This window comes from Protomyctophum parallelum, assembly GCF_964188405.1.
Source record: "Protomyctophum parallelum genome assembly, chromosome: 4".
Classification (NCBI taxonomy): Eukaryota; Metazoa; Chordata; class Actinopteri; order Myctophiformes; family Myctophidae; genus Protomyctophum; species Protomyctophum parallelum.
The window spans coordinates 32,970,434-33,042,522 of NC_139700.1; the positions used below are offsets into that span (position 1 = coordinate 32,970,434).

The 72,089-nt window shown below is 43.8% G+C and overlaps 2 protein-coding genes across 2 annotated transcripts in view; both read right to left on the reverse strand.

The window, feature by feature from the left end:
• Positions 1-11,351: 11,351 nt before the first annotated feature.
• On the reverse strand, positions 11,352-46,301 carry LOC310857154 (uncharacterized protein; the record flags this gene model as incomplete). Its single annotated transcript, XM_083762765.1, has 4 exons — positions 11,352-11,644; positions 26,088-27,044; positions 36,640-38,278; positions 46,206-46,301. The coding sequence occupies 4 exons, from the start codon at positions 46,299-46,301 to the stop codon at positions 11,352-11,354; spliced, it is 2,985 nt and encodes a 994-aa protein (XP_083618891.1).
• Positions 46,302-59,441: 13,140 nt separating this feature from the next.
• uri1 (URI1 prefoldin like chaperone) overlaps positions 59,442-72,089 on the reverse strand; it is a 14,593-nt gene continuing 1,945 nt past the window's right edge. Inside the window, exons 4-11 of the mRNA XM_083763741.1 lie at positions 70,884-71,019; positions 67,822-67,913; positions 67,662-67,713; positions 67,080-67,302; positions 64,116-64,344; positions 63,376-63,524; positions 62,630-62,864; positions 59,442-60,985 (exon numbers count right to left, since the gene is read on the reverse strand). Of these exons, the coding sequence (XP_083619867.1) occupies positions 60,797-60,985; positions 62,630-62,864; positions 63,376-63,524; positions 64,116-64,344; positions 67,080-67,302; positions 67,662-67,713; positions 67,822-67,913; positions 70,884-71,019 (1,305 nt within the window). The 3' untranslated portion in view covers positions 59,442-60,796. The remainder of the gene's footprint in view (positions 60,986-62,629; positions 62,865-63,375; positions 63,525-64,115; positions 64,345-67,079; positions 67,303-67,661; positions 67,714-67,821; positions 67,914-70,883; positions 71,020-72,089) is intronic.

Below are 72,089 nucleotides of genomic sequence, written 5' to 3' on the forward strand. Positions count from 1 at the left end.
AATTCTACACTCAATCAGGTTGAAAATGTATGTTGAATAAATGTTTTGGGGGACAGTGTCCATATTGGTCATAAGCAAATTAGAGTGCTGAGCATCTCAGCATTCCATTGTTTCTAATGTAAAAAGAAAGAAAAAAAGAAACAGTTTTCCAAAAGTGTCAAAAGTTGTTATAACTCATTTTATAGAAAGGCAATGTGACCTAACACCTTTGAAAGTAATAGCTAAAAAACCTCACCAGTTGGCACCACATTCCCATTGAAATCAATGGACGGGGAGGAGCGCTCGCTGATTCTAAATAGTCACCATCTTGGAAATGGTGCAAATTATAGTTTATAGGTCCAGACACTCAATCTCAGGGAGAAGCATTCCAACATTGAAACAGACACCAGGTTTTTATTCGTAGCTCATCAGGTTCAAAAGTTATGGCCAAAACCATTTTCAGGTGGCAGCCATATTTGGATTTGTCTGCTATGGCGACCCCGAAGGTCGCTGGCTCAGGCACCCTCGCTAAATCACTAGAGCTTGCCCTAGGAATACATCTGGGCCAAATTCGACTGATTAGCACGGAAATATTCCCGAGAGCCTGGACTAGTAGACCTCTTCTCACAAAATCACAAATCTTTTAAGTGTGAGTGTGAAGGTCCTTAGATTACTGCCGTGTATTGAGTGCAGCCCACGTTGCTCTTGTTCTGGAACGTGTTCGTCTCTGCACACAACAATGATACAGTAGTAGCCAGTAGCCTATAATCACAATCACATTCTGTCCACAGACCACATGGATGGTGCAACCGGGCCTTCTATGAGTGACATCAGGCTTGATGGGTGGCAGTGGGAATGGATGCCCTGGGCTGCTCAGCTCAGCTCTGAATCTGAATTGCTATAGCAAAAAGTCATAAAACTGCAACTCTTGCAAGAAAATCCATTCTAATATTAATTGAAAGGCTGTATCTGTTTTTATGGATCCTTAGCATAGAAAAAGTGTAAGAAGCACTGTTTCAGAGATGTCCTGTTCAATAAAACTACACAAGCCACCGAATGCAACGCAGACAAACATTTCCGGTGGATAACTCGAGTGAGAGCCTCGCAGCTTGACTATTGTCGCTTAACGATGCACGGTTTGTCAAATGTATTTCAATTATAGTCTTTAACTTCAGGGCACTCTCACTTCGCCATGAAGAGATTTTAATGGAGTTTTCGTGGCAGTGCAAATGTTTGCCATGCAAGACGGTGCTTATCAGCGAAGAGCAGAAAAGAAGAAAGCTTTCAAAACTCAAATGGACTTTGGAGGATAATGTGACATCACATGAGTGGCTGAGCATCAGAGTAACTGCACTGTAAAGTGCCGGACTCAAATTTTGCTCAATATCTGTCATTGCTGTCTGAGTGAACATGTGTACCGCACAATATGGAGACAAGGTTAATCTCCAACACATACGCCACGGATACAAACATGGGTGTTGGCATCCCAATTGGCACAGAACGTCAGATCCGCCATTCTGTGCGACATGAGTTCTGTCTCCAGCAACACAATCATCAAAATCATCATCATCATCATCTCTGTCTCTCTCTCCCTCTCTTTCACCCATTCTCACACATAGTAGACTACGATAAAACGTCTCCTCTCCATTTTGTCTCTAAAGTCCCTGGATCTTCCGAGCACAGGTGCAAGCCTGTCGGGCTGCGGCCCACAGGCCCAGGACACTGTAACAGGAGAGGCGAGCCGGCACGAGAATTACAACACCTCCATTTCTCACACTGACATAATCCCCGCGTTTTATTTGTCCCCTTGTAATTCTTTTTATATCTTAGCGCTTATGTTCTTTGGCATCCTTTCAATCCGGGGCCTCGGGATACTGCGGTTGCGTCTGTACCAAGCCCATATGTGTGCCGTGCTCCAGTTAACGCGTATTAGTTCCATTGTAACTGTGACTAAACTGGCACGTCTCACACGGGAGATGGGCTGGCTTTGATTGACAGCCCGTGTCTGGATCCTGTACTTTGAGTCTCACGCAGACGTGTCAAACACGGGCTCTGTCAAAAGCAACGCTCACTCCGCTCCCCGCCTGCATGTCTGTCAACACACCATGGAGAGCTACAAGGGGTTCACAGCGGTCTGTAGCCTACTGCATCATGTCTGTACATTACCGTACATTTTGTGTGTGCGTGTGCGTGCGTGCGCGTGTGCGTGCATGTGTGCATGTGTATGTATTACTATACTCACAATTAATATAACTTAGACACAAGTACAACTCAAGTTTTATGGGTTAAAGGGTCCCCCAAAAATACTTATTTTCTATCAATTGCATACCAAATGAAGCATTGAATTAATGGAGAGTTTTTGTGTTTTTGTCACATTCCTAAAACAATAATTTGATGACTGATTAACCTTCAGTTCAGTCTCCGCTGGTGTGTGCGTGCGTGCGTGCGTGCGTGCATAAGTGCGTGCGTGTCTCTCCCCCCCCCCCCCCCCCTCTCTCTCTCTCTCTCTCTCACTTCACTGAATGTTATCTCACACTTCACTGGTTTACCATTCAGAGTTCCTGAACAGAAACCAAATGAAAGAGGAGACAGACATGAAAAAGCAGTCTGCACCAACCTCATGTTTTTTAAACCAACTTGCTTGAGATTTGTGTGCGGTTCTGAATTATTTGGAGCTTTAAAGGAAATCTGTTAACTCTGTGCCACGTGACACCAACGGTCTTAAATATTGTTTTCACAACTGCACAAAGCTAATTACCGTAAATTTTTCATCTGTGCTCCAAGGGTTGTAAAGAGGCTGTGATTAGTGATTCATTACTTCTCATTACCTGCTCTGTCACAGTGTTTCCTTTACTTCTTCAGGCTGATTAGCAGAACCCGCCTCTACCATTGAGCCTGAGAGAGACCTCAGACTCTGAGGATTACCCTAAAAATACTACTGTTGTTGTTGTACTACTACTACTACTACAACTACTACTGTACCTCTACCACTGAGCCTGAGAGAGACCTCAGACTGCTCTGAGAATTACCCTAAAAATACTATTGCTGTTGTTGTACTACTACTACTACTACTGAACCTCTACCTGTCAGGCACCAGAAAGGATAGGACTCAAAAGCAGGCAGCAAACCTTTAACGGGTTTTATTAAAGTCAAAGGGAAAAGGCAGAGGCGTAGTAGGTAGGCATAGCGTGGGTCAGGATTCCTGGAAGGCTGTCCGTGGGGCGTCGGTTCCGATAGGGATTAGGCAAGTCGTGAATCAGAGTTCGGTCCGGGTCCATACACAGTGGTTCTGGGAACAGGCAAAGGTACAAGGCGTCAGGCAAGGGATAACCAGGGACAGGCTAAGGTCAGATACAATAACAGGCAGGATAACAGGTTCAAGAATAACGGCGTGCTAACCTAGGGTAAACTGGGTTGATCTGCAGGCAGAGAACAATGGGTAGCGGCAGACAATAAGTAACCTTGGCTACTCAGCGTGGAACCTGGTGCAGGTGCGCTCACACTGGTGTGGGCGTGACACTACCATTGAGCCTGAGAGAGACCTCGGACCAAGTCTGCTCTGAGGATTACCCTAAAAATACCATTGTTGTTGTTGTTCTACTACTACTACTACTAGAAAGAAAGAAAGAAAGAAAGAAAGAAAGAAAGAAAGAAAGAAAGACAGTGACAGAGTGTCTGAATCTCAAGTCAACAAGTCTAGGGTTTGACAGAGAAAAAGTCAGTATAAGCCTCTGGAAGGCTGTGGTTGATCAATCATGTCTGTCATGCATTCTCTTTTATCTTATTGGGTGGTCCTTAACCACTTTTTATATACTTATCTACTATCTAATCAACTGATTACTGTGAGACTATAGGGCTACTAGCAGGGCTTCTTTTGTTTGTTTGTTTGTTTGTTGGTTACAGTAGTTGGAGCTGGAATCGAACTAACTATAAATTACAAAATTACATTGAAAATGTAATTCAACTCAAAAGTTCAAAACTATATAGTGACCTTGCTTGTAACATACTTGACAAAGCAGGTTTTGAAGAATTTTCATTAGTGGCTCACCTGAAACTGGCTCAGCTTGTTGTTAATGTTGGCTATAACCTTGGCTAAATGCAGACCAAAAGAAGACAATGCAATCACAATCATTGTCTAATATTACAATGTTCAATTTTAAAATGACAAAGAAAACTAACATTGTGCAGTGCAGGGTCATTAACACTCCCTTATGTCTCAGACAAGGCGGATAGCAATTCTCTAAATTAGCATACCTTGATTATATTGCACAGCAGGATAATCTGTACCGAGAAGCATTCACACTACTGTGGCTTAAAAATAAATCTTCCCAGGTTGTTCATTTGAAAGTATGGCCGGACGGTGGTGCTACAGGAAAGGTCACCTAAAACAATAGATTGGGAGCATGAATGAACGCAAAAACGTAGGTGGTCACAAATAGCCAAACAGACGTTAAGGTTAATGTGAAAGAATGGTAGCATTACTTTTCATTCAAAACAGAAAAGCACCGGCATAAAGTAGAATGATTTTATCCTAACTGGTTGGATGTTGAGCCGCAAATTTTTACTTTCGGAAGAGAGAGAGAACATTTTTGATGACATAACAGTTGAACAATTGACTGTCTGTGAGAGTGAGGTCCGTCTGTCTATTTCCAGGTGGGTGGAAATGAAGATTGACTTACTGAAGGTAAACAGCGTGTAACTTTGAACAAAAGGCCAGGGTTGAGCTAAAGCCCACCTATCATCTCTACATCTCACCTGTCTCCAATAACATTTCAGTCACGCCAGTCAGCCTGCAAAGCCACAGCAGACCTTAACCTTTCATAAGCCTGCTGCATGCTTGATGCCGACTGTGTGGTGTACGTGGCATTTGGGGCAATATGAGACAATGGCAGCCTCAGTGCCATGCAGGCACACAGAGAGACTTGTGGGAGGTCTGAGTGCGGATAGCTGCGCAAACCTCCTAGATCAGTGTTTCTCAAACTTTTTTGGGCCAGTGTCCCATATCCAATATCCAGGTCCTTTACCCCCCCCCCCCCCTCCCACACACACACACACACACACACACACACACATACACACACACACACACACACACACACACACACACACACACACACACACACAATTGAAATGTAAGCTTTATTTTGTATTATCTGTTGTGTATATAATTAATAAAATATCTAATCAAATTCCACATTTTGTATTAAACTGGACTGTTAGTGACTGTTGATTCTTACACCATGATACTGACATCACCATGCGTATCATGTCAGTATCATGGTCAGTATCACGTTTGGTATCATGTCAGTATCATGGTCCGTATCATGTCGGAATCATTGTTGGCATGGTCATGCACCAATGTCGGTATGGTTCCACATGAACACTCTCAGACCCCTGGGGGTTCACAAAGTTGAGAACCAGTGTCCTAGATTTCTAGCCCCTATTATGCCCATGCAGCTTTGAGGGTTTGTGTGAACACAACATTGGCTGATGATTGGCTGATCACCCCATAGTGATGATTTGATTGGCTGAGAAAAGTACATATAGAGGGTATGCGCATGCATAAAGTGATTGGCAGACGAGTGGCAAAGTGAGTGACAAAGTGAATTTAATGTTTAACTAGAACTGCACTCTGTCGAGTGCATACTTGCTTGTTGCACACTAGTAGGCCATGAATGGCCAACTAGTGTGCAAGCAGAGCGCGCAAGTACTTTCGACCGCTATAAACTGTCAAATCTCAGTATCTCTGTGCAGGAACGTTTGAAATGTCTAATTATTAGGTGTAAAAAACATATCGTCATTACGTCACCATCGAAAACCAATTACACTCTGGCATTGGGTCCTTTAATCCACATATTTCTTACGTCATCATTGAGAGCTAGTTATACATATACTATGTATAATATGTAATTTGTAAGTTGATTAGCGGTATACTGTGGTACTTTGCGCCGTACGCACCGTCCCAGCCAACCCGTCACTTTTGATGCGTATGCACCGTCCCAGCAGATTGTGCCTGATACGGCAGTGGTGCCAGATTACATACATGATGTATACACAGGAGCATTACCTTTAATCCTCCCAACACTAAAACATATCGTCATTACGTCACCATCGAAAACCAATTACACTCTGGCATTGGGTCCTTTAATCCACATATTTCTTACGTCATCATTGAGAGCTAGTTATACATATACACACCATGTAATCTGGTCCTAGCAAATCAGGCACAATTTGCTGGGACGGTGCATACGCATCAAAAGTGGCGGGTTGGCTGGGACGGTGCATACGAGTCCCGGGCGAAACTATTACTTGCGCGCTCTGCTTGCGCAAGTAATTAAATGTTAAATTTAATGACTTTTCTGTTTGGATGTATGGGCTGTCAAGGCCATAAAGTAGTTTTTTGTCACTCAATAGGCATTCTTGCATAACTTCCGGGTATGACGATGTCACGCGCATACCCTCTATTGATGATAAAAGTGAGGGCAGAAAACTGAAGACGGCAAAAGACGGCCATTTGTAATGATTTGATTGGCTGAGCACGGAATGTGATGTATGATGATGTATGATGATAAGAGCGTCCCTCACTAACTGCACATCCAGGGTGCACAGACTGTGTTGACATTATTGGATGGACACCACTAGACTACAAAAACACAGCAAAAACTAACAGAAGAAGCGGGCAAGTCAGTTGCTATGGTGATCAGGAGGTCCACTCCATCTTTGAGCCGCTCTGATGCAATAACTACAAAATTGCATGTACCCTCACTGTCAAAAGCACACAGACAAGAAGCACGGACCAGGCATCTTTAAAGCTACAATAAAACATTATTTTAACCAATTTGTGTGGTAATACAATACAGATTGAATGCAATAGAATACAATAATGAATACAATAATGTAACTAACTAGTATATCTGCAGTGGTTGGAGACTCGTGGCATGTTACTGTCATGATACTGACCATGATTCTGACATGTTACTGACATGACACTGACCATGACACTGACATGACACTGACCATGACACTGACATGATACTGACCATGATACTGACATGATACTGACCATGATACTGACCATGATACTGACATGATACTGACCATGATACTGACATGACACTGACCATGATACTGACATGACACTGACCATGATACTGACCATGATACTGATATGATACTGACCATGATACTGACCATGATACTGTCCAGTGAGACATTTAGACACTGGTTATGGGTAGGACACTTACTGGTTGACAATTTCAATAAAGTTATTTGAAAAAGACCGTCACAGTGGACCGTCACAGTGGACCGTCACCGTACCGTACTGGACCCTAGATGTGCCGCCATATGTCTGTACATCATTGCAATACCTCTCTCTAATGGGGGGATACAACAGACGGAACACTAATGGAACAGCACCCTCCTTCATTCTATTATTCCTTGTATTTAAATGTATACCTTCCTGTGCATTAACAACTCTGATAGGCTACATAACACAATTAAACATCGACCCTGCCACACTGAAAAACTGCAGCACTCTCAGCACGACATTGGCTAAGGTATTGAGATGTCAACTGCAACATTCATCACCATTAGGTGTAATTAATAAACTTCTCTAGGATTAATTAATGGGGACCTGCTTTGAGGGAAACAGTGCTTAATTAGGAGCTTTGACAGGATGAGGCCATGGGGATGACTCACATCCAGGGGGCAGCGTTGTTCGGGTCACAACTCACAAGTGACATTTCTCGTTTTCGTTGCCTTTTCTCCTCCCAACACTATACCAGTGGTTTGGTGTCCGTGTTTTCATTTCAAGGATTCTCCGATTAATGTACTAGACCTGTACGTGCCCATGCCCCACCGGCCGGCCTACTTGGGAACGATGCAACTTGGGAACCTAATGATATACGTTGTCATAGCATCCGCTTTAACTGTCAGCCGGTGTCCCACATGGAGATCTGTGTATGTGCCTGTGTGCCTGTGGCAATCAATTCGGCCCACTGGCAGAGGCTGATTGGTTGAGCCTCAATTGGCTGAGGCAGAGGAAATTTGCACAGGTGAAAGGAGTTGGCTTCATTAGGCCCACTGGCCTGAGCCTGGCCCAGGTGAAAGGAGTTGGCCTCATTAGGCCCACTGGCAGAGCCACCAGAGCCTTTTTGTGGTGGTTCTGGAGAACCATGGGTCCGACCGACTCTATACCGAGCACTGCACTTCCTGCGGGGGTGTGGATTGCGTGTGGCAAATTTGAAGTCGGTGGGTCAAACGGTTCTCGAGTTACGTGCATTACACACACACACACACACACGCACACACACAGACAGAGATGTGGCGCATTTATAGTAGGACTAGACCTGTACGTGCCCATCACAGTCGGCTACCGGCCTACTTGGGAACAATGCAAAATTGCGAACCTAATGATATATGTTGTCATAGCACCCGTTTTAACTGTCAGTCGGTGTCCCACATGGATATCTGTGTATGTGCCTGTGTCTGCACAGGTGAAAGGAGTTGGCCTCATTAGGCCCACTGGCAGAGCCTGGCCCAGGTGAAAGGAGCCTGACCAGAGCCTTTTGTGGTGGTTCTGGTCAGAACTGTGGGTCCGACCGACTCTATACCGGGCACTGCACTCCCTGCGGGGGTGTGGATCGTGTGTGTCGAATGTGAAGTCGGTGGGTCAAACGGTTCTCGAGTTACGTGCATTAGACACATGCACGCAGAGACGTGGCGCATTTATAGTAGGATATGGCCACAGACCCCCATCTGACAGTGTTAAATACCAGATATGTGTTAAAATGTTGCAAAAATATTCCACATTTTTCTTTTTTCAAGCTTTCTTTGAAAATAGCAGACTTAAAAGTACTTGTGCAAGAGGTTGTAGATTGGGTATTTTCAAACAGCTGATACTGTAAGTTAAAGTTTAAACTGATTTTCATGCTATATATTAACTCATTTAGCTGCATGGGGACTCCCTGGAACCCACTCTTCAAGGAAGTCTGTCTGGGAGTCCCTGGCCCCTGACTTTGAGAAGCGCTGAACTTTGCGTGCCCTTGGGTCTACCACTCCCAACAGCGAACGTGGTCTTGGTCTGGCCCGGCACGGCTCAGAAAAGGTATTGACAGTTATGACAGCCTTCTGATTAGCCAGTCAGCTGGAGGGCCACGGCCTGTGTCACCTGTCAGGTGGAGAGATGGACGATGAGTGAACCAAGCAGAGCGCTGGAGCTCAAGGGGAGGATGAGGGAAGAGGAAGTGGAAGAGGAAGACACTGGTAGCGCCACAGGGGGGTGAGAGAGATAGAGAGAGAGAGAACAGTGCCATTGGGAGGAAAAGGAAGAGAGAATGTCACCAGCGGCGGCGATGACATCCGACGTTCAGGACGCACGCACATACAAATACGAGAGGCCCCGGTGACAGTCGACACCAAGATATCACAGAGACACCTGTGGTTGTTGGTTGAACTCCATTAAAACAAGAGGAGCGCTCGAAGATGACAAATGTAACCCAAAGTGTCTGTGATGGGATCTGGGATTCAGCGAGGCTATAGGGACTCTGAAGGGAGCCGGGGGAGAGAGAGAGAGAGAGAGAGAGAGAGAGAGAGAGAGAGGAGAGAGGGGAAGAGAGATAAATAGAATGGGGAGTGTTGAAGTTGGGAGGACAGTAAACGGATGTCAGACTACCCAGGCAGAGAGACAGAGACACAGAGAGAGGATGGGTGGGCTTTGACAGACATGTCTCGCGCGGGCTGACAGCTCCGTCAATAGCCCCAGGATGGCCGCCTTGATTGACAGCTAGCAGGTGGCGCCTGAATGGAGTTGTCAGGTGGACTGTCAGTCAAGCTCACGCCGACCGTGGCTACAAGGCCACAGCTGCACCGCCGCACAGCTGCCCAAGGTGATCTCTGGTCGTACGGGCAGGATGTTGGCACGCAGATCCACTGCTACACAGTTAAATCCTCAGCGTCTGTTCATCCTTTTGTAACTTAAGTGTGGAAAAGCTAGTATAAGTGTTTGTTCTTTCCAGCTCTTTGGTAAAGAGAAAATAAATCTTCCACTCTCACAGAACTGAATGTTAGGGCTGTCATAGCCCTATCACAGACCCTGTCATGTGACATGATAAGTATCAGGGTCAATATCATGTCAGTATCGGGTCAGTGTCATGGTCAATATATTGTCAGTATCAGGGTCAATATATTGTCAGTATCAGGTCAGTATAATGGTCAATATCAGTATCATGGTCAGTATCATGTCAGTATATCTGGTCAGTATCAAGTCAGTCTCATGGTCAGTATCAGGTATCATGGTCAGCATCATGGTAAATATCTCTCTGTCTGTCTGTCTCTCTCTCTAAAAAACAACAACACATAACCCCCTTAAAAGTGGTGTAGTGTATTCGAATTATGCTCAAATCACTACAGAAGCAGGCTGCATGTGGTAGCTTTTTGTGTGTAGATTGGGCCTTATTGTGCTGTAGCAGATATAAAATATAGACTTTCCTCCATCTGCAGAGGGGAAATAAATAATTAGAGTGCATTATCAATGCATCTCTGCTTTTCCCTCCACCATCTCCTTGGTTCCTCTTAATTGAGCATTGTTCCAGTGCTAGGGTATGAGGCATTGGAGTTAATGGCCAATAATTCTACATGCGCAAGGCTTTCTCCCTAGAGTGGTATCCAGAACAAATGGATGCATTCTACTTCATTACATCTGCCACGATTACAGCCTGAACATCTGGTATACCATATTCTGACAGATAGACAACACTTGTGGACTGGAAGGGAAATCGAGACACATTTTACCAAGAAGAAATCTATGGGTTTTAGGGCTGCAACTATTGATTATTTTCTTTGCAATTATTCTATTGGTTATGTTTTAGATTAATTGAATAATCAAGAAGAGCACTTTTTTGTGTGAAAAAGTTCAAATATATTTTTTCATAAGTGATTATCTGAGTGATCTGAGTGATTATTTCATAACTAATCATCTGATTAGTGTGATTAACATGTCAGCCCTTTTTTGTTTCACCTTGCAACGGTATCGCACAAAAATAACAAAAATAGCCGATCAACAAGTTCACATGTTACAATGCTACTGTTATTCTTACCATATTCTTATGATTTCACAGCAAATACTCTCTTTTGACACCAAACACTCTCTGTCTGTCCACTTTCACGTCACAACATTTTATTATAGACAGCTTCTTTGCTACAGATAAATACATATGGTGTCTCTTCAAGTAAACACTGGAATGTACATCAAGATTTATTCATATTTTTGTTTGCTTGTTTTCATTGTTAACTTGTCATATTTTCACCTCAGTCCGCCGATCCTCCGTGGCCACGAGGCTCAAACAACATTCATAACTTAAACTGAAACAGCATCAAGTGCCACACGGTGACGCCACCGCGGCGGTCCGCTCTCTCCCTGGCGTGGTGGGAGGCGTGTCCTCATCCAGCTCCATTGGCGGCGGTGGGGGCGAATACAGCTGGTGGGGCGAGGGCTTCTGGGAGGAGGAGGAGGGGGAGGAAGAGGAGGAGTGTGAGCGGCGCAGGCGGCGGTCGGGGTAGAGGCTGTTGTCGAAGGGCCTGCGGTGAACGCACAGCACGTGAGTCTTCAGGTTGCCCTTCTGAGACGCGCTGTACGAACAGTACCTGCACTGGAACGGCTTCCCACCTGGGAACACAGTGACACAGAACACCCCCCCCCACTCTCAGTATGTGGACTGAACTCAATCCTAGTTTAATTTTGTCGCCGTCGGCCAGTAAAGTTCTCTCCATATTTCATTAATTTCAAATTAATGGCCCTTTTAAAACTTAAAGGGTCAGGACACCATCCCCCCCAGGCCCAGTCACTGTTGAATCTGTCAAAACCGAAGCCTCAGTTGAGGTGGAGGATTTTTCACGATCCTCCGGAATGCATGGAGCCTCGTGAAAGCACACGAACGGCCCATCGCGAAAAATAATACAATTAATAAATCCTAATAAACCAATAGTACTAATAATATAAAAGACTAACTTTGAAGAAACAACTTGAATTGTCCAACGTGCCCAGGATTACATTAGATGGGATAAAAAAATATAAAAATATAAAAATATATATACGAGGCAGGTAGAAGTGTGTAAAGCAGGAAACAGGGAGGCACCGTGACAGGCGACGAGCGGAGGTGTAAGGACAGTTAAACCAAGCCCCCCTAATCTAGATAAAAACAAACAAATATTAATTAGATATGCCTATATATCACGTCACAGAAATCGAACAGAGTGAGCAAATATGTAATGGGTGGCACCAAACATTTCTTTTCTACCCAGAAACTGGAAGTACACAGAAATATAGCTACAGAAACAGCAGAAAGCTCTGAATCCACAAGCCTATGAGCAAATTGTATCATATCATTGCTCGCTATCAGTCAAGCGACACATTTATACTATAAAATGTGATTTTGGGTGTCCTGAGCCTTTAAAAGTATCGAAAATACAAGATTGTTGATTTGTTGTTTTTGATACTTTTGACATTACATGCCTTATATATGTTTCAATCGTTTCAATTGTTCCCACTTCCCAGTGTGTGCACTACAACAGTACACAGCAAGTGCCAGGGTGTCAAGTAATTTTTCACCCAACTTTTTAATGCTTTCTTTCTTTATTTACTTAAAAAGAAAGTACAGAACTCTAGTAGGCCTACTTTAACTTAAGGATACATGTGACAGAACAATTTTAACTTGTAGTTGAGTAATATTTGACTGGGAGTAGGCTACTTTGACTAGCGTATACTGGGATTGAGTAGTTTGTCCACCACTGGCCATATAATACAGTATACAGTCAAAGAGTGTTGAAGCTGCAATTTATATTTCCAAATGTCTATACCTCTCCTCCAAAAAGACATCCATCTTTAACTCTGAGAGTGGACAAACATATAACGTCCATTTCGTTACATTTTGTCCACTCCGAGTTACAAACGGTAACGGTGGAGACTACAAGAGCCATTACAGACAAGAGACAACACACTCATCTACAGTTCCAACTCTTTAAGTTATGACTTAATGCGTTTGATTAATGGGACAATCAACGGCTCCGTTTCAGACGGACGGATACATAGCATAAGGTATCACGTACGCTGTGCGATGTGCCGGGGATATTAATCTACTGGCGTCATTCACCGTTTTGTGATTTATCAGGAAAAGCTGCCGTGTGTCAAACAGTGACATCATAGCAGTGATACTTCACAGCCGTGTGTTAGTCAGTAGTGGGCGGTTTATTTTTGCACTTTTTCTGATGGAATGCCAGCAAGTTAGAATTCATTGGAATAGATTTCTTGTCCGTGGTAATAAACACAGACGCGTCCCGTACATGCACCCACTCACACACTCGATTGTTTTACAATACTATACTTTGAGCACATCAACATTTTAGGACAGCAATTTTATAAAATACACGTTTTTTTTGTTTGGCCATTTTACCCCTATACACAGGATTAGAATAATAATAATAATAACGTTAAAATAAATAGGTAAATAAATGTCCACTAACCCTGAAGCCTGGCATGCAATACAATATCTCTCAGATACAACTCTAACACCATCCTAAACCTAAAATATCTAATCCTAACCTTAAACCCAACCTGAAACTTTTCCTAATTATAAGCCTCACCAAGCATTATAATAACTACGGTATAACAATAACTATATCGTTCCCCTTTGTTAATATACTATATAACTATATATTTATAAAGTATTTGCCCATAACTTAGCATAGCATTTCTCACAGACTGTCCACTTGCCCAATTCTACTGTACCTGTGGGGACTTATGACCCCGTCCCTTACAAGAATACGCACACGCACGCACACACCAAGCGAGTGCACAAACATAAAGGCACATAAACTGTGGGCTGAGTGTTGGACTGAGGAATGACAGGCATGTGGCAGCTGGCCGATGACAAGCAGGCGTACTTCCTGTCTGCTCCTCTCGTCCCCTCCCTCCCTCCTTCCATGGAACTATTCCACTCCAACTAACATGCAGCACTGCAAAGTGACTACAGTAAGTACAATTACTCAAGTACTGCATACTAAGTACGATTTTGAAGCATTTTTACTTTACTTGAGTGACTCTAGCTGGCTAAATTTGACAGCTACACCTGTACAGATTTTGAGATTTACTGTAGATTATTGATGATACAAAACATACTAGTATTCTGTGCTATTATGTTAAGCCACCCAGCAGCACGTAAAGTAATTACAATCAGCCCCATCATTACCAGCTGCAGCATTAAAGTGAATGCATTACTAATTACAATAATAATAACATGATTGTGAAAATGGGACATTCTGCATAATGCCGGCATGTGCACTTAAGCCTCTCCAGCTGATCCAAAATGCCGCAGCTTGCTTGGTCTTCAACCAGCCAAAATTCTCACACGTCTCCCCCTTCTCCGCTCCCACCATTGGCTCCCGGTCGCTGCCCGCACAGAATACAAAACTCTGATGCTGGCATTCAAAGCAACCAAAGGTATGGCTCCCCCATATCTTACAAGTATGATAGAACCCTACAAACCTTCCCGCTCACTCAGATCAGCCAACGCAGGGAAGCTGGAAGTACCTTCACTAAAAACCCAGGGGACAACGCTCCACACATCCCTTCTGGCTCCATGGAATGCACTTCCCATTGCAATCAGAACTGCAGCCTCACTCCCAATCTTCCGCCGTAGTCTGAAAACCCACCTTTTCAGACTCCATCATGGCACGTAGCACTTGCCCTAGCCCCTTAGATAGCACTTCATGTAGACTTAGATAGCATTTTATACAGACATACTGTAGCATGTTACGTAGACAGCACTAGAATTGCATTTTATGTAGTCATAGCACTTTATAGTAGGCCTACATATAGTAGCCTATGTTTTGTTTATATATAGTTTCATTACATAGATATTCCACTGTTACGTTCTTAGCTTACGCATGTTTCATGATAACTGATGTATGCCTTGCTTTTTGTTATTGCTTAATGTAAATCGCTCTGGATTAAGAGCGTCTGCTAAATGCCTAAAATGTAAATTGTAATGAGTACTTTTACATTTAGTACTGTAAGTATATTTTGATGCCAATACTTTTGTACTATTAATCGAGTACTTTTGAATGTTGTAGCCGCAGGCTACATTAAGGTATTGCTATACTTTTACTTAATCTGAGTACTTCTTCCACCATTGGTAAGCTCTAATACTAACATAGCAGGCCTGTTTGTTAGTTTGATTCAAATCAACTTTAAAGTCCCTTTGAAGTTGTATAATTTGGGGACCCAGTACCCACCTGCGTCATGGATAATTCCAGTGGCTTTAAGATCAATAGAGGGCTTTGTGTGCTGGACTAGTCATTAATTAAGCTTTGGGTTTACAAGTCACTGGTTCTCAAAGTGGGGTCCAGGGACCTCCCAGGGGCCCTTGAGGGAGTTCGAGGGGGTCCCCAAACAAAATGAGGAAAAGTTTAACCACTTACCGCTCTATTTCATGTTTTTGACCCTTCGTAAATAGCCTATGCAAAAGCTCACAACGCGTTGCATGGTGACATGTTGACGTTGTGAGCTTGTGTTCATGCTATGTTCAAAACAAGTTGACAAATCTTATGGGCTGCTTCACACAAAACCTATTTATTTTGACATGAAAATATGTGAGTGCACACAGTCTTATGTGGCTGTGCATCCTTGTTCACCGTGGTGCTATTTTAAGCATGGGTTAGCTCACATAATGACTTTTCCCTCTCAGTCTGTCTCTGTCTAATATTTCAGCGTGTCATCATTGAGTGGTTTGTTTTGTCATGATTCATGGCTTACAGTAAACCATTAAGTGATGATGTCACCGGACATCACTTCCCAAAAAAAATGAATCCGTCACAACCTCTTCACCCCCTCCCCCTGTCTATCTCTCTCTCTGTATCTCTCCAATTTACTCTCACTTTCTCCTCTCTCTCTTTCTCTCTCTCTCTCTCCCACTTTCTCTAATCTCCCTCTCTCACTTTTTTTTCTCTCTCTCCCACTTTCTCTGTCTCCCTATCCCCCCCCCCCCCCCCTCTCTCTCTCTCTCTCTCTCTCTCCCGTCAGGAGAGAGGGACAGCTGTACAGAGCTGAACAGTCTCTTTCATATCTACATAAAAAAAGTTTTTTTGAAGGGGGTGGAGTGAGAAAGCTCACAGAAGGTGTGAGCGATAAAAGGTAATGCTCCATCTGTTGGTGTATAATAACCTGCTGGCCATAAAGGACACACACACACACACACACACACACACACACACACACACACACAGAGATACAGACACAAACACACGCATGCATGCATGCACGCACGCACGCACGCACGCACGCACGCACGCACGCACACACAAAGCCCTGTCTGTCATTTCAATGGTATTCAGATGTGTCAGACCTTCCTGTGTGTGTGTGTGTGTGTGTGTGTGTGTGTGTGTGTGTGTCTGTCTGTGTGTGTGTGTGTGTGTGTGTGTGTCTGTCTGTGTGTGTGTGTGTGTGTGTGTGTGTGTGTGTGTGTGTGTGTGTGTTTGGGGGCTGAAGGGGGCGTCTATGACTAGTCCCGTCCATGAAAGCAGGGAGCTGTGTGCATGGAACAATAGTAAAGGAAAAGCTTTGTCAGTATCCAGGTACACAAGAGAAAACAACCTTGTCACTGTCGGGCAGAAAGCTTATATCTTGCATATTTAAACGATTTATGTTTTAAAAAAAAATGTAAATGAATGGCCTACTTGATCATACTACAGTGTCACACAAAAGTATCAAATAAAGCAGATTCACAAGCTCAAAGTGCGATGCATTGCGATGTCTCAAATCTGTTTTTATCCTGAAAAAAGTACACGTTTTAGACATAAGGGGTTTCCAAACGACAGCATGAGGACATATCACCGTGCATCTGCTGTACATGTTCCAACTCCCAGCTCTCCCCTGCCTCGGTAAACGTGTGCATTGAGAGGAAACGGGAGGGCGGACGGACAGCTTGAAAAATAAACAAAACAAAACAAAAAAAAAACCCACCAAGGAATTCCTGAGGCCTTTCTTTCACCTACTGGCTGATCTTAAGCCTGATTCATATACGTACTTTGCCATACGATGGTGTCACGTGGCGAAAATAGCCCAAAAAATAAAAGCAAGTCACTGACGATGTGTTATGAGAGGGAAGGAGGCACTGGAGCAACTCAGACAGTTTATAATCCCTTATTTTGTTATCAGGGTGCAAGTAAAAAAGCGACAACGTTTCGATGTATCAGTCACATCTTCGTCAGGTCATCGATGTGTTATGAGCTTGTAGATCCACTATTTTCAGGGCGTGACGCGCCGTCATACGACTGGCCATAAATTAGCCATTAACCTACACAATGCAACCATGAAATTGTAGCCACTCTCGACTTGCTCATAACTAACCCTTTAACGACTCAATGTGAACCCATAAAACTCTCGGAACTGAGGTATGAAAAAAAAAACACAGTAAGTGAACTGATCTACAAGCTATGAGCTTGTAGATCTGCTATGTTCGATGCACAACACAGACAAGGCAACTAAATATAAATCAGGCATGAGCCACGAGTTCTCATGTCTACATCAAATGATTTGTTTTGGTCCTGCTGTCTCTCTCTCTCTCTCTCTCTCTCTCTCTCTCCTCCTCCTCTTCCGGGCCGGCCATTCTTTCTTCTCCTCCCACCAGAGGAGAAGGCAGGTCCAGCAGAGGGCAGCCTCCAAATAAGTTCCATTAATCACCGGCCAGAGTCTAATGTAACTAATATTTTACAATTAGAGGAGACAGCAGTGGGCCCAGAGCCATCCATCTCTGCACCGCACCGTCATCCATTCATAGGCTGCTGTACACAGCCCGGCAGAGAGCAACCACAAGCACACACACACACACACACACACACACACACACACAGCACACATGCACTCTCACATACAAGCACAGTGACGCACACGCGCACATATATCCACACATGCATGCACGCACGCACAGGCGAATGCACACACACACACACACACACACACACACACACTTGTATACTTGTGAGGACATCAACGTTATAGGACAGCGATTTTGTACTGTTTTTCCATTTGTCTTGCCATTTTGAACCATAACCCAAACCCTGCGATGCATTGTGAGTTCATAGATCGTCTATTTTAGAAAATCTTCGCTGAGAGAGATGAAGCAGGGACCCCCACTACACTTTTTTTTTTAAATCAGGAATAATCGCAACCCTTAAAAATAACCTCTAAATACCTAATCCTAATTCTAACCTGAGTCTTTTCCTGATTGTACTGTAAATCTAGCTCAAAAGATCTTATTTTTTAACCATAAAACAACCAGGAAGAAATTCTATTTATCAAATTCTACTATACTTGTGGGGACATTTAGCCCGCACAAGTAGAGAAATAAAAGTACACACACACAACCACACGTACTTGCACAGATGTACACACACGTTTAGCAGGAAACGAGAGGGTGGGAGGGGAGGAGGAGGGGGAGTCATGTAATGTGAGCATCTCTGGTTCTTAGTGGCGCGCGCGTACAGAAACACGTGTGCACGTCTGAGCTCACATCTAGTGTGTGCGTCTGACAAAGTGAGAAATGAAGAGAGAGAGAGAGAGAGAGAGAGAGAGAGAGAGAGAGAGAGAGAGAGAGAGAGAGAGAGAGAGGAAGTGAACCACATTTCGCACACACAAAACTTGTGAGATGTGTCATCTCTGAGCAGAAGGTGGAAGAAAACTATTTCTTTTTAGTATTGGCATCAATATATATAGAGACAGAGTACCAAAAAAGAAATTAGCTACTTTTAAAAACAAAAAGACAATCTACAAGCAGTAGTACAACATACAATAGGCCTATTTGTCTCTGAGGTGGAGTAGAAATATCAAGTAAGAAAACAATGGGAACACTCATGTAAATTAACACCTCAAACATTGCACTTACTGTACAGAATAGGCGAGTAAACAATACTCTTGTTTCTTTCCACCCTCTGACATTGTGTGGCGCGCGTGCGCGTCCTGCGGCGGCCATGCGCGTTGGTGGGGGTCACGGTCTGAGATAATGACCATGATGACAGTGGCGGGGCCGGGTGGGGCGGGGGAGGGGGGTGTGTGGGGGGGCAGAGCTGAATGGTGACGGATGACACGGCGCTGAGCTCTGATGGCGCTCAGACAGTGAGTGATGAGTGCACATCCATCCCCTGGATGCTCCACCCTTCATTATCTCAATGGGGAGACGCCGGGGCCACAAAAGGCAGGCCGCGCTGCCCTCTCGCTGCCCTCAAACGACATCTGCTCACAGGGACGGACACTCTTTCACCTCGCTGTCTCTCCATCTATCTCCATCTATGGTGATCTCTCTCTCTCTCTCTCTCTCTCTCTCTCACCCCGTTCCTCTCACTTCTCGCTCTTTCGGCCTCTCACTGTCATGCGCGCCGCGGAGGGTACCCAGCGGTCAGACAATGAGTTAATGACTCACCCCTTTCAGATCAGCCCTTTTCTTCTCTCTCTCCCTCCCTTTCTCTCCCTCTCTCTCTCTCTCTCTCTCTCTCTCTCTCTCCCACACATACACACTCAATCTGCTCTCTCTCTCTCTCTCTCTCTCTCTCTCTCTGACTCCCACACATACACACTCAATCTGCCCTCTCTGTCTCTATCTTTCTTTCATTCTTAATCCCTTCTTTATTGATCGTCTCATTTTCACTTTGTGTTGGTGTGTCTCTCAGAGCCCTGATCTGATGTCTCCCATATGTGGAGGCGGGGACAGCCAGGTCTATTCATGATAGCTGGTTGCCTGGCTGCCTGGTAAAGTTAGACAAAAACTATGCCACCTCTGATCAAAGCCGCCCACCTTCCTCCCAAGTTGTGTTGAAAAGATATACAGTATGTGAGATAACAAGCAGTGTGAAAAAAAAAACGTTTGTGTGTGTGTGCCAAGCGTGAGTGTGTGTGTGTGTGTGTGTGTGTGTGTGTGTGTGTGTGTGTGTGTGTGTCTGTGTGTGTGTGTGTGTGTGTGTGTGTGTGTGTGTGTGTGTGTGTGCCAAGCGTGAGTGTGTGTGTGTGTGTGTGTGTGTGTGTGTGTGTGTGCGAGTGGGTTTTACTTATTTTGACATGGGTGTTGTTTTTATGTTTTTTGAAAATAGATATTCCCCTGCATGAAAACATAGGGTATAATAATAAGTGGATAAAGACCGCAAACTAAAGAGAGCAAAGTTTTAGTGGTATCTGTCGCCATCTGGTGGCCGGTGCTGAGCAGTGCATGTAAAAGAGTGTGGGTCGCTGTAGTTAAACAACAAGGGGAACAGCTCCATGCACTAATGAGCATGCAGACAGGTTCAACCGGGGGTCACCATCTGGCCAATTACCACTGCTGGCACACTGGAGTCGACCTGAACTGTCATCACAAACACATCACTCCATGTCCACGGTGGCCGGCAATATGTCACTGTGCCACTCGACGTGCCATACAGTATGGACGGGACGGGATGGGGGGGGGGGGGGGTGGTTGACAGGAGGAGGCAGGGCCCTTGACAAAGCCACCTGGTCAGCAGGACAGGCTGGTGGGATGAGAACGATGCCGGACCACCTGCCTCGCCTGCGCGTAGAGGACGAGACTCTGTGGACGCCCAATGTCAATTAGCTGTCTCTGCGTTTGGGTCACGAATGACTGACGGATGTTCGCGGTGTCACGCGTGTCTTTGACGACGTGCAGCGGTGGACAAAGTGTACACTCAAGGAAAAATTCATAGCAGTAGCATTCAAAAGTACAAATTGCAAAGTGCAATTTCTTTTTAACATCATGCATTGCTGTGTTGAAATAAAAAAAAACACCACAAAAAGTGTACTTAAGTACAGTACACAGTACGTCTGTGTACTGTACTGACTGTGTGCTACCTCGGCGCATCACACCGAACCATCCCACGAACAAATGAGCATCATGCAAGACATGATTACTGTAAGTGACTTTTTCTTTTTAAGCTTTAAGCTTAAACAAAAAGAGGAAGACCCTAGCTCTGGTCCATAGCCCTAATGCTGTTACTGCCATTGCATTTGAGCTATGGGACTTCAATGTATTGCTCTCGCATGAAATGCACCACAGCCTCTCGACTTCTGCTAAAATAAAAGGATCGTTTTCGCTACTCACCAATACAAAGACGGTTTTGGTCATTAGAAAGACTACTTTCCCCAGTGGACGGACTTTGAGCCCCCCCCCCCCACACGTATAAAATGCACTTTTTGGCTATAGAAAAGGATTATTGTTTTAATTTTTTCACCTGAAGGAAGAATCTTGTCTATGGGATTTTCTCTTGGCAATATTATCGGTAGAGGGCGCAGTGGAGTAACTAGAAGTATTTTTCTTCTGGTGAAAAGAAAATCCTTTTCTGGCCAAAAAGTGCATTTTATACGTGTGGTGGGGGGCTCAGAGTGAGTCCACCGGGGAAAGGAGTCTTTCTAATGGCAGAGCTTGAAGTCAAGACAAGTTTACAAGCTGAGAAGGCATACACGCGCACGCAGGCACACACACGCACGCACACACACACACGCGCACACACTCACACACACGCACACACACACACACACACACAGAATAATGAAATTTAAAGATTTCGTAAATTTGATTTAGCAATAATGAATTTACAAATACATGTTCAGTCTCTGTTCTTCACTGGAGATGCTCATGTTAACCACTGGTTAGATACATTGAAGCTATATAGTTTTATAAAAGCAGTTAAGAGAGGTTGATGTGACAAACCCTGGAGAAAGGTTAAAGCTGTACACTCATGTAAACTCATAATTGTCACAACGCAATTGTCACAATTAACTCAAGCATTATTATAATAAAGTAAATCAAGCATTATTATAATAACATAAATACAACAATTCAGGCCATTAAAATACTTAATAGAAATAAATTTTCACCTTATCGATAGCTCTTGAGGCTCTACCATAGGGTTATAAAGGATAGAGGGCGGACTGCCCCGCCCCCTGCTATTCATTTCAGTGGAAGTTACTCAGTGGTGTTTTGAAGCACCCGGAAGAACGTTCTACTTCCGAATTTCTTCCCCCCGATTTGGACACACGGAAGTGCTCAATGTTAAACCCCAGCTGCACGGGGTTTCCTCGTGCTAAATGCACAGCCTGCCTGCAGTTCCAGCTCTGACCAGTAGGGCCGAGCGCTTCACTGTTGGCAAGCCCTTCTGGGGGCTTGAGCTCTGCAGACAGAAATTCCCCAGCTCCACTGGGGAATTTAGACACATGGGATATCGGTCATAATTTCATAATCGTGCACCCCTAGTTAATATTTTAGTCACATGAACTCCTAGCATCCTAGCAACTAAAATGTTCTCTACATGAATGGATGAGTGAATGAAATACACCGGGTAAATTAGGGATGGGTGTCAAAATCTTATCTTATGCCAGTACACCATATAGAAGTACCTCCACACATTTATTTCACATAATAGTAAAATATTTTACATTTAATAATGGAAGTCAATTTGAAACCTTACAAACAACGGCCATTTTGCTCTCACGTCATTTGCGGGTTGGGAAGAAATGCCGCCAGAAATGACACATATGGAGTCATGATGTACATCATAAACATGTCATAGACATGATTGATGTCACAGGCGCATGGAGTTCCAGATCCACATTGGAGTAACGCCATTCCCACATGATTACATTTTTTGCAAACCTACAAAGCATGTCAGTCAGTCAATCCATTATCAGTCAGTCCGTCCGTCACGCCGCCATATAATTGTGTCCAAATTTGACTGAAGGACTGCCATTGGATTTTTTGGAATTTTCGTTTTTTCATGTCATATGAAAGCAGGGAATCATAGCTTCAAATTGACATATTGGTTGCTCAGTTTGACCCACTGGTTTTGGTTTTTATAGCTACCCGGCCCAAAAACGTCAAAGAAAAGTCCATATGGGCATTCCCAGACCTGTAGTTTCAGCGCGACCTCGCCCTCAGGGCATCTTACTGGTAGTATACCTATAAATTAAGTGGGTAAAGGCAAATTATATAACGCTTGTGCCCCATCAAAACTATGGCTGCTTATGTGAATCCTATGTATTTTTCATTCAAATGGCCTCTGGGGCAATACAGTATATCACTATTATATCAATATTGTGGCCCAGGCCGTAGCGTAACGGTCTGGGCACCGGACTGGTGATCCAGTCGCGGTGTGCCGCGGGTTCGACTCCCGAACCCGACACGGCCTTTACCGCATGTCATCCCCCCATCTCTCTCCCGTTTCCTGTCAGCCTACTATCTGTCCCTTAAAAAATCAATAAAAGGCGTAAGCCGCAAAAAAATATCTTAAAAAAAAATATATATATATATTGTGATACGAGACTAGAAATCATCTGGGATTTTTGGATATAGGATGGCATAACTGCTTTGAATCACTTACAGTAGCTAAAATAGACGATCTCCAAGCTCACAACGCTTTGCATCACGATGGATTGTGAGCTTCATAATTATGATCGGGATCACCTCTTTTTCTGCATTTTTTTTAATGCTTAAAACAAATAAAACATTTTTTTGCAAGGCTATTCTTTTAATATTGATATGGAGATCATTTATAAAAACATATTGTGATATTGGATTTTGTTCATAACACTAGCCCTACCCATTACAGCATGTGCAACAGACAGAAGACTTGGAACATTGTATGAACAGTATGATGACCATGACAGTAGTTTGGGGGCGGGTGGGGGGGCTATTATAATAACCATCTGTAGGATACGTTCAAATGGAAAACTACATTTTGCTGTTAGAATCATAAAGATAGAGGAACAGATGTTAATCCCTAATGGAGCTGACAGGCTCTTCCCTGTCTTTCACATGAGCATATCGAGTTTCTGAATAAGAGAGAGAGTGGGGCGGGGGGGGGGATCAGAGGGAAGGTGTATCGCGTTGCACTCGTAACACATGCATATCAAAGGCCCCAGCTGTTAGATTCGCTCTCTTGAGAGACGGCATTATTAAATCTGCACTATCCGTGAGCAGCACATCACACTGGAGCGTTGAGCTATAAGCCTCTCCATCGGGTTTGGTTTGATTTGTGACCCATCACAGGAGATGAGAGATTATATCATCTCTTAACCGCGTGAACCCTATCGTTCCTAGTCTGGGGGGAGTGAACGTTCGGCGGAAATGTAGCAGTTGAGATCTACAAGCCCATAACGTTGTGATCTTGTAGATTGGTTATGTGAGCTTGTATTGTATATTTCGCTATGAACACTATGAAATGTTATCCGATAAATTATTATTATTACTTTCTCCGGACTGGAGGAAACACACCTGAAATCTTAGTTTCTGTAAAGAGCTGGAGGGATCAAGGAAGCTTTTTCTGAAGAAAAGGTCGGTCTGGACACCGGGGATGCGCCATGACGCTTTCATGGATGGCACTGGCAAACGTTGCATCTGAAGTTTGATGAAATACATGGCAGAGATTGGAGCCGGCTGGACCAGCTCATGAACAAGTACTATTCATGAATGATTGAGACCTTTGTCATATAATCGGTTCAGGAATATAAAAGAAGACATATCACAGTTTGATTTCTGATCACTTTCTCTTCGATGTGCTCAGTAGAATGTATTGAGGATCTAAACAGCGGCAGGTATCGTTTCTGTCTTTGAGGTATCGCGGGATTTGGTTTCCAGACAACGGTGCACAGTCTCGCAATACTTGGCTTTGTGCTCTTTAGATACCTCTATAAAATTACACAATGTACACATCAAAAAACAAGTGCTATATGTCTTATTTTATTTTCCAGAAGCGATAACGGAATTTTACAAAGGTCTCAGTCATTCAGAAAAAGTGTTTGTTTATGAGCTGGTCATCATTGACTCCAAAAAGAATTCCGGGGCAGTTTGGCTCCTAACATACCTTGGGAGAGATGAGGAGATTACAGTAAGAATATGGAGCTTTAACTTTTTGACAATACACTTTCTTTTGACCAAAACTTTTCACTTACAGCACATTTAAAGTGTACTGGTCACACCACCTGCGCCTCCTTCAGCTCTTGTTTAAATTCATAAATATGACACTCATTCACGTTCATGAAACAATTCAGGCCCGTTCATGGAGGTTAGCACTTCAGCATTTGGGCACCACAATGCGTAAATAGAGCATTATTCCGGGTGCTTCAAACACCAGTGAGAAACTTCCATTTAAATGAATAGCTGGGTGCGGGGCAGTCCGCACTCTAAGGTGACATCACTCAGGGGGAGATGTGATTAGGAGCAGGACATGGGACGAGCTGAGGCAAATCATGGACAAACAGGTAGGGGCTGAGGCTGTGACCATGACAAGATCAGTGGTTCTCCAACTTTTTCATATCAAGGACCCCCAATGTTATTGGCCGCGGACCCCCATCTGAAATTATTTTGTGCCAGGGACTCCCTACAGGCCTACAACATACAAGATTTGTATGGGGATCATAATGCAGAGCTATAGATCTTTTGTTGCTGGGGACCACCCCTGGAACCCCCCCTCTCATGTAACAAGATAGATGGCTCTAATGCTTGCCTGATGGTTGTTAATGCTGTACACCAACACCAACCAACCACAACCCTTTAAGAATGCATTGAGAATCAGGTATTTGGCGAGAAAACTACACTAAAGGAATCTAATAATGTTCCTCAGGTAACCAAGGACCATATCATAGTCAGATGGCGTGTTTGGATATCCGCTATCTGGAGATCTGCAAAGGTTTTCCCAGAATACGAATGCTGGGGTTCAGCAGAGACACAAATTCTGATTGGCCGGAAATTAGATGATGTATGATGATGTACGATGATAAGAGCGCCCCCACTTCACACAGGTGTGATTTTTGAAAACTTTTAGTAAAATTAAAAGAAGTTTGCATTTTTACCTTCCCACCCCCCTTGATGCACATTTGCGCAAATTTCCACCTATGACATGCCCAATATTATAGTATAGGGACACCTAGGTTGAAAGTTGAAGTCAGTGGAGTACCTGCATTTGTCCAGTAGATGGAAGCATACTCTTTCAAATACAAAGGTTGCATTGAGCACTATGGGACAATGGTTATGAGACACAAAAAGCTGAACTTTAAATATACATAAGTTAACAACACTAACCTGAAGTGGCTTCTTTGTCCAGGGCCCCGTCCGCGTTCAGAGTGGCAGTGTGACTGTTGGCGGAAAACAACATGTCGCTGAGGCCCCCAGAGGACCTCAGGACGGACAGCAGGCTCCTGTGATGCTGCAGTGGATGACCTTGGCCTGGCGTGACTTTTTCCAGAGAGGAGATGGGAGACTCGGTGACATCTCTGCCCCACTTAGGCAGCTTCTCGCGGGGAGGTGAGAGGGCCTCGTTGGACCCCTGGAAGTCAGTGGGAACCTGTGGTTTTGGCTCCACGGTGTTGTTCTTCATCATCATCCAATTGCTCATGACCTCTTCATCTTCTTCATCTTGATCCTCCGGGTCAAAATCAACGTCCTCAAATCCACCCATTCCGTTTTGATCTGCATAGTTCTTGTGAGTCTGGATTAAGCAGTCCTCTCCGGCTCCTCGTGCCAGCAGATCACACTGTTGCGCCGGTTTCACGCCAGGCTCATGTGAGTAATTTCGCAGCCTGGGAGTTGTGGCAAACGAGGAGTTTCCGTTACCATAGAGACTGGCCGCCACAGGTACCAGCACGCCAGGACACCTGTCCGCGTGGGACATGACGGATTCTGGACGGACGGACAGATCCAACGGCTCGTACTCACATTTCCCCGTCTGGCCTTTCAGAGAGCCGTTCACGACCTGGTTGCCGAGATCAGGTTGTGTGTTGGCATGAAGGGCGTCGTCACCATGGCTCTCCGCGGCCAGGTAGAGACCCGCGTCCGGGCTCCAGTTCTCCCTGGATCCGGGTCTGAGTGTGTGATTAGGGCTGGGCCCGGGGCTGGTGCTCGCCGGAGGCTGCAGTGGTGATGAAAGATCCCTGGCGCTTTTCCAGTGAGTGAAGTGGTAGCGGTCCATATGGAAACCCAGGGACGTTGGCTGTGTGCTGGTGTAGTCACTGGGCAGGGTGCAGCGGTAGACCTGGTCACCTGTCACACACACAGTCACATACAACACAAATGGATCAAAATCATATTTTGATGCTTCAACCTGGTGTCTCTATTTTGGGCACAATTCTAAATGTTTACACCTTCAACCTCTGGTATGTGTGTCTGGGGGACTAGGAGCTAATCTTGCAAACCACTGGACTGATCCGTGCCAAATGTCTTGTGTACACTGCCAGTAGGCCACAGTACCAACTACCTCCACTAATTTAATTTAATTTAATTTCACATATGTTTTATACTTTGAAATATTCATATACTTTAATTTTATAATGGAAGTCACTTATCAGACTAAAACCTTGCCCAAATTATTTTTTGTTGAAAATAGCAGATCTACAAGCTCACACCACATTGCAATGTGACTCGTAAGCTTGTAGATCTCTTATTTTCACTGCATGATATGAAGTATAAAATAAAGGTTTTAAAGGAGCACTTCACCTATTTTGAACCATATTTTCATATAATTGGTCCTAATGCTCATTATAAGATGGCACCATTTCTGTCTCTCTCACCAGCGGGCACTGTAGCCCTCCTCTGTGACAGAGAGTGAGTAGAAAGAAATGGTGCCATTATGGGAGGAATGGGAGGTGGTCCTAAGTGACTAAGAAACACATTCAGAATCAGGTACAGTATAGGGAGGTTCTTCTCACCTGATACAGAGACTCACAACAAAAGCATAACAGATCCAAACTCACATTTTTATACTAAGCATGCATGTGCATATCAAGCATACAGATTTTTATTTTATTTATCTTCTTCCTGGGAAGCGCATACACAGTGCAGTAACACACCGTTCTGCAAACATGAAAAATGTTGCAATCCCATACAAGGCTGAGTTGAATGATTTAAGCCCTGCGCCCACAGTAAATCAAGCTTGTAATCAGCTTTCAGCTCCAGTGATCCATCATATCACAGTATGGATACGACTCCTCCATGTGCAATAAATACACTCAAAGATGTTAACACCAAACAAGATTCTTCCTCCAATAATTACCCAGTCACACCGCAAAGCAACGAGCGGGTTGGCAGATGTCGCAGACAGGAACCTCATTCCATCAAAACCAGTAACGGGGTTTCCCAGTCAAAAATAACCAACTGTAACATGTGGTGCATACTTTTTGAATAACTTACGCCGCGCACTTGAGTTTATTTATGCTGCATACCAGGAAATAACCGGCATATATAATTCAAAGAGTGCAAAATGAATTACCATGCAAAGTAATAAAGGGGTTTTGCTTTGTTTCGTTTTTCTTTTTTGTTTCTTTTTCAGACCATGCATGATGTTCATTTAAATGTTCAGATTTCATCCTCCTATACACAGTATGATACTTAGAATTACAGGTGTTTGGCGTAATTTCATTCAGTTCAAATATGCAATCCGCAATCCGTAACTTTCACATCCCACCCGGCATTCAAACCCAGGTTCTCCCGAATTAGCACCAAAATTGTTAGTGTTAAAGGAAAACGCATTTAGGAAGATCATCATGAGATATTTCCCTTTGAATTTCATGCAATACCTCTTGTCAACCTGTAGCGTATCCTAGCAGGGTCCACTCCAAATGTCCTAATGGAAGAATAGGGATTAATACTCTACTGTACAGACTGGTTACAATAACAGGTTATGGAATGGGGCTTAACCCTTTAAGACCTGAGGCCGATTCTACAAATGCCTTCTAAATCAGTAGTTCTCAAACTTTTTCTTGCCAAGGACACTCAAAATCATATATATTTGGCTGTGGAACTCTCATCTGGAAATGTTTTGTGCCAGGGACCCCCAGAAGAGACGATTTGTGAGTTAAAAAAAAAAAAGTTCACAAAAATAGCAGATGTACAAGATTATATCTGCAATTTGTGAGAACCACAGTTTTTCCCGGTTTGATTGGGTTTTTGAGCTTTTTTGAGCTACGGAGCATTTTGGAGATCATGTCCAGAGTGCTACACATGCACTGAGTGAGACGCTTCTGCTCAATGATTGTGGGTGTGTGATCATGATGTGTATGTCTCTCTTCTCTGTGCATAGAACTATTCAAAAGTTGAATTATATCTTCAGCTCCCCAAAAAAGAGGACAATGCGCAGTGCTAGGAAGAGGGGTGCTGTCTGTACTTAATCGCTAGCAGCTTAAACAATGCTTTCCCATTTCCTGTCAGCCTACTGTCTGTCCCAGAAAAAAGCTTTCTGTGACTGTTGACAGTGGACACTGAACCAGACCTAAGCCCTATAGTGTATGTACAGTACGTTGGTGTATGACCAATAGCCAAAACAGCCGATATGCAGCGCATTCTCCAGCTTCTGTTATTTTTTGTCCCCCTGATCGCCGACAACAAGCGCGCCAAGTTTGCGACAGAAGGTTCTCGAGACGCGTGAACTACAGACGGAAGGACGTACAGACGTGCAGAGGTGATGTTCAGGCTAGGTACCCTCAACAAAAACATGCAGTAATCCTGGTCTCTAAACTGCCTGTTTAGAGACTGCCTGATGGAGGGGATAGGAACAACGTGTTCCTTCCATGCGCTACGTCCGGCCGGGGAAACTCCCCCCTGTCAGGTGAAAAAAGCAGGTTGGACTACTCATGCATAGAAGGAAGCATGAAGTCAGTCCGCTGCCCCCCCAGGTTGGCAGAGGAAGTGTAGCGCCCAGGATTACATTAGATAATTCACACTGGTGAAAAAATGGGTTGCAAAATCGTGGGATAAAAATTTAATAAAAAAATAGGTGATGTTCAGGCCTCAATGCGCCCCTCACATCTACATTTTCAGGTCTCCATGCATCCATATATGGGCATGCTACGTTTGTGACGCCCACCGTCCACCCAAAAGGCAATTGTATAACCTATAGGAAAGGATATAATGATTATGCCCAAAATACTAAAATAGGGACGCCATGGTTGAAAGTACCAGCTCAGTGGCCTTGTGGTTAGAGTGTCCGCCCTGAGACTGGAAGGTTGGGGTTCAATCCCTGGCCGGGTCATACCAAAGACTGAGTCCTCCCTGCTTGGCACTCAGCATCAATGGGTTGGATTGGGGCCAGGGGTAAGTCCCTGTTATATACTAGTGTCATGTCCAGGGGGTGTACTTGTACATCAAGCTGCCTCATGCTACAGAAACAAGAGTTAGGCTCCTGCCCTATGGGCCTCATGGCTCGGCAAGGCTACTTACAAAACATCAGTTTTTCTCAATGTCAGGCCAGGCGACCAAATGGACCTGTACGGGTCTCTGTAACTCATTTTGTACCTTTGTACACTCTCAAGAGTTAAATTAAAACTGAGTATTTTATAGTGTAATTTGAGGTTTTCAGAAAAAGAAAAAAAAAGGGGAATGGGGGTTCTTGGCCTAATGCTTATCAAACTAGGGGTCCTTTCCTTGCAGCGCAAAACATGAAGAATAATTTGACTACATCTCATGTAAGGTAAGAGTTAAACGCATACAACTTCAGCATGCATGTTAAGAGTTAAGCACGCTCAACATCAACATGTAACGTCAGGGTTAAACACACTCCCTGCCACCATTTTGAGTTAATGATTGTCGGAGGCCTCAGCCTCACACTGTCTTTAAACAGCCCAGCTGTTTCTCTGCCATTCCAATTACAGTAAAAGTCATCTGACGCCATTAAGCCACAAATATTGGCAGTTTATTGCCCAACACTCTCCTGGCATTTGAAGGTCAGGTCATACATTATACTGTGTCTTTTAGGGATGCGTCTGGGATGGGCAGATAAAGCCACCACCATTAATTTAATTCTATGCATATTGATGCCGTATTGTTCTTCTTTAATGGACTAATATCTGACTTACAACGGCGATTCATCTCTGCCAGAGAAATATCAATTTCATACACCTCGGAACCCGACCCGAGGCGATTCTCAGAGGTAAATCTAAACCCAGTGATCTATAGTTCCTTGTCTTGAAGTCACTACAACTTTAATGCATAAACTATTTGCGATGTAATGGGCTGAAGGGCAGTAAAGGCCTTCGTTCCGATATTCCAATAGCCAAACCACAAAATAGAACGCAGAGATTAATTAAGTAGAGCTTTGGCCAATAAAAGCATAGCTGAAATGCCATCGTGTTCAATAGATGTCCTTAAACTAAATGCAGTTGTTTGTGCATGGGCGCATGCGTGTGTGTGTCACAGTGTGTGTGTGTGTGTGTGTGTGTGTGTGTGTGTGTGTGTGTGTGTGTGACAGTGTTTGCGTGCGCGCGTGTGTATTTTGGTATATTTTATAGCTGTGTGAACCACAAGTCCGTTTGTGTGCATGTGCATGCATGCGCATGCCATGGTACGTACTATTGTGTGTCACAGTGTGTGTGACAGTGTGTGTGTGTGTGTGTGTGTGTGTGTGTGTATGTGTGTGCGTGCGTGCGTGCATGCTGGCTACGTTTTGGCTGCGTGGCTCAATGCGTGTTTGCCTGTGCGTTGACAATTTGCGCGCACGTGCGTGCGTGTATAAGAGCGGGAAACGGCCTTCCAGAATGCCACACCCCTGTCTCCAGTAACAAACAGAAACATCCAAACAGCTTAATGGAAGTCTTTCAGACAACACTCTATATCTCAATTATTCTGTGGCTTGGATTACGATGACATTACCGGCCAGCTCCCAACGTACCAAACACACAAATCTGACCTCATCTTTCAACGGCAGACTTCCCTAAACCCATTTACCCTCCTCTTCGTGAGCGCTTAAAAAAATTAAAAAAATAAAAACAACACGCAAAACAAAGACTGAAGACAGCCCCCCCCCCCCCCCCCCGACACTCCCTTTCTCGTCTTTTGGACGGCTGCCATCTTTGTGATTGCCTGGTTCATGCTAACTTAATCAGTTTAAGATTTACTTACAGTGCCGCAGCTCGCATTATGTGAGGAGAGTAATTTTAGAGCTTAGATTTATCAACCCCAAACTCCAATTACTGCATCATTACAAACCCAGCCTCTCTCACCTAAACACACAAGCTTCTAATGAAGTGATGCATATGAGCTATCCGTGCATATACTGGATATGGTAAATAATGAAATAAGTATAATACCTCCAGTGAGCTGGTGGCTGTGGTAAAAAAAAAAGAAGCCATGCGGCTGGTTCATTTCATATGGAAATAGGCTTCATGATTTACAGCCGTGCATCACGCTTCAGTGCGATCGCAGACTCTCATAGGCTACTGTAAACTAAAATAGGCCTTTCGGCAGTTACATTGTAGACAGATTGTGTACAGTGGAAGCCTCATCTAGGTCTGGGCAATATGGACAAAATGAAATAAAATACCTCGATATCAATATTGTGAGGATGACGACAAAAAATAACATTTTGTAATAATCTTTCAAAAATATATAAAAAATAGCATCACAATGTATCGTGATGCTATTCAAACCAGGAAAAAAACAACACTTACACTAGGCCTATGTCATATCGCAATATTACAATATCCAAAATCCCAGACGATAAAGTCTCATATCACGATAAGGATCATATCAATACATTGCACAGCCGTAGCCTCATCTCTCTCAACTGTATGTACATTCAAGCACCTGAAATACTAAACTCTGCTATATGGAGACTGGTCTGCTTACAGATGAAACAGACTGAGCAGGAGGGAGTCATACACACACAGCAAAATCCAGAGTATCAATTTAACCAAGAGAGAGAGCCAAAATGTACCCACACGGGTCCATTTCTATACTCTCCAAGCTTAAATTGATACTCTGGATTTCGCTGTGCACAAGACTTGGTGAGAAAAACAGGGACACCAGATGTTCTTTGATGTTTATAATAGCATATATTATTAATATTAATTAGACCACATAGTCAATGACGCATTTGGGACGTTTCCAAGTCAATTAAGCCAAATGGCATTCAGGAGACGGTGGAACAATATTTCAAGGCAGGTGTTCGGAACTCCCTGGATAAATCTTTTTATCTGCATGCTAGGAAAACAAGCATTTTGAGCTTAATTTGAGCCTCATATCTGCAATAATAATTAAAAAGAGGATTAAAAGACAGAAGTGAGAGGCAGTGGAGGGATCCAACAGGTAATCAGTTTAGACAGTTGCTTTAGACCAATATAAGACCCAGTAAGTTAAAAGCCCTGTAAGTTAATGTGATAAAGCAGGATAGAATGTAGATAAAGCAGTGGGTCTAAAACACGTTCTTGTCAAGGACCCCCACGTATTTGGCCCTGCCGACCCCCATCTGAAAATATTTAGTGAAGAGTTGCCAAGCCCAGGTTTGTGTTGTTAAAGATATGCAAAATTATTCAAAATCTTTCAAGAAAATAGCCAATCAAAGCGGTGCATGGTTGCAGCCTTGTGAGCTTGTACATGAAGTATAAATTAAGGTGTGAAACAGCGTTTAGGATTCCTGTTGGTTCACGGACCCTGCTTTGAGGACCAGTGAGCTAAAGGTTGAATCTCTGACTGTTTCCGTCATGTAAATTAGGCTAGTACTCCCATACTTTTTTTAAGAGTTTGATAAACGTATCACCCCATCATAAATCAAAATTCAAAATATATTGTAGATCTGTTACAAACAATACCAACGTCAGCGAACAAATTACAGCCCCGTAATACAACAATAAGAGTTTGAAGAAGATATATATTGTTTGTAGAGTTAGTATTTCTGTCAAGAGCTGAGTCAATCGCCTGGGGAATAAACAGAAACACCTCTCTAATGCTGTATTTTATTTTCGGTGGTAGGGTTGTCCATTTCTTTACGTTTGGACCACTGAATACTAAAGAATATGTTAAGTCTCTCTGGGAGTGTACAAATGCAGGCAAATGGACCCTAACAGGTCCATTTGGTTGCATTTGTACACCCGAGTTACACATGGATGAATTACGTGGTTGTCAGTAAATCCACCCAACAGTCTCCGGACACACAGACGTGCATTAGCTACTTAATCCTGCTCAACATTCCCATTCACCATTTTACAGTTTGCTTATCATTCTGGGCTATCTTAATGCTTGGTGCGTATACAGTGGAACTAGCATGAAAGAAGGGCATGAGGGACAAAAGACAAGTGGGGACAACATCATTACATGGTGTCTGCTCATTGACCCCGGGGTTAAGAGTGCTGAATGGATCTAATTAATAACTGTCAGAGCATTTTATGTGGCGTTAGGCATGTTTGTATTCTTCCAACTGGTCTAATATAGGTCAGAAGCCTTCAGGCATGCTCCCATCGTTAGTTTATCATTTTTAAAAGAATCATTATTCATAAGATTATGCATAAGATTATAATTACAAGTCAAAGTGCATCGCCAAATCTGTTTGGATTAGTTTTTTGCAAGCAGCATGTTTTTTTACACATGCAGATGCAGTCTACATCTACAGTGTATCCATCGAAACCAAACGATGATTTGTGTTTCAGCTTGGCTTGACGTTCATATTTAAATCTAAATCCAGTGCTATATCTGGATGTACCAAGCGTGGTTTGTCTCTTAATTTTGACAGCCACAAGTAAGACTGCACTATATTTGTATCCATATTGAAGACGTCAATAATTTCACGACCACCCCGGTCTGAATATGAATAATGCAACCGCTAATTCTGGACTAATCAATGTTCCTCAAGCTGAACATCTGGCAGCTCAGGCTCTCTACTCCCCTGAATTAGAAAATACTCTGTCTCTCTAAGGCCAGCCATCCACACAGACAGACGTGATCAGTTACTGTACAAAAACCCTCCTTCCACCCCGACAAAAGAATGAAAAAAAAGACCCTATCCCTGTTATTAAACCCTCATCAAGTGGTGCGTGTTCTCCATATGTGTAGGATTTACCTATCTGTCTCGCGGCAGACCTGTGTGTTGAGTCGAGGCCAGCCGCGTGTGATTGTGTTAATTAATCTGTCATTGTGAGCGCAGGGAGCAGCTGCAGAGGTCTCTGGGATATATTGTCAGAGCTAAACAATGCGGTGCTAAGCCCCCAGAGTGAGTCTACCATTACACAGGACTAAGAACAGCGAGGAGAGGGAGAGAGCCTGCCGGATCCATCATTGACTAAAGCAATGACGCCTGACCTTTACAATGAATTAGTTTCCATGCTTAATATTGACTGAAATTAGAGTCTCATCCTGAACGTGCCATCCCAGAACTCACTAAGCTTGCCAGCTTTCATAAACGTTTGGTGAGAAACGATACAGTATGTTGAACCAGTTTGGAAAATAGTGGGGAGGCTTAAAAGAAAAAAAACCCAACAACAACAAAGCTTGTTTCATAAAGAACAAGCCAGACAGGGATTCATAAAATGTCCATAAAATGCCAGCATTTACATGTAAATATGTATATATCAGTATGTGTGCACAATGTGGACACAAAAGATGTAACGAGATTAGACACGATCCATTTATCCGTGCGATGCGGCCATCATTTACGAGGATGCTGGATCGAGTCCCACGCAAGCATGTGACACTCAGATATGTGACATCAGCTCTCCAACAGTGTTGATTTCCTCGACTAAGGCTATGAAAAAGAAAATTGTCGGCTACCTTTTTTCACTGACAAAAAAATTATAAAAACTGTTGTGCTCGTGTATGCGTGCGTGCGTGCCGTGCGTGTGTGTGTGTGTGTGTGTGTGTGTGTGCGTGTGTGTGTACACACACATAAAACACTATTATGGCAGCAATTTAGACTGGTGAGAGCATGTTAGCAGGACGCCATGACAAGGAAGGCATTTGCCCGCCGAGCCAGATCATCTGAATCACCAGGTGGAACAGAAGACTATCAATAAAAGTACCAGGTGGTAGATCAAATCATAAAAATCACTGGGTGGTATAGATCAAATCATTAAAAACACCAGATGGCGTGCATTAACATCTTGTGCCCCCGTAGGCGAGGGGTGGGGAGGTGGAGGATATAAAATAGAGGATACTAATTATCCTACCGTTCAACACGGCCGTTTTTACACTTAAAAAGGGAAAGACAAAAGTCCTTGGAGATGACAGCAATATTTGCGGTGGTTTCCTCGCAGAGTGCTGCTGACCCTGTGCTTTGCAGCCACCTATGCTAAGTGGATCTCTGATACCACGCCAACGTTGTCTCTAGTTGTACACTACAATAGGCAGCTCAGGGACAGTGAGGCGAGTACATTAATAATAGATTCTTGAGAGTTTTGGCTTGTTTGTTGGCAGCACAGTGTGCCATATAGTATAAATAACTGTCTCGTGGTTTAGTCTAAAATTGCATAGATTCTCTGTCTAAATTATCTGCAAAAACCATCATGAGAATTAAAAAACGTTTTCTTTCAGACAGAGTGAGGAGCGCGTCTTTTTGGCAGAGTAAAATCGAATACGGTGTCCTTTGATATAAAAGTGATAAAGTTGATGCACAAGAAGAACAGTAACCAAGACAGTCTTGTAGGAAAAAAAATTAAATGCTTTCATTTGTTCAGCAAAGCAAGGAAAACGCACCTATGCCGCCTTCATCAGCGTGACGTTTTTTGTCGCCCTGAAGAAAGCTGTTATTAATTTAGAAATTGCTATTGCATTAGCCGTACAAGTAAAAGGCTTTTTATTTAAAAAGAAATACAGCTGCCTTGGTCGCTCTCTTTCTAGTGCATCAATGTTTTCTTTCAATCGACAGTGATGACTCAGTTACCTGTAGGCGGAGAAATGGTTTGTGGGTAGCTGTCCTGGGTGATGCCGGAATGTGTGGGGCCTGTCTCGGAGACAATCTCTGACTGCTCGTGGTGCGTCAGGCACCCGGGGGTCGTGGCCCTGCTGATGGCCTCGGCGTCCCCTTCGCCGAGGCACGCTTTCCTTTCATCTACGGAACGGCGTCTCTCGGACAAGTACGAACGCGGCTGTTGGATCTCTTTAGGAGCGAGCAGTTGTGGCTCCACAGCCATGATGGGCCAGCTGGGGAAGCCACTGCCATTGAGTGCATCTCTGTCAGCCATGGCAGTCTGCAGGTATTCCAGCCTGTTGGAGCTCATTGTGGGGAAAAGGTGATTGAGAGCCAGCAGGGAGGGACTGTCTCCTTCGGCCAACACGCCTTGTCCAGACACCATCATCCTCCCTAACATCTCCCGAACCTTCACCTCGATGCCTGCTGTGGCCAGGAGCTGGTGATATTCTTGCTGGCCAGCTCGCTCAGCTGACATGAACCTGCTATGTATGCTGGAGATGTACTGGGAGTAAAGGCTGGTCTGCGGGTCCTGCGGGACGTTACTCCTGCCGACAGTCGCGTTGCGCTCGTCGGGGGGTTTGTTCTTGGCGGCCAGCTTGTTGAGGTGCACTTTCATGTGGTTCTTGAGGAACCAGGGCTCCTTGAAGCGGCGGCCGCAGATCTGGCAGCAGTGCTCGAAGGAGTCTTTGTGCTTCCGCATGTGACCCTTCAGGAACCAGGCCTGGCTGAAGGTCTGACCGCACACCTCGCACGGGAACTCGCCCACGGGCTTCCCCTTGTCCGCACCCCCAGCGGCGGCCACCTTCGGCCCCACAGCGGCGTCCGCGGTGATGTGGGCCGTCTCAACGTGGCCGATGAGCTCCTCCTCCTGCGAGGCGGCAAACTGGCACAGCGTGCATTTGTAGGGTTTGTGTAGGATCCGGATGTGGCGCTCCAGCTCCTGTTGCTTCCTAAATTTGCCCTTGCAGAACGAGCAGCGGAATCCAGCGAGCTGAATTGGTTCCTCGCGGGCGTTGAGCTTAGGGGGCGTGGATGCATGCGACGGGCTCACCGCAGAGCCTGGAGATGTGAGGGACATCTGGGGATGTGCCGGGACGGTCGGTGGCAACTGCTGAAGCTGGGCCACGTGCGGCGTCCGCAGTTGGCCGCCCTGTCCGCCTCTCATCTGCCGCCGATCCCGTAGGATCGCTCTCTCCTCCAGCTCGTGAAGCAACCGGTTTTCCTCTCTGATCCGCCCGCGGCCTTTCCCCAGAATGCCTTGTTTATGGGTGCGGAGGTGGATTTTGAGATTGCCCTTCTGTGCGGCCCTGTGGTCACAGTAGGGGCACTTGAACGGCTTCTCGCCTGTGTGTGTGCGCATGTGAAGAGACAGGATGCTGTTGAAGCGGAAACGCTTCCCACACAAGGGACAGGGGTACTTCCTATTCTTACGGTTGTCTTCCTGGCCCGGGTTCATCTGGGGGACGATCCCCTGGTTGGGGACCCTCAGAAACTGGGGGAGCTCAACTCTCCCATTCATACTGCTCAGAATCCTAGCATCCATGAGTTGATTGGCCAGAAGCGCCATCTGGTTCCTAATTGGGTGGCTGGCTGGGGTAATGAGGCTCTCCTTTCAGGGATTGGTTGATGTTACAGTATGTTGGTCAGCGATGGCAATCTGGTCCTGGCAGGGGGGTTAGCAGTGAACTGTATGTCGGTTGGTAAAAAATTATGCAGATGAAATAGGCGTTGGATTCATGTTGTTCTGCTCGGCTTCTGTGAACATCCAAGCTGTAGACCCGTCCTGAAAAGAGGATAAAGGGAAGTTAAAAGTATTTCGGTCCAAAGTAGTTTGACAAGAAAAAGCGCCATAATACATTTCTTTAATAATTATTTGAATTGATAAATTAGAGTGGTAAGGTAACTGTTTAGCTATATTACTGTAGTAATTGTCTCATATTGTGTACAGTATAGTATACAGTATATTTATTACACCCACAAACTGACTTGTTTCACTTTCACTGTGACACTGTAGTATAACCAAGTAGGGCATTCATTTATATAAACACACACACACACACACACACACACACACACACACACACACACACACGTTGAATATGGAGATACAAGGTTTCTGCCAGACAGCAACAATATAAATCTTTAAATCTGCACTCGAATAACTTCCACCAGCGGCTGTACCATGCCAGTGACGCAACTCAAATAGGTCAGGAAACAGAGCGAAGCATCCTGTGGTAAGCAGCACACCTGTGGTTTTACATTATTGTTGGAGACAGTGAAAACGCTGATTAAGTCTAACCTCAAAGGCTTCCTCTACAAATAAAGCTCATACTCAGTTAAAGCTATACAGTGAAAAAAAAGAAAAAAGAAAAGAAAAATAAATGTGTCTCATTTTGATCTCATTCTGTTCAGACATACAACACTAAAGCAACATTCACATCAAAGGCTGTCTGTTTCACATTGCACATTGCAGGTCTCCCTGACTCCCTCAGATGCCTGAAACATTTAAGAGTTTAGACTGAAGCACGTAAGGACTCCTGGCATATTGCCTGTTTGACTTAAACCACTTAAGCCCTAATGTATTATACTTTGCGCCATTTGATGAATAGCGGAAATACCCGATCTATAAGCTCACAATGTGACGTGTTTAAAGTTTTGAGCTTTAGTGATTAAAAACAGATTGACTACTATAATGACATGTCCAAAATAAGGGTGCCAGGTTCAAAGTGGTTAAACTTTTACCAGGTCTAAAAAGAAGGAAAAAAAGGACACAGGAAGGGGAGGGACAGGGGGTGGGGAACAACAACTTCCATTGAGACTTTTGCGTCAATGAAAGTTTGAAATGGAAACATGAAATATTCCGACACGTCTCCCCTTTCCCTGGACTCTCTTTTCAATTCCTCTGTAGCTGCAAAACAAAGCTTCAAATTCACATGGGCGCTACAATGGTAGAGGTCACATAACAAGCCCTGCTCAGCTCTATGCAGCACCAAAGGGCAGAGAACAAAGGCTGCAGTGTCCAAACGCAGAATGAACACAGGCTTACATCATCCTGGACTGCAACCTCGGTCAGTCATGAAAATGATGTATACAAAAAGCACACAGATAGAAAGCGGCCAGCGTGATCCACCCAGGCGGCGTGTTCGGTGTTATCTGCCCGTCCATGCCAGGTCTCGACCTAATCATCTATGACAGTATAGAGAGAAGCGGGGAATTATGTTGGAATGTTTGCGGCGATGCGCATTATACTAAAACATGAAACCATGGCACAGACTCTCTCTTTCTCTCTCTCTGGGGCCCCAATTTAAACTGTAAAATCATCAGTATTTAATTATTCAACTCTGGGGTGTGTAAACAAATTGACCCACTTGAGTCCATGAGTCCCTCAAAATGTCCCCTCCGCCCCAACTTTAAACTTAAAATGAAGGTTAGGCAACGTCCCAACTGAGGAATGGATAAAGTGTTTGGTTTTAGTCCTCATCTAATTACAATACGCCCCACTAACTAACCCATCAGGGTCCATTTGCAGTCTCAGATTTACCCATTTGGACTCCTGGTGGTCCCCGGAACTGACATTAAGAAGCAACGGATTATTAGACCACTTGATTTTCGTTTATTTTTGCTACAAGTAAGACATGCAAACACGGGAAGCGAACGCAGCTCTTAAATTGCAATAACAATTGCAAATTGCAATTGTCTTTTTTTATAAATGTGTGTGTGTGTGTGTGTGTGTGTGTGTGTGTGTGTGTGTGTGTGTGTGTGTGTGTGTGTGCGTGCATGCGTGCGTGCATGCGTGCGTGATACAGCTGCGCCCTCTGGTGGCGGGCGGGTGGTGTCACAGCGTGACACACAGACGGACAGACAGACAGTTCTGCCTAGGTTACATAGTAATCGCTCACTAAATTCGCAATCACTACATTCGCAATTATAACCACTATTATAACCTTGGCAGGTGGCCTTTCTGTGCTGAGTTTCCATGTTGTCCTCAGGTCCTTGTGTGTTTGATCCCTGTACTCCATTTCCTTCCACTTCTAAAGACATGTACATGCTGGGTAGTGGTGGGTACAGTACTCCTGCTGCTGCCTCTGATCACGGTACTGGCATTGTCACACAGTGGCTGCTGTAGTTTGGATGGGTCAGATGCAGATCTAAGACAACATTTTACAAGGTATATTTTACCAGCTCAGTGGCCTTGTGGCTGGAGTGTCAGGCCTGAGATCGGGAGGTCGAGGTTCAAGCCAAAGATTATAAAAATGGGACCCAATGCCTACCTGCTTGCCAATCAGCCTCAAGTGTTGGATTATCCCTGTGCCATACTGGCGTCATGTCCAGGGGATGTACTTAAACTGCCTCACGCTACAGAAACAGGCTTGACAAGGCTTACTGTCCTTAATTAATAAGTAGCTGATACCTTAACCACTTGAGGCCTAGCGTTTGTGCTTGGGGGTGTTGGGTGAAATCAACCCTCAATGTCTTCTGACAGACATATGGGAGGGGATGCGCAGGGCGAGGCTTCCCCTCCCCCAACCGCTCCCCTACTGGGTGGGGTTTTTCCTTTACTGGGCTGGGTTTTTCCTTTTCTGACTATGACTTGGGCGTGTTATAATGAAGTAGACTCTAGAAAAGCATTCCAGCAGCCAGCTTGTAGCATGCCTCGTTAGGCAATAGACTTTCAATCCATAGCTCCTGGGTTAGAATCCTGCTCATATAATTTTTGTGTCCAACGCAAACAACTTTTTTTGTAGTTTGCTTTGGTCCGACATGTGTTGCGACGTGCTTGCGGTTATGTTTAGGTTTTGAGGTAGGGTTAATAATAGTAATGTTTGACATACAGTATGTTCACCCATATGCGTTGTGACGTGCTTGCGGTTATGTTTAGGTTTTGAGGTAGGGTTAATAATAGTAATGTTTGACATACAGTATGTTCACCCATATGCGTTGTGACGTGCTTGCGGTTATGTTTAGGTTTGGGGTTTGGGGTAGGGTTAGTAATAGTAATGTCCGACATACAGTACATGTTCACCCGTGGGTTTGTGTGGTGCCATTCAAAGTACTGGGTTGGGTAACTTGGGCTTGCTGGATTCATGTTCCAACCCCTAGTATGTCTGTCAGAAGATGTTGAGGGGTGATTTCAACCGCATGCGTATTTGGGGCATGTTGTTTTAGGCAAAAGTAAACATTTCCAAATTATTAAAAAAATAGCTAAAATAACAGATCCACAGTGCAGGCTCACAACACGTACACGTTGTAGGATCAGCTATTTTTGTTTTGTTTTGTTTTTTAATAGGGCTTAACCTACAAGAGGAAGAGTACATGCATCATGCATGTCACACAAAACCACACGGTAGTTTGAAATCTCCCTAGCAGAGCAAATTTCTCTCTAACATATTGTACATTTCATCATACGATAAGTCAATGAAAAACTCATAGCCATGCACATACTGATTCATCCAGCCAGCCACCCTCCCACCACCCCCCCACACACACCCAGTCAGCCTGTTGGCTGTCCTGTCAAGAGTTGAAGCACTGGTAGAAGGCAGAGGGCAGTGGTAACACAGCTGGCCACCATGACCCAGACAGAAGATAACACACCCATATACTCTGACAGCCGGATTAATGAAACCCTATAGGAGCTTCACTGTGGACCCCCCACTCCCTCCCCACCCACCCACACCCACCCACCCCCCCCCCCCCCCCCCCCCCCAAAAAAAATCCTGACGGAGACAGAATAGTCTCACCAGCGCCATTCATTACTGGAGGAGCACACAGCGCAGAAACAGCACACACAGCGCTGACAAACTAGCTCCTCATGAGTAATAGCCAAAGAACTCATAAAGGAACACATACACACACGTTGTGGTCGCCGTAAATCTATGCCACTCTTTTTAGAACTATCAAAATCTGCCGTGTTCCCTGTAAAAATAAATCTGTGTGTGTGTGTGTGTGTGTGTGTGTGTGTGTGTGTGTGTGTGTGTGTGTGTGTGTGTGTGTGTGTGTGTGTGTGTGTGTGCGCGCACACACACACAGTACACAGCCTTCATCTTTGGGGGTGTCAGCTATTATACATTTGGGGGGGTAAAAACAATTCTTTTGAATCATTTTGTTCTGTATAATAATGCACATTAAGCGGCTATGAGCACAATGGGTGCTAGGGGACAGTACCACACACAAGCAACAGAGAAGCATTCAGATACCCGGGACTGGGTATGCAATGCCAAGCTGTGTGGGCACCTGTGACACTTAGCAAATATATTTTCATTTCCATTTTTTTCTATGAAAAAGAACTTGGGTCATATTTAAACAAGAAATGATGACATAGTCATATTATTACCAGCAGCTTTTATATATACCGTATTTGCGGCGGTGGTGGTCCCAGGTGGGGCGAAATCCATTCGGGGCGGAGACGTAGGTCCCAACGTATTATCTTCCGTCGTGGCTTATTATTCAATAGGTCGCTGTTTAAATATTAATTCGTCCCGACGGTTTAATAATTCGCCTCAACGGTTTATTTTCGTCGGGGCTATTTATGAATCCGTCGGCGTTCGCGACGTATTTTATTATAGGTCGCGGCGGTTTGATAATAATTCGCCTTGACGGTTTATTTTTCGTCGGCGTATTACAACTCGTCGTGCCGTATTAATTAATACGTCGAAAGGGTGCATGCCTTTTGTGGAGAACCTGCAGGGCAGCAGCCCTTTTTACGCGCGCATCGTGCCCGGCGATTGGCCCACGCGCCCGGGCCCGGCACCACCGTGTGCGCCTCGCCGGCCCGGTTCCGTGGAGCTCTCCGCCGTCTCCAGGCGAGCCTGCGTTCCCGAGCTCTCACCTCTTTTGCGCACCGAAAAGAGCAGATCTACCCCTGGGGGGGTCCCCGTGGACCGCACGTGTGTGTGTGTGTGTGTGTGTGTGTGTGTGTTAGAGACCTGCAAGCCCGTACCGACGGGGCCCGGCCCGGCCCACCAAAACGGGCCGGGCCCGGGCCGACTTTGTCACTGCCCAACGGACCGGGCGGGCTCACGCGCCGTTATATTAATTGTGAATTTCACCCAGACTGGACTTGCTTCAGCAGCGCGGCAGCATGCTCCATAGTGACGTGACAATAACCCCTCCGCAGTGTCCGCACACACACAAGCCACAAGGCAAGCACACTCAAATCTGGTCAAAACTATAAAGACTTTGAAACAACGTGTTTTACATTCTATCTCTCTCGTTCCGCGCCTATAAACTCTCGTCCTCTCTCTCTCCTAATTATTGTGCAGCGCAGCTGTACACACACACACACACACACACACACACACACACACACACACACACAGCGAGTACTAAGTAAGTAGCCTATAGGCTACGGCTCTAAAAACATTAAATACTGCGGGAGCATTATTACCACACTAAACAAAGTTGGATTTGTACATTGCAGAAACTGCAGAATGCAGATACATATCGTAAGTGTTCTTATTATTGTCCGTCTACTCTGGGTTTTATAATGCAGCGTGAGTCCACGATAGCCGATCTGCAAGCTCACAACGCGTTGCGCTGATTGACACTTGCAGCAGCTACTGTATGAAATTATATTTAAGTAGGCTACTTTTTAGTGTGATGTCTGTGTGTTATTGACTTCTTGTTCCTTAATGTGGGTTTATCAGAGCGATATAGTGCAGCTGTGAGTGAGTAGCTGCTGCGTCCGTGCACCAATAGAGCGACCGCGGCGGTGGCACGCATGCTTGAAATATTAAATAAAGATATGTCGGGCTTCCGGGCCGGGCCCGGGCCGTTTATGGACTGTACCAACGGGCTTAGGGCCGGACGGGCCTTAACTCCACAGGCCCCGGGCCGGGCACGGGCCTATATTTTAGGCCCGTGCAGGGCTCTAGTGTGTATGTGTGTGTGTGTGTGTTAAATGTGGTCATTTAAACGTAGGCCTATTATATATACACGCACCATACATGCCTGTTGGTGAAATATAAACATCTAAAATGGTTCAGTAATAATTAGCATAAGTTATTATTAACGAAAAACATCTAATACTATTTTAAATTGGTCTAGTAAAGTTAGTAACTAATCAGAAGCAGCAACCATTTTGTTTCAAACAACTGAACTAGACCAATAAAATAGTAGGCTAGTATTTATGTTTTTCGTTAATAATAATACATGCTAATTATTATTGAACGGTAAGTACGCTGGTATGTACGCTATGGTACACTATAAGCTTGTATATCTGTTTATTTTAAGCATGCGCCGCTGCATTCTGTCAGAATCTCGTGTGTGTGTGTGTGTGTGTGTGTGTGTGTGTGTGTGTGTGTGTGTGTGTATGTGCACACATGTGTCACACATGATGTGTGCTATATATGTTATAGCTCTAGAGACGCAGAGACAGAGACATATTTATTTAAAATCATCCTGGCACGTAGGCCTATAGACAACGGCGTCAACTCCGCGGGTGCGCAAGAGCCGAAGCACCCGCTGGCAAAATAATAAGCCAATAATAATAAGTTGCGGGGCGGGTGCCTTAAAATATATAGGCTACTCTAAGGTGGGCACCCACTGTCGTTATAGGAACCTTCTGCCCTTGCCTATAGAGCCAATGAACGGAGCGCATTTATCTCTCTCTCTCTCGTTCTCTCTCTCTGCGCTCTCTCTCGCTATCTGCGCTCTCTCTCTCTCTCTCTCCCCCTCTCTCCCCCCATCTGCCGTGCACATGCAAAGAGCGCAGGTATGCAACATTGATAAACTGGTTCGCTTATGCCACACATCCGTGCAGTAAAACATCAAAGTCCAGTAGGACTATAGTCCATTTATCGACGATCCAGCAGCACAGTAGCATACAGTAGGCCTATTAATCATCATCAAACTGCCCCCCCCCCCTATCTGTCTATCTGCATGCGCTACGACGCACAGAACGCAGTGCGAGAACTCACTCTTTTAGGCCTATACTCTGTCTGAGTGCGAAGAATAAAGGTTGTACTTGTAGCCTATATTATCCGCCTAAGGCGAGTCATTGAGACACAGACAGACAGACAGACAGACAGACAGACCGACCGACCTGTCAATGCGCTATACGAGCGCGGTGAGCTTTGATGATCGGCTAAATTAATATAGCCTTGTATATAAATTTATATGTCCTTGTAGGTTATCTATTGTGTTGGCCAGGGACCCCCCCCCCCCCCCCCCCCCCCCAGAAGGACGATCGTAATCACATTGCCTTGCGCTGTGCGTAAAATAGTCTTTTTTTCAGTATGAGGCTATACGCAGCTTCTACACAAAGTGCAAAGGGACCCCCCCCCCCCCCCCCCCCCAAGGGTCCACATGGGGTGGGGGGGGGGAGGCACACGGATAGGAGAACACAAGCGCTCAGACTGTATAGGTGCGAGAATATAGTTGCACACATGGCTACACACACACACACACACACTCACACACTCACTCACTCACTCACTCTCGTCGCTCCTATGCGGACCTCCGTGATCCCCCAAGGGTCCACGGGGACCCCCCCAGGGGTTCACGGACGAGGGTCGGGCCATCCCTCCACGGAACCGGACCGGCGAGGCGCACGCGGTGGTGCGCCGATCCCCGGGCACGATGCACGCGTAAAAAGGCCTGCTGCCCTGCAGGTTCTCCACGGGGAAAGGCAGCATGCACCCTTTCGACGTATTAATTAATACGGCAAGACGAGTTGTAATACGCCGACGAAAAATAAACCGTCAAGGCGAATTATTATCAAACCGCCGCGACCTATTATAAAATAAGTCGCGAACGCCGACGGATTCATAAATAGCTCAGACGAAAATAAAACGTTGGGGCGAATTATTAAACCGTCGGGACGAATTAATATTTAAACAGCGACCTATTGAATAATAAGCCACGACGGAAGATAATACGTTGGGACCTACGTCTCCGCCCCGAATGGATTTCTCTGTCTCTCGGTGGTCCACAGTGGTGGTCCAGAGTAGGCTATTTTTAGCCTACTATTTTATTTATTTTTTATTATTATATATTTTGTGAAGGAATGGTTTTGGTCATACAAGGTTTCCACCTGACAATATTGTTCTGTATCATTATCTGTCAGTTTGATCAGATTCCATTCAAATACTACTATGACTGTACATGAATTCCACAGGCCTGGGTATACAACGCGCACACAAGTGAGTTGTCTCTGTTGCGTGCCGAGAACGACTGTCTGTGATTCTGTCATGATTGTAACAGCTCCAAACTTCCCAGTTAGATTCGACACGCACAGGCTGTCGGTAGTGTTGACAGGCTTGGCCTGCATGGGGGTCCGCGGGTACAGGCTGCAGAGTTTGGCGGGGGTCAGTGGGGGTCCGCGGTTGTATGCGTGGGGGTCCGCGAGTACAGTGACTGAGACTCAAATGTGTTACTGTCTGTTACCCATTAAATCTGTGGGTCTGTTGCTGACGTTATGCCAATTTTTAGCGGCGCTCCACGGTTATACTCAAATTAGTGTCCCTAAAGGATTCTGAGGCAACATGGCTGGAGACGAGGCTCGACTGCTCGACTAGCCATGCCGTGCAGACGATGGGATGTTCTGGGTTGTTGCCAGTGCAAATGTCGTGACAGAAATAAGCTAACCAACCTCCAAAAACCAGGCAAGCAAATGTGGGGGAAATCAATCCAAGTTTTGCTGGAAATAAGCGGACTTGACAACCCTGGAGTCGACTAGGCTGTGACTGGTCGCGTACATTTCTTGGTCATTCTTCAAACCAGCCGCTTTCCAAGCTGCTAGTAAAAATAACAAATCTGCAATTTGAATAAATGGAAATCTCAGATCACAAAACGTAACAATATGTGATGACATAAGTTAACACTCAGTGTTGATGATCATATTACGTACGTATACATTCATATGTATGTACAGTATGTATGTATGTATGTATACACACACACACACGCACACACGCACGCACGTACGTGCGTATGCATGTATGTACTGTATGTACATATGTATACATGAATGCATATATGCAGGGCTTGACGTTAACTTTTTGAGGCACTTGTCCTTTGGACAAGTACATTTCCCATGCACTTGAACATGAAATTCAACTTTTCAAATTTCCCCACAAATCCCCACAAATACGTAAGTTTGAACAATCAGGCCTTCTCATCATATACGTAGGGGCTTTTATGGAAATTGCTTTCGGGAACAGCTCAACTGATTTTTGTCGTACGCGTGATTTAATCTGTGTCACCCTACTTTGTATAATTCCTCCTCCTCTTCAGTCTTCAGTTCCAAATTTGCATTGCCACTTTGTTTACAATGTCCGCCATTGTTGATTTTCCAAACTGGCATAGAATGGCAACAAGGCTGGGTTTATCTTTTAATGACTCAAAGATTAAATCATTTGCATATCAGCGCCCCCACCACTTCAGTACGTTGTGGCCAAAACTGCTTCAGAAGCCAGAAAGGAACTAGAAATGCACTCTGTCGAGGTGCCAACTTGCACCTTGCACACAAACTGTAGGCCATACATGGCCTACTTGTGCGCAAGCAGAGCGTGCAAGTACTGCTACTAACTAATGTCTATTACAACTGCTATTCTAAATCCTTTAGACCTGTTATTGACCTTATACCCCCCAGCCAGTACCCTATTGGCCAGTGGACACCACCGACATACCCAGCCGATTACAGTACTTGCGCGCTCTGCTTGCGCAAGTAATGACTTGAACTGGTTATATCAGAGTAGTGATTTAGGCTCAAACCATTAGAAATATGTTTGAGGGACATAAACAATATGATATTAAATATTAAAAACTATTATAATATTTAAATGCATATTGTAGTTCCTTTAAATCAACTGTAAGTTGGTTTTGGTGAATACATGTTTGAATATTTGATGAATATTTTCAGTTTACAAGTTAATAGCCTTAGAATGTCTGTGATCTTACACACATTTCATCTATTCTAAATAGACAGCCAAAGATCGGTACTATCCGCACACGGTTAGCAGACTGACCTCACTGGCATTTAAACTTGTAGCACTGCGTGTGTACTCACCCAATAATTAATTCCTAAGACTTGGAGTCCGATATTGTCCTCGAGTATCATATCAATTTGAAAGTTTCTAGACGAAAATGTGTTAAGTAAAATATCGCTTTCGCTCTTTTCCATGAGATGTCACACGGACAACATTCTCTGTCAGCAACGAGGCTGGTCCTGAAATGTACTGAATATTGGACTGAATAGTGAATATATGAAGACTTCCTATGGGAACAGTCGATGTTTTGGAAGCACATTAATGTATGGGCTAATTGATTACACAACCTACCAATTACAGTATGTGCCCCATGCATTTGTGCTTCCCAAAGAAAGTTTTGATACATTCAGTCCTGCACTCATTCAGGGCCCCGGGCTCTGAGAGAATGTTGTCTGTGTGCAGCTCGTGGAAAAGTGGAGATATTTTACTAAATATATGTTTTATGCCAGAACTTTCAAATTGATATGAAACTAATGACATCGGCATGCACTTTCTCAATAGATCAGCGTGCTGTCTATTTGTTGAATAGCGGATCGTTTTTTAACTCGTATTCTTGATTTGATTTTAAAACATGTTTTAAATGTTTTATGTAATTATCAAGTCATAAGATTGATCGCTTGTTTAGCAGAAAGAAAGACGTGATAATGGCCAGTAGCCGTTTAAAATAAATAAGTTATGTAGGCTAGTTTTTTCCTTTGAAAGCAATGAAACAAGCCACAGAATAACACAAATGTCCTGAAACGAAATGGTGGACAACAATTTTGTAAAGGTGATTATTAGGAACATGTATGTATGTATGTATGTATGTATGTATGTATGTATGTATGTATGTATGTATGTATGTATGTATGTATGTATGTATGTATGTATATATGTATGTTTGTATGTATGTTTGTATGTATTTGGTTAAAATGGGTAGGGTTTAAAAAAAGGCAAAAGCATGCTCTGTTGCACTGGCCTAAAAGTGGGTCCTTAATAACTGCTTCAACTTCTGAGATGTATGTATGTATGTATGTATGTATGTGTGTGTGTGTTATGTGCATAGTTATGTTATTATGTATGTACATATCGTCGCAGAAAAACCTGTGTTACAATGGATCTGTAGTTATATATCATATAGTCACAAGCTGTGGTTACGAGTCTCCTGAGGTCTCTAGCAGTGGTCAATATTGAAGTATGAGAACATATAAATATGATGTTGCACACTGTCGCTTGAAAGCTCTCTCATATCTCTGCTGTCGGGAAGAAACCTCATTACTCCAAAATGTTCATTTTTCAGGAAAATTAGGAAAACCGTATATTTTTTAAACAAAGCAAAGTTGGTGTTGTGACTTTATATATTGTCAATTACTTCCATGAGAGGGGGAGAGGTGGTGGAGTTACCGTAGTTGCTTTAGCAGACATTCTCAAAAACCTAAAAAATGTAGTTATGAGGTTTCCTCCCGACAGCAACGATTAAAGGTACATACTCATAATACACGCATGCACGCACGTACACGCACACACACACACACACACACACACACACACACACACACACACACACACACACACACACACACACACACACACACACACACACACACACAAATAACTTATTTTGAATAGCCATTGTGTAAACAGTTGCTCTTGTTTGCACTGACCACCTGTTCTTTCTGGACACAAACGCAGCACTGGCGTGTGATGGGATGTTCTAACAGTGTGTGCTGCTGGGTAGAAGGCTCCATCAGATGGCTGGGCCCTGCAGGGTAGCAAGCATCTCCAATAGCGTTCACTCACAACTCAAAGAACTCCACATCGCCATGACATATGTCTCTTTCTCTAAAAAGAAGCATTCCAAGGACTGCTTAAATGAAAATAATGTTTCCAGTGTGTCATCTTAACTCCTCATTTGCATGCTATGAACGAGCTGCAGTGATTTTGATATATCTTATTTGATGTATTTTATTTTCTATTTTATTTGGCACTTATTTAGTTTTTCGAAACATACCGAGCTGCCCAAAAACTATCAATCTGTCTCATTTTTTTCAATCAGTTGCTAAAGCACTCCGAGGCACTAAAACAAAAGTCATTAAACGAGTCATCACAAAATCACAGCAGGGGTCTGGTAATGCCACTTACAGTATCTCATTAAGCTATGGCATCTACAGGAAAGAGAGAAAAAACAACAACAAACAAAGAGCATGATCCAAGGCACATTAACTTGGCTGATAATTCAATGAACTCTTATTTGGCAGCCATGTTGCCCTTTTTAGAGTCACTACTCATAAGATCTCTTTGACTCTCTCTCCCTCTCTCTCTTCTCTCCCCCTCTATCATTCTATCCATCTCTTTCTCTCTTTCTCTCCAACACATCTCTCTCTCTCTCTCTCTCTCTCTCTCTCTCTCTCTCTCTCTCTCTCTCTCTCTGTCTCTCTCTCCCATCTCTCTCTAAAACAACAAAACATCCACCATTAGGCAACGGGGTACCGGCATAATTAGAAAATGACTTCCTTTGCAATCCTAGCTAAGTAGTTTACACACTGTAATTACAGGGACAAAATCATCTTTTCATCATTTCAGTGATTGAGCTCATCAGCCCAGTAGGATCTCCGGCAACATCTGGGCTATAAGAGAATTAGCTTTTAGTGTTGCAGGCCTTACACAGTGGCAGGCATCGCAGCGTGCACACCGGCCGTGACCATGATGAACTACTCCACCATCACTTTTTGGCTTCTTCTATTAGATTGTGCATTAGCTCAAAAGCCAGATCATTCAGTCGTCCCTGAGGAGTGTTTCCATACAGTAAGACAATCCAAAAGTAAAAATCCAACCTAATTGTACTCGAACAGAGAGCTATTCAGGAGGACATTTTCACCACACTTATCTAAAATTCCAATACTGCCAAAAAGTCATTGCGATGTCTTCCTCCCCCTTAGCCCCGGTACACTCCTGCGGAGTGAATTAAAAGCATTGAAGACTGACCTTGTAGTAACACAACAACATGGCTTTTCATGGAGCAACCTTGTTTTCTCATTTTCTCTGCGTTGCCCTCTGCCATGACTTTCTACCAAACACATGTGGGAGACGGTCGGTGGTGAAGAGCTTTTCTCTGTCTATTCCGTGGAAGAGGCGCTCTGTCTGTGTGTTGGCAACAGAGGCAAGAGTTTAATGTGGCAGCTGTTGTTAGCCTCGTGGATTTTCACTAATCACTCTCTCCTGATTGCTCTGATGAGTGTATGCTGCTCTTAAATAATCAACCCACGATGGAAGGCATTTTTTTCATCTTCTTCTTTCAAAATAATTATCATCATCTCCCTAAGTAGTGCAGCTGCACCCGCCTGCAATAATTACAAATAGAGCAGGGCGCCTTCTCTCGTCACTTACAACCACTTATTATTAGAGATAACGCTAATTGGTGCGCTGGTCGTTTGGGTGGGGGGGGGGTCAATCCTTCATGGAGTTCATGAAAAAAAAAAAAAATCCCCACCTCGAAAGTTACAGTACATCTGAGATCTTATAGCCAAGGTGTGGTATTAAACTGTGTACTGAGGCACACTGATAATCTGAGCTGGGAGAGGAGCAGATCTCATATTATCAGGACCTCCATCCACCCAACCCACCGCCTCCCACACACCCCCCCAACCCCTCCTGGTATCAGGCTGGCAGACACAATTAACGTTTTCATAAAAACAATTCCCTGCCTCCGATAGTCCAATGTAATTTGTTTTCCATCTCTGTTCATTAATCATTGTTTAAATCGGTGAGCCGTCCCCTCCACTCTCTCTCTCTCTGCCATCTGCACTCAGCTGTGTTACAGATATGACACCTTCCCCCCTTAATGGGAGCTGACAGCCAGGAGAACAAGGTCTGCTGGTGGAATGGCTTCCTGAACGCGCACCCGGCCTCCACGCCATGTCCTGCCAGCAGGTGATTGTACAGGTTATATACTGGTTTAAACTGACACTATAACACTATATCCTTGCTGTCGGGCAGAAACCTTGATCATACTACAGCATCACATAAAAGCATAAAAAGTAGCAGATCCAGGAGCTTGAAAGGCTTTAAGTGGCATGTTTTCAGCTTGTAGATCTGCTATTTTTGAATTAGACTCCTGAAAAGTAACAGTTTTGGACATATGATATATAGTATTATATTATCATATGTTAAAGTGATTAATCAAAGACTAATAACTATGTTGTGTTCATTTAACTTAGGGAGGCTGGGATTCGTTTTGGTTCGACCCCTGACTCGCCAAAGCCATGTGTCGAAGTACGTATGCCTGAGCATGACACTGTGGTCTGTTAAAACTTCATTCCCAGAATGTGTTTCGAAACAAAACCATGGAAGTAGGCTAAAGCACCAAAACAAATGATGCCGTGTTCTATAGTGCCAAGGATATTTTGGAATTAAGCAATAACAGCATTGTCAGGAATTGTATGTATTAACTTTAAAATCGATATATATAAGTAGCTACATTTCCGGTGCTTATGCCATTTTAGCATGCATGAGTGTCAGCCGTCAGGGACACTCACGGCTAAAAAGAACGCTTAAGAGAAGTCAAAGAACACCTTCATGTGGAATAGATATTGTGAAACATATCAGTGAAAGATTATATCAAAAATAACTTTTGTTTAATTGAAAAAGTTACACAGTATGACTTTAAACATACAGTGGCATCGTTAATTTTAAAAACACACAATAATGTTTTTCTCATCTCCGACTAGATGTACTTCACAACAATGGCAACACTCAATTTGTTGAAGCTGTCGAGTTTTTCTTTTCTTTTCGTTTCTTTTTTCCCCCCACCCCTCTAGTTAAATTAGTGCAGCGTTCCTACAATATGCTATTGTTTTCCTGGAATTGGGAGCAAGGTTATTAATTATTCACTGTTGTGTTCTCATATGAGGGGGGCTACGCTTTTCACCGTGTTGCCTCATAGCTCAAACACTTAGGGCCATGATGGTAGTCTGGCAAATTTCACGAGGCAACATCATAGAGATATTAATTATTATCACGAGGCAGACACTCATGAGATCGACAAACGTTCCTGAAGAGTTGGCAGTGATTGAGCTTTTACGGATCATCGTGATTTTTAAAACCACCCAATATACTTAGTTGACTGGGTTCCCCACCACGGACCCCCATCTCAAAATATTTTGAATTTAGTGAAAGCAAAGATTTTAAAATAAATGTAAATATAATAAAACATATATATTCAAACTAAACTTTGTGACAAAGTTTCAGGATTTTTAATAGCCAACCAATGTGCTATTTATGACATGGATGCTTTCCCCAGTTTCAATAGGTTAAAACACAGTTCCTGGATGTCAACAGGCCACACGTACCAGAGGGGAAAACCAACTCACACAACTTTCACCTAGCTCTTGTTCAAAGTGATATTAAGCCTTATCCAAATAGCTTACACATTTTTGGGGATGGAAAATCCTACTTAATGTGTTTGGAGAGTGCCAAAAAGTTCATCTGGCCTGTTGATTTGAGCATGGATTACAGATATTCAAATCATGTGCTTCATGTTCAAACAAGTGCTTCCATCAGGGGATAAAAGTTGCCAAGGAGAGCTTTTGTATGGTAAGCTGAGTGACTTTTCCTGCAGCAGAAAATAATGAGGAGGGGCTACGCAACTGTGTTTAATACACACAGTAAAATCTTCAGTTTTAATTTTCCCATTTGTGAGGCTGGGAGTTAAATCAACCACTTGAACCCTAAACTGCATCCGTATTCTGAGGGCAAACATTCAGCCTAGACTACAAGCTGCACGAAGCATAGCAGTATGACTGCTGTGATGGGCTTGTAGATTGGTTTTCTTTTTCTTTTTTATAAATGTGGTCCATTAAACTGTTCCTCATTTTAGCTGGGAACCCGCCTCAAGAAGGCCTGGCTGCACCCCCTGGGGGACCCAGAACCCCACTTTGAAATCCACCTGTGAGCTTGTAGATCAGCTATTTTACTAGGCGAAGAGATTTGGTGTTGAGGGGAAAAGAGACCCCAGTGAACTAAGTATACGGTTTAAGTAGATTTTGCATCACCATATACTATACCCAGTCAGTTTTCCAAGACTTCCACACCAGAAACAGTGACCGTCGGTCACACACCTTATAGTTCCAATCACCAAACACATCCGACATTAAACACTAAACTCGTGCTCTCTTTCTATTATTTCTTTTTTGGGTTTTGTTTTTCCAAACAGGAAAGCAGGCGGCTCAGCAGCAGCAGCAGCAGAAGTAAATGATGTGTACATTCAAAGCTGAATATTTCATGTTGATTGATCGCAGCCACTGCCACCCACCTGCTCTCCTCCTTCCCGTGCAGTCCCACAGGAGCTGGCAAGAGGAGAATTCAGTAATTGAGAAGAGCAGAGCATGGTCTCTCCTTGCTCACATATGACAGATGGGGCATCATCGCTTCAAAGGAGAGCATTTGGAAACAGGAGGAAGTAGGGTGTGTGTGCGTGTGGGGGGTGGGGGGAGGGCACAGAGGGTGAGGATGAGGGTTTTGGCTGTACAACTATATGCCACTCCACACACACACACACACACACACACACACACACACACACAGGTAGGCTACTGATACTGATGAAGGGGACACCCTGTGCTATAGGATGATGGGCACAAAACGGTTGTCATCTTAAAAGTGTAGCAAGTTGCAAACACAGTATATGTGCCTAGGGAGTGTTTGGCATTTGATATCTTATAGCTCGGACTCTAGGCTGCAATCAATCAAATAAAATAACGCGATGACATTTTAATTCACAAACACAGTGAGTGACATCCTCTCCGAATTACACAGTCCTACTCCCAAATCTTTGGAACTATAAGGACCATGTGTTTTAATACAACCCCCCAAACAAATTAGGAACCATTCACATTTTAAGAAGAGCATTATGTTATTATTAAACATATTCACCATTTGATTTAAGTAGTAGGTAAATGAATGCGCGTTGATTTCGAAACCACTTAATTCGAATACAAGCCTCTAATCAAACTGAGTGCTATCAGGTGGTACGTAGCCTATGTAGCCTAGCTTATGTTCCATTGAGCGACTATAGACAGTAAAAAAAAATATATAATTGGTTACCCATGATATGACAATGAATTATATATGCCGCTCGCCATATTACTTACTTTTCACCAGAAAACAGCAGCGGCAGCTTTGGAACTGCTTGTGCAATGTTGCTCTTGAACTCCCTTTATAATCGTTAAAGTAGAATTAGACTCACTCTGAAAGTTATCCTCACTTCTACAGATAAAGTACACTATCAAGTATCAAGTGACACCCATGTTCTTACCTGGGCGCTCCAGACGCAGCTAGGAGGACACGGAGTGACAGCTGGAGTTCCGTGACGAGCTGGCTGACAGACTATAATAAAACTGTACGCTCTTGCTTTCTCATTAACGTCGACTTGGACTCCTGTCGCTTCCACTAACGCTACAGCGCATTCGTCAGAGAGGCATGCCGCAGTGTGTTTTCACTAATAATCCCAGTTCAGTAAGTAAGCGGTAATGAAATCTTCCAAAAAAAAATACTCAGTGATACTTCCACATATCCCGAAGCGGTATGTCTCCCTCATCTGGCAACTGGCGTGAAGTGGAATATACGCCTCGTGCGTAAAATGCGCATTTGCGTCTCCAGGATGCGTGTGGTCTTCATCGTCAGTCCATGTTCTTATGCAGCGTGCGTGCGTACATTATTATGCAGTTGCATGTAATAATGCCAGACAGACAGCACATTTATGTTAAACAGCAACACATGGCAATATGCCCGTAAGCGACACACATTATTACCTATGCGTGAAGTAAATGTATTTATAATTGTAAATGTATATTTATTTTAATCTAAATGATAAGTGATAACCCTTAATTACAAGATACTTAATATTACGAAGTATATTTACAAACGAAAGTGTGCTTGCTTGTTACTGGAATGGATGGCGAATGGCGATGACTCGTTCTTTCTTGCAGACTTGCAGCCAGAAGAAGAGCATTCATGGCCCCAACATGATCAGAAATATAGGAATACGATTGTGTTCATGCTGATCGACCAATGCATTGTGAATATAGGCACGGGAACCACTTGTAGCTACTCTCAGTCAGCAGCTTGTCACATGCAGGCGGCAGGCCATAATACAGAAGAGCTGTGGTTCAACAGCAGTGGTTCTCAAAGTGGGGTCACCCAGCCCCAGGGGTCGTTGAGATGGGTTCCAGGGGGTCCCAAGTCCCTTGCTAAAACATAAAACTAAATGGTATTTCAAAAATCACACACAAGAGTCTGATTGCCCTGAGTGCAGTCACCCGTGGTCACCTTGGGCTTGGGTGATGAACTCCTTATACTATTTAGACGGTTTCTCTGTGTTCAGTGCTGGTTCATAAGTAAGTGTAAGGTTCTCTGTTATTTTCCAGTGTACTGTTATGAGTTCAGTTTTCATTGTTACTAGTATTTCCGGGTTTGTGTTACTGTGTAAACACAAAAATTTAAAACAAAAGTGAGAACGGAAAAGCGAATGCGCAAATTGTGATTGGCTGGAATGAGATGATGTATGATTGATGATAAGAGCGCCCCTCACTTCACACAGGTGTGATTTTTAGACAATGTAAGATTATACCATTTTGGTTTTGATTTTGTGCTATGACTGACTAAACTAGTCAAAATCTATTAGCTTAATTTGGTTACATGACCTCACTGTTCCGACCTCCCGTTAGTCTGACCCATTACTAACACCAACACAAACTAACTAACCCTATAACCTCAGTCTTAACCGGTCATGTTGGTCAGACCCTAATCGGTTTTAACCGGCCATGAAGGTCAGACCCTAATCGGTGTTAACCGGCCATGTATACAGGTCGGACTAACGGGATGTCAGACTAATGGGCAGTCCACAATTACTTTCTCTTTTTCTCAAGTGGCATGACACTCTTTAAATGACAGTATGAGTCGAGAACTGGACTTTGGGCAGACCACTTCAGAAACGTGCAACTCTACGGAGGCCTCCTACGGGTCACGGACAAGGTCAGGGAGAGGAGGATTGAGACTGGCGGCAGGCCACTGTGGCAGGCACCAGAAACAGGTGTAGCGGATGAACTGAGACTGTGGAAGCCAACCCAAGGCACAGCTATAGGGCAGGGATTCTCAACGTTTGGCTGGGAATGCTTTGGCCATGTCTCGTGAGTCCAGAGTTGGTGTCACTTAGTCCGCACTTTTGCATTGCATCGCACATTAAGCAATATGACCAACAAGATATGACAACTACTAAACAAAGGTCTCGGGTAAGACATATTTCACAGAAACGCAGAGCTTTGATGTAAAGCCAGAACTCTTGTCCCTATTCTTGTGTCTGTATAAAATAGAAGGTCTAGTCTACATTTTATAGATTGGCTATTTTCAGAAGAGATTTGGTATGGAAAAACTTGCAGGCCTATAGTAACCTACAGTATTTATCTGTAGTTTTAAGATGTTAAAATGTTTCACACTACTAATCTCATAATACAAATAAAAAACAAAGCAAACTGCCAGTAACCTAACAATACATTTCCTCACAAAGCCTGCAGGTATATATATTATATATATATAGCACATACTGTAGTATATGACTTTTTGCAAACCATTTTGATGTTGGATCTATCAAGCGTGCAGTTTAATCCGGTAGTTTTGACACTTGGAAATATGAGTAACTTTTTTTTCTCCCTCACAGACCTGAGTACCTGTCTGGACAACAATGCCTGCTTGAAACCCCCATCATACAACTCTTAAAATCCCTCTTAATCCCTGAAATGCAGATCTCTGTTGTGTTTCGGGCTATTACGTAGTTCACATATTAGATGTCTTTGAAATGCTAAGTGGTGCCTATATTGCAGCATATACCTCTTCAGCTTAACTCACGTAAACCCATTGATCTGTGACTCGCCAGTGCAACGCTACCATGTTAAGCATCGGCTAATCTGTCTCAAGCTACCTGGATTTTCACAATTCATATAATCCTGATGAGTGGGAATCAGGTCGGGATAGGAGGGTCAACTCAGGACCCCTCTGAAAGCTTCTTATCAGAATACTGCACTACCACCACCTTGCAAATTATGGGTAGCCTTTCAGCCTACTAAAAAGATGTAGCTTTTGGAAAACACATGTTCAGAGTTTGTAGATCTGTTATTTTAGATAATCATCGGATGACAATAGTATGGATTAACTAAGTAGTTAATGATAGGCCTACTCTGGAGTGAGAAAATGGACCAATCATGAAAGCTAATCAGGATGGCAGAGGTTAGTCGGTGGCATCCCAGGGAGTGTGGGCAGTTTGGCTTCGGCCGGGCCAACGGTGCCGGAGATTAGCTGGTAACGGACGGACATATATACACACACACACACACACACACACACACACACACACGGACGGACAGAGTGCAAAACATGCTCTCCACATGCCTTCGGTCTGGTGGAGACAATTAAATCTCTGGAAGGATGCATAAAATAAGAGGTCGAGTAACAGCATGTCTTCCCTATGGATCATTGATGTCACGATGAAGTCAGTCTTGACAAATAATACGGTGGAACAGACATCGGACACCCATTTAGAAAATGTGAAAGAATTCACACAAAATGTATTTTTCACAATGAGAAAATATGCAGGGATCAGCATCCTTAGTCTATTGGCAGCATGCCCTAGACATCATTTGGCACCAATCGTTCAGTGGTTTGCGAGATTAGCCCTGTACAGTCAGACAAACCCTATTCTAAACGTCTTGCCACTTCTACGAGCAATGCCATAAACGGAAAATTAAACCAAACAAAAATAGCCAAGTAATTTATTAACCTTTCAATTTACAAGATTTCTTTTCTCTTTTTGTTCTTACATAAAGCTGGTCACAGAAGTGAACCTACATTCAACAGAATCAAGAGAAGGTTAAATGACAGGCTGTTAGCACCTAATCCAATCATGGGAAGAAAAAAACAAGAGAAAAAAACAACAAGTCAGACAGTAGAAAAGCATGTTGCACTACAGCAGGCAATATCTTGGATGAACAGAATAGCAGTCAATAAGACCAGGGTTCGATTTGTGGGGGCATTTTGTTAAACCATATACTTCATATAACAAAAGTAGCAGATCGACAAGCTCACAAATTATCACCATTGTGGTGTATTGTGAGCTTGTAGATCAGCTATTTTAACTAAGTTTAATCATATCATCACAAGTAAACATATCAGTCGGTAAACATTTCCCAAAAGGAAATGCAGGTATTTAATTCAGTCTGTCCATTACTGACCCTTTCCCCCTGCAAATCAAACCCTGGATGAGACACTGGCCTTCACAGTATAAGAAAGACACCAGCACGAGTACAACCACCACGAAACAAGCACAACGCCAAGGTGGACAAGTGTTTAAGTGTCATAGTATTGCAGGAAAGGATAAGCTAAATAAACTACATATTTATTAAATTTAATGTTTCTGAACTTAAGTGCTGCTTGCTAAAGAGCAGGATGCCGTGTACAGAATAATGATAAACAGATCAATTGATTTTCTTTCCTAATATTACAATAAACAGAACCATTGCATCATCGCCGTCAGGTAGAAACCTTGTATGTCCATAACTCAATTTCTTTCAAAAATGTATGCCTTATATTATAGTCATTCCTTTGCTATAAGTTATAGCATGAACCCAATTTACATAAATTCCATAAACAACACTCTCGTATCATGACAGTGTCATGCAAAGAGAGCAGATCTACAAGCTTAAATGTGATCTTTTATTTTATATAATACACGTTTTGCATTTTTGGGGGAAATGTTCACCTATAATTACATGCCCAATATAGGGACACCAGGTTGGAATTGTTGGAGTCTGTGAGTTTTATATATTTGAATCTAATTAACGGTATTACCAAGAGCTTGAGACCAAGTAACTACAAAGGATCCATTGGAACACAGGTTCCATGTTTCTATTTTCCTGAAAAGTTCTGGTTTTGATTTTGAACATAGGTTTGCACCCGACAGTGACGATATGCACTAATACCAAGCTAGGGGATGTTTAAGAACACAACAGTTGCTAGGTGGTGATCTGTCCAGCTCAGAGTGTAGGAAAAAGAGAAGACCACTGACAGTATAAAACGGAGCTGGAGCAGAACCAGGACATTTTGCTCGTGGATGCTCACTTTTGCTGCAGCCTGGCAGCTTTGAACTTGGACACGCGTTTCGGGGCCTCCTGGGATGGTGGCGCGTCTGGAGTTACTTCCTCCTGTTTCCTCTCTGGTATTGTGGGCAGAGCGGGTGGGACGATGGTCAGATGGGGAACAGCTGAAGAAATGGGGTCCTTCTCCACCACGGTGCCAGAAAACGCCTAACAAACCACCACACAAATAGCGAAGGACCAGGGATTAGTTTTCAGTTTTTTATCACCCTGTACATGTAGCAAGAGTCTGCTATTTACGACACGCAGCGCCATCATACTTTGGTCTGAACTTTGCTTAAAATACCCTACTGAACCTAGAGGTCATGCCGTGTGACATGGCCAGAAGCCATGAATCCGGTGTGAAAGTGGGAATTTTGGCCTAAGGATGGCACTAGAGGAAAGGCCCTGGGGTCATTGAAATCAGTAAGGTTGCACAATAATGAGTTCCATTTATCAGTGGCCATAACCAAGGCGGTGTGGGCGAAAGGGCCTTTCTGTGTGGAGTTTGCATGTTCTCCCCGGTAGGTACCCTCATAAAACACATGCAGTAATCCTGGTCTCTAAACCTCCCCCTGGCCACTTTCCATTGGTCATTATATTTCACACCTGTAGTGAAAATATTATGCCGCTAGAAACAGCTCTCAGAATACAGATATGACTATAATAAAAGGATATTTATTATAAAAGATAATCTATGAAGAACCAACCCCTATGACAAAACACCCAATGGAATTAATCTAGTGCAGGTGTTCCCAAAATGTTCAGGTCCTGATCACCCCCTGCCCCAAGGGGTGAACGCCCAGGGTTATTTAGGACCATTAAATCAATAAACCAATAAACATTTAGCGACACACCAGGCGCTATCCCAGATGTAGCTGATGTAGCCAAAACACTCCCGAGGCGATCAACAACAACGGGAGGTATGATTAATTCTAACGCGACTAGCGACGAGACCGCAATGGGCCGTCTAAAACATAATCTTTGCTTAGAATTGGACGGAACGAATTAGATCAAGAGTGATTCACGTTATAGATTTTCGATCTAATCGGCTAAAATGGGGGGGGGGGGGGGAGAAATGACATTGAATATTGCCTAACAGACGCTCCCAGCCTGTGGAGCGATACGATCGGTTTTGATACCAATAAATCTCAGTCCTGAGCACTGGGCGTTGCTATTTGATAGGACGGAGAACTCCGTTTTTTTTTTACTCAAGACTGCCTGGATCTCTCTCCCTCCCCCCCCCCCCCCCCCCCCCGATTCTGTTCTGGCTTTGTTCAATAGAAGCCCTGTAGTATACTTTCATTCTTTAATACTTAGAAACTTTAATATTATCAATTAAGAAACGAGAGACTCGGAGTAGAGTCGTTGCTTCTTCGCCTGTAAAGGAGCAATCTTAGGAGGTTCGGGCATCTGGTTAGGATGCCTCTCGGGCGTCTCCTCGGACGTGCCTCGAGGCACGTCCCACTGGGAGGAGACCCCGGGGCAGACAATGGCGCAGTTTTAGCAGATGAGACCGAAAATCTTAAAAATGTGAATAACTCTTGATCTAAATCATAACGTCCATATCTAAGCAAAGATTATGTGTTAGACGACCCATGGCGGTCCAGTCGCTAGTCGCGTTAGAATTAATCATACCTCCCGTTGTTGTCGATCGCCTCAGGAGTGTTTTGGCTACATTCAGCTACATCAGGGATAGCGCCTGTCCGTCGCTAAATGTGCTCCGCTGCTATAAATCGATGGGGGCTCTGATTTAATGGATTAAATAACCATGGGCGTTCAGGGTATTGGGTGCCTCCCTAATGGTGACGGTACCTCAAATCGATTGGGTGGGTGCGCCGTGACCGCAGTGGGACTGTCCTCCGATGTGATGCCATCACTGGTGTCGCTGTGCTCATCATGGCTGAAGCTGCGCCCCACCACCCTGCGCTCCTCAAAGTCAGCGGCGCTGCTCTCGCTGGTGTCGCTGCAAACGCTGCTCTCGCGGCTCCGAGATTTCAGGATGGACTTCCTGGGCACGGGCTCACCGTTCCTCACATCCACAAACAACCTGGGAAAATGCCAAACCACCCACAAAAATTCATGATTGAATTGAACATTTATTCAGAGAACCAGATGTGTGATTTTCTTATGTGTATGTTGGCATTTTTTTAAATAGAAATATAGCTCGATATTCCCCCATTATAGTCATTAATATAGACTAGACTTATGGAGTTTTAGGTCAGTATCACGGGGCCCCCTAACTACGAAATGCAGCTCTTCAGAATTTCAATCAGAAAACACATTTTCGGGTCAGGATACCAATTCCATCCAATCAGGAGAGAGAACACACACACACCGGATAAATAAGTGAAATTGGAAATAATAAAAGAGTAGAGTACGGTAATGAGCTCATAACTGGGTTCTCCTGACTGTATGAAATGGATTCATTTTCCCTTTAAATAAGAGCTGGATACCTCTGTTACTAACACTCTAGTCTATACTATAGCAATGATTAGTATCAGAATATAAATAGTTATCTTTTTAGCAATAAACTTTTTGTTATAACCAAAACTATTAACCTGTAGATGTCTGTCGGTGTTGTGATTTTATGGACTTCATGGTAAGAGTGGCCGTTGCTGTGGCCGTTCTTCTTTTTCTTCGAATGTTCCTTTTGCTCTTTCCGTTCGCTGAACTTCAAAGTTGTGTTCTTCCCTGTGTTTATCCTCACCTGAGCAACACAGTGTCGGAGGGGGACAATAATTAACAACACAAACCCTGGCTTCCCTACTTTGGGCATGTCAATATAGGCAAAAGTATTATCACCTATTATATATGGCTTAAATGGTCAAATCATGACACTTTGGTCGAGGTTTGTGGGGTGCAATTACCTTGCCATGACAACTGTAACTCCCAACATTGTCAAGATATCTTAACACTTTCACTTCTATTTCATGACAAGCAACTCAACGGTCAGTGCACTGGCTGTTCAAAGGTAACTTTAAACATAGGCAGTCTAGCCTGAAAGACGACCGTAAATTGTCGGCATTCAAGCTGTTAAATAGGTGGATCCGGATTTTCAAATAGTAAGATCAACAGCAAGTCTTTTAATGTTATACACTGGCAGCACCTGCTTTATGTGGTTCACAATGCAACATACTGTAAGTCAATATCCAGAACTATAAATCAATGTAGCAACGATTGAATATATCACACCAATATTTGGAGGTACATCATGTCAAGGTAACTACACAAATCAAACCTCTACCAAAGTGATTTTAAAAAGCATAGGAGTGCAAGACATGAAGCTGATCGCACAAACCTTCTTGGGTTCAACTGTGTGAGAGAAGTAGATGGTGGGCAGGCAGCTGTCTCCGTCATCTTCCTCCTCCATCTTGTGTCTGCTTGGCGGAGGAGCTTTACCGTTGACCTGCTTGTTTTGAGGAATGCAGTTCCAGCTTGGCGTCTGCGGCCGAGGGCCGTCTCCCTCCTTCTCCTCTTCGGATGAGGACATGGTGTCCTCAGCGTTTATGTCCACCGTGTCCAACATTCTGGAAGCGGTTGATGTGCGTCAGTACATGTCTTTTACCTGCTTTTTACTAACACTAACATTACAATGATGACCAGAACATCGGGATGAACCTGTGTAGTTTATGGCTGCTCCAACAGTAGTGGCAACATTCCAACAAAAAAAAGGAAATGTCAAAATATGGCTGAGAGCAGAGCCATAGAGTAATGGTTGAGACAAAACAGTGAAAGTGAAAGATAAATAACATCAGTCTTACCCAATACCCAATCTTTCTGTTTTATGAACAGTACACAAGGCTGCTGTACTTTATACCTCATACTAAGCAATTAAAGTATGAGGTATAAACAGTGTTGGGACCGTTACTTTTAAAAAGTAACTAGTTACAATTACTAGTTACATCATTTCAAAAGTAACTTAGTTACTTTACTGTTACTTAAACCAAAAAGTAAAGCGTTACTTTGAAAAGTAACTTTTTCGTTACTTTTCGGCTCTGCTCGCCGGTGCCGGTTCCAGCGAGCCGCCCCGCATCCAAAACACTTGGTGGAGTTGTCTATAATAGGAGTGGTTGCACCACTCAAAAAGAAAAACGGGCTCCCACTTCCAGGCCATTCATTCATGCCTTCAGTTCAGTACAGTGATAATAATACCAATAGCAGGGGGGACTGGTGGTGATTTTGATGATGCTATGTAGGCCTATCAATACATATTTATAGCAAACAACTAAATACAAGTAGGCTACAACCAACACAACATGAGGGTTCCATGCAGTTCCACTGCTCCAGTGAATGTTGTATACTGTGCAGATAGGCTGAGATAGCTCATAGCTGCTCTTATTGGTGGTGGTGGCAATACTAATTTGAGTCTGGATTTATAAACAAAGTAAGACCAAAACCAGAATTAATATTTGATAATCAAACACACACGCGCAAAGTCTCTTTCAGTATCTGTCTGTCTCTCTCTCGCTCAAAAGTAGCTATAGGCTACGCACACTGTCTCACACACACACACGCGCAGCCTCTTTCAGTGTCTGTCTGTCTATCGCTCTCTCTTTTTCTCTCGCTCGCTCGCTCACATGAGGCGCACACGTCACACACACACATAAACAAACACACCAATCTTTCTGTTTTATGAACACTATGCTGCTGTATTTATACCCATTGTTGGGACGTAACGTAACGTAAATAACGCGTTACAAACATAGCCGGTGGGAATGTGATCATAATAATCTGCATTGGACTCAACAACTTACTTTGACTGTGCTTTGTGCTGGATTGGAGCAGCTGAAGGAAATAAGGAGGAATATATCCATTTGAAACGCGATATGGGCTCCGCCATGACACCCACACAGTAAACAAACTTGCGCATCACCACGTGTAGTACACACACTCACACACACACACACACACAAACGCACACTCCTCCTCCTCCTCCCCCTTCTCTCCCGCAAGGCAAGCATGACAGTTCTTCTCATTCTCCCCCGATCGAGACTACATGACAAATAACGGAAGAGTAACGGAATAACGGACCATGTAGTAACAGTAATAAGTTACTGAATTAAAAAAAATAACGCGTTACAGCAACCGTTACTGCCAAACGTAACGGCGTTATTGTAACGCGTTATTTACGTTACGTTACGTCCCAACAATGGGTATAAATACAGCAGCTTTATGTTCATAAAACAGAAAGATTGGGTATTGGGTAAGACTGACGTTATGCATCTTTCAGGACCTTTCACTGCTTCGTCTCAACCATTACTCTATAGCTCTGCTCTCAGCCACTGCGGTGGATATTTTGACATTCCGTTTTTGTTTTATTTGGAATGTTTCCACTACTGTTGGAGCAGCCATAAACTACACAGGTTCATCCCGATGTTCTGGGCATCTTTGTAATGTTAGTGTTAGTAAAAAGCAGGTAAAAGTAACGTTTGAGGCAGACTGTACATCAGTTACTCTACCATTCACCTTAGTAGAAGAGGTTTTTTAAGAGGCAGGTTTATCCCACAGTTATGTCGGCTCCGCCTACAGGAAATACGTAAGCTGCGACCATGAGACCCGTTTCTGAATTAGTCTATAGCAGTGGTTCTCAAACTGTGAAATTCCCCCCTTCCCACTGGCAAAGATATTGCAAGTGGGACCCAAAACAATTGGCAAAAGATTTAAGCCTCCCATACGCTGATTTTGGAAAGATTTAAAAGACTACATTAGACTAGAATGTAGTCTTTTAAAAATCTTTCCAAAAACATTAAAAAAAGTGGTACTGACTACCGAGGCCTGGCCTGATGGCGTGCCGCAGGTTCGACTCCCGATCCCGACAGCCTTTGCCGTGTGTCTTCCCCCCCCCCCCCCCCCCATTCTCTCCCCCCAATGCTGACACCTGTAGTTTAAATCATAAAAGACAGAAAAAGCCTATAGGATATCCTAAAATAAAAAAAGAGGTACCGATAAGAACATAAAAGTATTCTACGCTAGTTGCATTGATCCAAGGTGGAACACAATGGATTGATCATTAAAATGAATATGCTCTGAAGACTGGGTGGGTGAGGCGCAAATGCTTTTGAGATTTTCAAGTCGGCCCTGATCCAGAAAAGGTTGAGAACCACTGGTCTACAATAACAATCATATTTAAAATACAAGCCTTATTGTTTCTTATATCTTTTTAATTCAATATCACAATTTTGCCATAAACAAAGGACAATGTCACAAGATAATGGAAAAGAAATCATCATAGTGTGACTTTAGAAATGCTGAGTGATCCTACCTGTCCTCTCCGTCAGGTTCTTCTTGTTTCTCCAGCCCTTTCTCCAGTTCCTCCCGTGACTCCTCTTCCTCCTGTTTCTCCAGTTCGTCCAGCCGGACCCAGAGCTCGTCCTCAGACAGCACTCCGTAGTTGCAGCCTTCGTTCTCCTCTTTCTCGTCTGGCAGATTCAAAATGGTGTCCACCTTGGGCTTAGAGTTGGGCTTGTGGGCCATGCGCCGCTTTCCTGTTCACAGGAATACCAACAGAGGAGAAAGAAATGCATGTTGTGCTCAGAATAAACACTCGGCAACTATAATGTTTAATACAGATGAACTAGGAAGGCAATGAAAAGACTAGAGCCCGACCGATGACTGATTTTTGGGTTGACTTGCCGATCCCGGTTTTGGAGAGTCCTAAACCAGCGATTCCCTTTGGAAATGTAAGTTGACCCTGATGCAGCAAAGGTTGCGTGAGCCACTGTCCTAGCCCACCGATTAATTACCAATGTGTTGCTCGTCATTTTGTAAGACAATCTTGAGATGAATGTGAAAAAGGTACTTTTGATTAAAGTTTCTGTAAAGAGTACATACAACTTCCACATACCTTTGGTGACAGGTTCAGTGTTTCCAGCCTCTTCTCTGATGTCATATTTATTCTAAAGGCAAAGCACAGTCAATGGAAGTCAGTAGTATGTCGCCTAGTTTTTAATATGTAATAAAATACTTGCTAAAGTATGCTAAATGACCAAAGTAATACCACTCACGCCTGCTACGTCCTCTAGACCTTTGGTGAACTCAAATCTGGATTCAAAGTTTTTCATTGTCTTGTGCAGGGCACCGAGTTCACCCTCGACATCTGCGAACAACAAGCACACACTCATCAAAATAATGTATTTACATGAGCTTGTGGGAGGCAATTAATTTATTGGCTTTAGTTTAAGAAGGTGAATAAAACATAAACAGAGACACAAGACTGCAACGGAGCATACGACAGAAGAAGAGACACAAGCCAATCGGACAGCTCAACAGTTAAAATTCAGGACATGTTGACAGCAAAGGAGGAGGAGGAGAGAAAAAAAGCTAAATGACACAAACAGTTCATAACATCTCTTGCCCTCCGTGCTACTCCGGATCATTAAATCTTCACAACAATTAAGCCCTTTTACTAATGGCGAGCGGAGGGCCCCTGTTGCCATGGTGACGGCGAGCCCCTCCAGCCTGTGCATCTAGTGGAAATGAGGAAAGGTCAAACACAGAAGGCCGTGACAACTCAGCCGCTGTCTGTCACATCGCAGGCCAGTTCTGTTTGTATTACAGCACTTAGGATGAGCAGGGAGGATGGAGCGCGTTTCTGCTTCAATGAGCACCCTAATAATGTTCACATCACAGATCCTTACTTAAAGCTCATTTGACTTGATATGAGGTTTTCGGGGATGCAACAGGGAGGGGTGTATTGGCTAGACAAGTAGACAAGACATACAGTAGCCTCTGCTAGAGCAGGGATTCTCAACCTTTTTCCATTTCCAGGACGCCCAGTTTGATATGCATTAGACTGTGTGGACCACCTGATACAATTATTTTTCTCTCCAATCTACACTACTGCCAAGAAAATTTAACCAAAATAGCCCATGTGCTTTTACTCACCTGTAAGTAATCACTTAATATTAATCTTCAGTGCGATCGCACACCTTATCGTTGGTAATGAGAGCAGTTTGTTGCGCGTTTGTGAAAAAACTCTGTTTGAAAAAACGACCATGGTTGGAGCCCATTGAAGATTGAATGGTGGTCACACCAAAAGTGGAGCGACCATGGGGTGTCCTTGTGTCTCACTGCAGAGGGAGGTGGACGGTGGATCATAGGTTACCCAGGAGCGTCATCTAGTGTAAAAACTAAAAACCAACTCCTTCTTGGCAGCCTGAGCCATTGAGAAAAACGTGCCAACTCGTTCTCGGCAGTCAGAGTTCTTATTGCCACCTAGTGTTCATTCAAGATACTGCACGCTGCCACAGAATTTCTGTTTACTAGACATGGCGCACAGAGACAGGAGGAGCAGCAAGTTGTGTTAGCAGGAGCCGACATAGGTCACATTCATACCAGAGAGCTTTGCTGCGATTAAAACAAATCCTGCTGCACATTTTCAGAAAGTGCACTTCGTTTGGCAGGTGTGAAGGCTCATTCGAATCGTAATGCGTATCAAAGAACCGCATTATACTCCGAGCAAAAACGGGGGTTTCGCTTCACTTCCAATCGCACTTGCTTACGATTCGGTGCAGGTGTGAATGCAATCCGCAGTAAATAAAGGAAATGAAGCAAACAATGTGGCGGGTGAGGAACTGCTGCTGAACACAGTTGGAGACGGAGAAGGCATATTTTACACAGCGCAAAGATGTCCCGTTACCGTGGATAGACGTGGTCGAATGAGGAGACTGAAGCCCTGATCGAAATGAGGACGAGTACATTAATCAATTGCTTAAGAAAACACATAAACACTGCAGTGCAGTGTAATAAGTATTATAGCCTACAGAATATTCTGTCTGTCTGTCTGTGCGTGCCGTAAACATAGAGTGCTGTCACTGTGTGGGGACTAGTGGAGAGTAGGAACTTTCATCTCAATAAACGTGTAAACATTTTGCGCTGCTATCTTTTATATCAGTGCGCTCAGCGCTGTGCCTCCATGCTCAAAAGAACAGTGTGTGGCTGCGTGCGTATAGTGAGAGAGCGAGAGAGAGAGGGGGGGGGGGGTCCAGTCCCAGACAGCACGACACATGCACGTTATGAGTATAATTTTATCACCATAGATTTCACTGTGTAGGCTAGTTTATGAATGGAACACATTGATAAAGGTCACCCCTGCTGCGTTTCCAATTGCTGCGGATGACAGTGTGAAGGCAAACCGCAGCAAATTAAATATGAAGAATCCCAAATTCTCCGCCCATACGCATTGAGTCTACCGAAGTATTAGGTGAGAATGTGACCATAGTTTAGCTTTAGCCAGAAACGTTAATATGTTGGGCGTGATGAGATCAAAAAATCCCAATTCACATTCAAACGTCGGATGGATTGAACAAAACTACGGACATTGCACCATCTTTCAGAGAGAAAAGGCAACAAAGATTCTGCTTTGAATGGGTGCCTATGGCGTGTGTGCGCATTCCTCCTCCAAGCGTTAATTAAGGCAAATTACTGTATAAGGACCTTTAGTTTGCACTGCGAGTGTTATGGGTCCATTTTTAAACACCCTCTCAGTGTGCTAAAGAGATCCAATCAACTTATTTTAAGTTCTTAAAATTAGGGATTTAAGCATTTAAATCTGAAATTTTATTGTATTTTACTTCTGGGGTATTTTGAAGTTTCCCAAAATAGGGACAGCATGTTTTATGTGGTTTAGCCAATTATCAGTGGTAAAAGATCCTGAGACAAAGCCTGAAAGACCATAGGGCTATTACAATTATACTAACTGCAGATGAAATCATTGAGGAAAGAAAATATATATCCTACTTTGAGTTATGATAATTGACCACATACTAACTACTAAGTATTTTACTGAGTAATTATTTTTCATTGTGGGTAAGTAGTACTGCATGTCTACAATATAGACAACAGCACCCTCTGCTGGATGAAAAAGATCACTACGAGCAAAAACATGAAGTTCTTGTAATCCGTTCATTACAATTCATTTAATTATTTTGGATATAATGCAACATAAGTACATTTTGTATTGAATTGTTTTTTTTTTTTTTTAAGCCAGAGCATACATTTCATGTACATTTAGATTTAAAAAAATAGTTTGCATAGGTTATAAGGGAGTAAAACAGTTTCCACATACATTTCATCCTGTGGTCAACGATCTTCTGAGCCTGCTTGGCAGAGCATTTAGCAAACCAGTTGTCACCCAGTAACACGGTGACCTCGTTGGTGTGGACCATCTTCCCTGGCATGAATGCCAACGGACCAAATGGCACCTGAAGGCAGTATAATAGAAAAGGAAAGAAGAACAAAAAGGAAAGGAATGAAATAAAGCCATTGGCAGGACTGTAAATGTTAAAGCGGAAGGGGTGACGATGAAACAAAAGCAATCCAATGACTTTAACCAACAACACTTGAGAATAAATGTGTTTACAATGAAGTGGCACACATCTGCAAAGCTCCGGAGACTTGGCAGAACTCTGCCATATGCTAAGGGATTTCATTATAGCCGAACACACAGACGCACACACCCAACAAAACAAAACTATTCTCCACAGAGCAGATGAGAGAAAAAAGAGAGAGTGTGAGTAAGAGAGAGAGTTAGATAGATGCAGACAGACAGACAAATGGAGACAAAGTGTAATGCAAGTCCTTTAATATCCAAGCATGTTGCACCCTTCTGTGAAACATGGCAATTAAGTTTGTTATAACTCAGGGCAGACGCATCGTGGAGGATTCATACCTCTACTCCAATGGTGCGCAGGATCTATACCCCTTGCAACACCATTTTTGGAGCTTGACCGATTTGGATTTTTCAAGGTAAAACCTAGGCCAATATTAACCCTTTTTTACACTCTGTCAAAGATTCCAATATCCAATTAACTAGTCCATACCGGGGATGTGTGCACCCCTGACTGTAGACTAACTGCCACTACAGATCGCATTAGCTGGGCGAAATTGTGAATCACATTTACATAGGGAAAGTTAGAAATCAGCTTCAATCAATTTCAGACCGATACATCAACCCACTGTGCAGGAAGATGCATGAGTGCTACTGTGGATTCTTGCTGACACAAATGATAACCGTTTTGTAATGAAAGGGTCTGCACATTTCAATGCATTTCCAATGGAAGTCACATGGTTTGACACAACATTTTTGTTGCACGGCTTCCGGCTGGAAACACCTGCTAATGAATTAACCATGGCTCCTCTGAGTCACTCCCCCATCTCCACCACTCAATTTCTAAATTAATCTGCTACATCAGCGTCCTTAGCAGCCGGATACCGTATGGTTATTTTCATACCACCTTTGAGCCAGCAACATGGGTAGTCAGATACATACAGG